At 44.4% G+C, this 72,089-nt stretch overlaps 1 protein-coding gene across 5 annotated transcripts; it reads right to left on the minus strand.

Annotated features, from left to right (window-relative positions):
• Positions 1-28,175: 28,175 nt before the first annotated feature.
• On the minus strand, positions 28,176-48,833 carry LOC125523716 (uncharacterized). 5 transcript variants are annotated; one of them, XM_087534737.1, is made up of 6 exons: positions 48,032-48,833; positions 47,731-47,947; positions 47,370-47,650; positions 47,228-47,288; positions 46,773-46,834; positions 28,176-30,196 (listed from the first exon to the last, which is right to left on the minus strand). In XM_087534737.1, exon 6 carries the CDS (start codon positions 29,664-29,666, stop codon positions 28,176-28,178), a length of 1,491 nt encoding a protein of 496 aa, XP_087390863.1. In that variant the 5' UTR covers positions 29,667-30,196; positions 46,773-46,834; positions 47,228-47,288; positions 47,370-47,650; positions 47,731-47,947; positions 48,032-48,833. The 5 variants fall into 5 exon arrangements, 2 of the variants coding, with proteins under 2 accessions (XP_087390863.1, XP_087390862.1); XR_015610378.1 differs by lacking the exon at positions 28,176-30,196 and adding an exon at positions 46,057-46,371; XM_087534736.1 differs by having other exon boundaries at positions 46,773-47,288.
• Between the last annotated feature and the right edge of the window lie 23,256 nt (positions 48,834-72,089).

Below are 72,089 nucleotides of genomic sequence, written 5' to 3' on the forward strand. Positions count from 1 at the left end.
CCCGAAGGTAGATGTAGAGGTAGCGTGCCGACTGCGATCACATCGACTTTGGAACCGTTTCCCACGCGCATCGTTACCTCGTCCTTAGCCAATCTTCGCTTAATCCGTAGTCCCTGTTTCGAGTTGCAAATATTAGCAACAGAACCAGTATCAAATACCCAGGTGCTACTGCGAGCATTAGTAAGGTACACATCAATAACATGTATATCACATATACCTTTGTTCACCTTGCCATTCTTCTTATCCGCCAAATACTTGCGGCAGTTCCGCTTCCAGTGACCAGTCTGCTTGCAGTAGAAGCACTCGGTTTCAGGCTTAGGTTCAGGTTTGGGTTTCTTCTCTTGAGTAGCAACTTTCTTGCCGTTCTTTTTGAAGTTCCCCTTCTTCTTCCCTTTTCCCTTTTTCTTGAAACTAGTGGTCTTGTTGACCATCAACACTTGATACTCCTTCTTGATTTCTACCTCCGCAGCTTTCAGCATTGCGAAGAGCTCGGGAATAGTCTTATTCATCCCTTGCATATTATAGTTCATCACGAAGCTCTTGTAGCTTGGTGGCAGTGATTGGAGAATTCTGTCAATGACGCAATCATCTGGAAGATTAACTCCCAATTGAATCAAGTGATTATTATACCCAGATATTTTGAGTATATGCTCACTGACAGAACTGTTCTCCTCCATCTTGCAGCTATAGAACTTATTGGAGACTTCATATCTCTCAATCCGGGCATTTGCTTGAAATATTAACTTCAACTCCTGGAACATCTCATATGCTCCATGGCGTTCAAAACGCCGTTGAAGTCCCGATTCTAAGCCGTAAAGCATGACACACTGAACTATCGAGTAGTCATCAGCTTTGCTCTGCCAGACGTTTATAACATCTGGCGTTGCTCCAGCAGCAGGCCTGGCACCCAGCGGTGCTTCCAGGACGTAATTCTTCTGTGCAGCAATAAGGATAATCCTCAAGTTACGGACCCAGTCCGTGTAATTGCTACCATCATCTTTCAACTTTGCTTTCTCAAGGAACGCATTAAAATTCAATGGAACAATAGCACGATCCATCTATCTACAATCAAGCATAAACAAGCAAGATACTTATCAGGTACTAAGTTTCATGATAAATTTAAGTTCAATTAATTTACTTAAAGAACTCCCACTTAGATAGACATACCTCTAATCCTCTAAGTGATTACGTGATCCAAATCAACTAAACCATGTCCGATCATCACGTGAGATGGAGTAGTTTCATTGGTGAACATCACTATGTTGATCATATCTACTATATGATTCACGCTCGACCTTTCGGTCTCCGTGTTCCGAGGCCATATCTGTATATGCTTGGCTCGTCAAGTATAACCTGAGTATTCCGCGTGTGCAACTGTTTTGCACCCATTGTATTTGAACGTAGAGCCTATCACACCCGATCATCACGTGGTGTCTCAGCACGAAGAACTTTCGCAACGGTGCATACTTAGGGAGAACACTTCTTGATAATTAGTGAGAGATCATCTTATAATGCTACCGTCAATCAAAGTAAGATAAGATGCATAAAAGATAAACATTACATGCAATAAATATAAGTGATATGATATGGCCATCATCATCTTGTGCTTGTGATCTCCATCTCCGAAGCACCGTCGTGATCACCATCGTCACCGGCGCGACATCTTGATCTCCATCGTAGCATCGTTGTCGTCTCGCCAAACTTGTGCTTCCACGACTATCGCTACCACTTAGTGATAAAGTAAAGCATTACAGCGCGATTGCATTGCATACAATAAAGCGACAACCATATGGCTCCTGCCAGTTGCCGATAACTCGGTTACAAAACATGATCATCTCATACAATAAAATTTAGCATCATGTCTTGACCATATCACATCACAACATGCCCTGCAAAAACAAGTTAGACGTCCTCTACTTTATTGTTGCAAGTTTTACGTGGCCGCTACGGGCTTAAGCAAGAACCAATCTCACCTACGCATCAAAACCACAACGATAGTTTGTCAAGTTGGTGCTGTTTTAACCTTCGCAAGGACCGGGCGTAGCCACACTTGGTTCAACTAAAATTGGAGAAACTGTCACCCGCAAGCCACCTATGTGCAAAGCACGTCGGGAGAACCGGTCTCGCGTAAGCGTACGCGTAATGTCGGTCCGGGCCGCTTCATCCAACAAGACCGCCGAACCAAAGTATGACATGCTGGTAAGCAGTATGACTTATATCGCCCACAACTCACTTGTGTTCTACTCGTGCATATAACATCAACATATAAAACCTAGGCTCGGATGCCACTATTGGGGAACGTAGTAATTTCAAAAAAATTCCTACGCACACGCAAGATCATGGTGATGCATAGCAACGAGAGGGGAGAGTGTGATCTACGTACCCTTGTAGATCGACAACGGAAGCGTTTGGTTGATGTAGTCGTACGTCTCCACGGCCCGACCGATCAAGCACCGAAACTACGGCACCTCCGAGTTCTAGCACACGTTCAGCTCGACGACGATCCCCGGACTCCGATCCAGCAAAGTGTCGGGGAAGAGTTCCGTCAGCACGACGGTGTGGTGACGATCTTGATGTACTACCGTCGCAGGGCTTCGCCTAAGCACCGCTACAATATTATCGAGGACTATGGTGGAAGGGGGCACCGCACACGGCTAAGAATATGATCACGTGGATCAACTTGTGTGTCTAGGGGTGCCCTCTACCCCCGTATATAAAGGATCCAGGGGAGGAGGCCGGCCGGCCCTCTATGGCGTGCCAAGGAGGAGTCCTCCTCCTAGTAGGAGTAGGACTCCTACTAGGAGGGGGAAAGAAGTGGGGAGGGAGAGGGAAAGGGGGGGCGCCGCCCCCCCTCCTAGTCCAATTCGGACCAGGGGGGAGGAGGCGCGCAGCCCACCTCTGGCAGCCCCTCTCTCTCTCTCCACTAAGGCCCATGTGGCCCATTACTTCTCCCGGGGGGTTCCGGTAACCCTCCGGCTCTCCGGTTTTCTCCGAAATCACCCGGAACACTTCCGGTGTCCGAATATAGCCGTCCAATATATCAATCTTTATGTCTCGACCATTTCGAGACTCCTCGTCACGTCCGTGATCACATCCGGGACTCCGAACTAACTTCGGTACATCAAAACTCATAAATTCATAATATAACTGTCATCGAAACCTTAAGCGTGCGGACCCTACGGGTTCGAGAACAATGTAGACATGACCGAGACACGTCTCCGGTCAATAACCAATGGCGGAACCTGGATGCTCATATTGGCTCCTACATATTCTACGAAGATCTTTATCGGTCAGACCGCATAACAACATACGTTGTTCCCTTTGTCATCGGTATGTTACTTGCCCGAGATTCGATCGTCGGTATCTCAATACCTAGTTCAATCTCGTTACCGGCAAGTCTCTTTACTCGTTCTGTAATACATCATCCCGCAACTAACTCATTAGTTGCAATGCTTGCAAGGCTTAAGTGATGTGCATTACTGAGAGGGCCCAGAGATACCTCTCCGACAATCGGAGTGACAAATCCTAATCTCAAAATACGCCAACCCAACATGTACCTTTGGAGACACCTGTAGAGCTCCTTTATAATCACCCAGTTACGTTGTGACGTTTGGTAGCACACAAAGTGTTCCTCTGGCAAACGGGAGTTGCATAATCTCATAGTCATAGGAACATGTATAAGTCATGAAGAAAGCAATAGCAACATACTAAACGATCGGGTGCTAAGCTAATGGAATGGGTCATGTCAATCAAATCATTCACCTAATGATGTGATCCCGTTAATCAAATAACAACTCCTTGTTCATGGTTAGGAAACATAACCATCTTTGATTAACGAGCTAGTCAAGTAGAGGCATACTAGTGACACTCTGTTTGTCTATGTATTCACACATGTATTATGTTTCCGGTTAATACAATTCTAGCATGAATAATAAACATTTATCATGATATAAGGAAATAAATAATAACTTTATTATTGCCTCTAGGGCATATTTCCTTCACTAATGCTACTAATTTGATGGCACAAGCATTGTTGTATTATTGTATAAATACGATAAACATAAATTTTTTTGACTTTCCAACAAAGTTGGAAGTACACACTTTCAAGAACGGAGAGAGTAATAATACAGTCGTTTTAGGTTGAGATTCTTTTCAGTTATGAAGTTGTTTTACTTCCACAAACCGTATTTTGGATGAGGTTACCCCTGCCCGATCGTTACTTATCCTATCAGCTGTCATCAAGTCACGATGTAACATTAATCGTGTCTCACGCCGTATTGATAGAGAGAGTCCCTCGTGTCGCGCATGGAGGCCAGGAAGCGAGGCATGGAGGCCATCACACCGTAGGACGTCATGGCGAAGTCCGTCGAGCCAGGCTCCACCGCGTTGTAGATCGTCGTCTCGCCAAACCCATCGCCGGAGTCCGTCGAGGCATACTCCATCACGCCATAGATCATTGCCTTGCCAAATCCATTGCCTTCCTCCTTGGCGGTGTCCGTCCTCTCGGGTGTGCTACATCAATAGCACAGGCGCAGGGTTGCCGACGCAGATACACGCATCGCATAATCTAGAAAGCTAAGTCGTTGGATAGCTGAGTAGATCTAGTAAGTAAAACAGGCCCCTGGTTCTTACAGAGCACAGTGCGCGATGTCGCTGGCGCTGGAGATCAAGGAAAATCCTATTCGCCGCTCTCTGCGGCGAATTGTCGAGGGATTGCACAGAGGAGTGCCGCGAGCGACCGACATGGGTCGGCCCACTTATACATAGTGCGTCCAACCGGTTTTGGGAACCTTCTAGAAGGTTCCCTGAACCGGGTTTTTTTCTGTATCGTTTTTTTCTGGTTCTTTTCGGCTTTCTATTGCTTTTTATTTTCTATTTCTTTTCTTTTTTTAGTTTCGGTTTCTCTTCTTTATGTTTTTTTTCAAAATTTCACAACTTTGCAAAATTTGTTCGCAAACTTAAGAAAAATATTCGGTTTTCATTTTTTGTTCGTGAAATATTCCTATTTTCAAAATTTTCCATGTTTTAAAATTTTGTTTGCATTCGAAAAATGTTTAGGAATTTCAAACGGTGTTCCAGCTTTCCAAATTTTTTCCCAAATTTATAAAATGTTCATGTTTTCAAATTTTTGTTCACAAATTGAAAAATGTTCGTAGAGTCCATAAATTTGTTTGGGAGTTTGAAAAAATGTTCCTGTTACAAACTTTGTTCACAAATTCCAATTTTTTTTACTTATTTACAAGTTTTGTTCGAATGAAGCAGCAGGTCTAGTGTTCGATTCATGGCAACGCATCTTTTTTTATTCCAGCGTGACCTACTGTTCGCGAGAGAGATGAGTTTTCTTAAGATTTTGCAATGTTCTGTGATCAACTGGTTCGAATCGGCGTTAGCTAGCTCAACTGGTTCGAATGAAGCAGCAGGTCTAGTGTTCGATTCATGGCAACGCATCTTTTTTTATTCCAGCGTGACCTACTGTTCGCGAGAGAGATGAGTTTTCTTAAGGTTTTGCAATGTTCTGTGATCAAGAAAGCTAGGTATCTGAACTGGTTCGAATTGTTGCTCGTAAGCAGTAGGTCTTGTGTTCGATTCCTGGCAACGCAGCTTTTTTTATTCCGGCGTGAGCTACTGTTCGCGAGAGAGATGGGCCGGCCCAGTTTCTCGATCCCCTATGCGATCGCTCGACTGCTTGACGCAGAGAGCGTCACATAGGAGCTCTCGGAGATCAAGGTTCGACTCCTCCGTGTGTCCGTTTTTACGAATATCCACGCGTGAATGGGCTGGCCCAATACAACGTGAAGGGCAAAAAAAAACTTTAGCGAGAGCTGTCACTTGGTTTTTTTATTTAGTTTTTTCTTTTGTTTTTACTTCCGTTTTTTATTTTCCTTCTTTAAATAATTCCAGATTTAGATTTTTTTAACCAAAATTTTTTTAATGCCGAAAAAGATAATGGAGCAAAAAATGTCCTTGAATTCAAAAAATGTTCATGAATTTGAAAATTATTCGTGATTTCAGAAAAATGTTCACAAAAATCAAAAAAATGTTCGTCGATTCAAAACCTATCCAAACTCAAAACATGTTCATAAAAAACTAAAAATTCTCGTAAATTTATAAAATTGTTCCCAAAAATTCAAAAAATATTCGTCACTTCAAGAAAATGTTCACCTGTTCCAGAAAATGTATATAATTTTAAAAAAAAGTCGTGAATTCGAAAAATATTCATAATATAAAAATGAACCATTTTACGAACTTTCATGAACAAAATTTTAAATTTATATATTTGGATGAACAAAAATTAAATATTCATGAACATTTTTTGTCGTATGGACAAATTTTGAATTTGATGAAAAAATCTAGAAATTGATAAACAAATGTTGAATTTGATAAACATTTTTTGAAAATGATGAACTAATTTCTAATTATATGAAAAAAATCATGAACAAGTTTTGAAATTGATTAAATGTTTTTAAATCCTTATGAACCAAAAATGAATTTGATGAAGATTTTTAGATTTGATGAATAAAAAATGTTCATAAATTTGGAAAGAAAATCAAAATATAAAGTTCAAAAATTCGAAAAATTTCATGTTTTCAGAAAATATTCACGAATTTATAAAGTAAGTTCATGAATTCGGAAATTGTTCGCATGCTTGAAAGATGTTAAAAAACTAAGAAAAAGAAAAAGAAAAAGGTGAAAATGAAAAGAAAGAAAGAAAGAAAAGGAAAAAATATAAAGAAACACAAAAAAATATAAAGGAAAAGTAAAAGAAAGAAAAACCGAGAGGAAAACAAGAAACCGGCTAAGGAAGGTAAGGTTCTAGAACCTTCCGAAAACTGCTGGGGATAAAACACTCTATTAGGCTAGCCCGAATACTTGATATGGCGCCGTGGACGGGGGGCGGGGGGGGGGGGGGGGGGGGGGTTACACGCCTTGTCGTTCGTGGGCGACCTATGCGCCAAATAGGATCGCCCATCGCCCATATCGCTCGGCGAACCCTAGTTTACGCGTCCGTGCGTCCAGCTGCTGCGCTTTTGATGAAGCGCATGCCAGAAAGAGAAGAACGTGCCGGCCCACGTCAAACTTTTTTTTTTGCTGGTTTTCTAGTTTTCCCTTCTTTTTTTCTCTTTCTGTTTCTATTTCTCTTCTTTTTACTTTTTATATTCTTTTTGTTTTTAGTTTTATCCTCTGTTTTCAAAAAATGTTCGAGAATCCATTTTTTCATTATTTTAATTTTGTTCATGGTTTCAAAATTTGTTCACTTTTTAAACATTTGTTCACTATTCGAAAATTGTTCAGTGTATACCACAAAAATGTTTAATGCGTATTGAAATATTGTTCAGTGTATATCAAAAAAATGTTCAATATGTATTTAAATATTGATCAACGTATACCATAAAAATGTTCAATGTTTATTTCTATATTGTTTAGCATATATCACAAAATTTTCAATGTATATTTAAAAATTGGTCACTGTATATAAAAAATTCAATAAACATTCGGAATTTCATATTTGTGTTCATCTTTCTCAATTTTTTGTTCAATTCTTTCTGAAATATTTTTCATATTGAGAAATTTGTTCATGATTTTTAAAAGTTATTCGCATTTTTAAGAAAATTACATTTTCCAAGAAATGTTTAAAATAGAAAAACCCTGGTCTGGCACTGTAGTCAGTACTTAAAGAAAAACAACATGATTATGAGACAAGACTCGCTCCAAAAAAGAAAACATCACATGACCCTAACACTCCATGCCCCTGCCCCTAGGCGCACACACATAGGCACACATCCTCAATTTCAACACGTCACCCCATCTGTGTTGCCGCTTGTTCTTCTCCTCGTGAAAGAAATAGGTTAACGCTGGTGTTATGATTTACCCAAATGATAAAAACAAAATCATTAACATACACAAAAAAATGAAAAAGAAGAAGATTAAAGCACACATGGTCGCTACATTGATTTGCTGAAAATTATGTATTTTGTGGCAACCAAAGCAAAAACTCAAACCTAAAAACCTATGGAGAGGCAAATCAATTACATGACTACAGATGTCAAGACTAAAGTTAAATCCGATAGCTGATTCATTTTCATTGCAATAAATAATGCAACCATATCGATATTGGCAGTAATTAAAATCATTTATATCTTTGAGATAAAGATTATAATCCTATTTGCAATCCACATACCCATACTAAAATATATTATGTTTTCTCATATGTTTTTGTTATTATGAATCAGATTGAAACAATATAATTTATCTTTATTACATTCTATCTAAAGAAAAACATTCATAGTCGATCACTACCTGTTAGCATTTCTAGATAAATGTTTTGTTGTTAATCCATATGTGAATTCATACGGCTGAAGGTGCTATCATGTGGAGCCACATGCTCACATATTGTTGGTGTAATGCAGATGGAATTGACTTCAGGTAGAAATATCATTTAGTTTTAATAGGTTTCATACCTTGTACACTTTTGCACCAACATCATCTAAATATGTTTGATCATCATACTTCAAGTCAGAACCAACCAATACCCACCTGGAAATTGCAATTGCAAATCAGCTAAAGGTAAGTAGTGAAGAAGACATGATGGCATAAATTCTTCAAAGTTCAGCAGAGCAGAGACTGGATGGGAATTCTTGCTAAAAGATTTCCATGTTGCCAAAATTTCTAGATTAATCAACAATTGTTCGGCCCTTCACTGGTAGAAAAAGGGCCTGTTGTCCCGGTTCGTAAGGGCCTTTTGTCCCGGTTCCTGAACCGGGACTAAAGGGTCGGTACTAATGCCCTGTCCCTTTAGTCCCGGTTCAATCCAGAACCGGGACTGATGGGCCTCCGCGTGGCCTGTGCGCGGAGCCCAGGCAGGAGACCCTTTGGTCCCGGTTGGTGGCACCAACCGGGACCAATAGGCATCCACACCTCAGCATTTCTGTGGCTGGGGTTTTTGTTTTTTTTAAAAGGGGGGGTTGGGGGTTTTGGGGGGTTAATTTAGGTGTTTCATATATTGTGTTAGCTAGCTATAATTAATAGAGATAAGTGTCCTCTCTTATGTCCGTGCTTGGTCGACGCTATGTGCTATACATACGTATAGAGAGGACTAGACATGCTAGCTAGCTAGTAAGCAAACGAAGGAAACAGAAGATCGTCATGAACATATATGCATACAGAGAGAAAGTGATATCGACCACCTCTCCTTCTCCGAGAGATTGGTCGAACAACAAGTTCTCGTATATCTATCCGACACTACCAGCTACATATATACAATAATTATCTCTTACAAATATAATCATACGGACTCATGGTCCACATAGTATTCTCCGTCTTCAGCGATCACGTGGTCAAGAAAGAATGCCGCCAATTCCTCTTGAATTGCTCACATGCGAGCTGGTGCTAGGAGTTCATCCCGCTTCCGAACCATCTAATTTGAAGAAGGGGGTCAATACATATATATATGAATGAATGAAACTCAACACAAATGATGGTAATAAAATAAAATTGTGAATGTTGTTATTTGCGTACTTCATATTGTTCGTCAGTGTAGCCCTGCTCACAGGTCGTGTGGCGGATGGACTCGCATACATAGTATCCATAAAAATCATTCCCTTGTTCCTGCCATAACCACTTTACAAGAAATAGAGGTCAATTAAACTGATAAGCAAGAATGGCAAATGGTATTGATGAAACTAGTGCTTGAATCACTAGTAGATGCGCGGAACATGCTACTATAGTACTTACTTTCGGGTGTCTAAATTGCAGCTCCTTCGGCAGTCCCGGAGCTTTTTTGGTGAATTTTCTCCAAACCCTGCCGGACAAAGAAAACAATTACTTGATATATCAGGAAATGAACAAAGTTGCTAATATGGTGGATAATGATCGATTTGACTTACTTCTCGAGCATTTGAGTCATGTCTGCATAGTCCTGGGGATCTTTTCGTCTTGAGTCTAAGACGGTTACTAGTCCCTGCTCAAGCTTAATCTCTAGGAGAATATAGTGGTAACTGCACACGCATGCATAACTCATCAATTACATTACTATAACCTTGACTAATATATAAGGGAAACCGAATACGCACAAGCCAGTAACACTCACTTGAAGTTGTAAGGAAAGAGTATTATATCTTTGTTTTCATTTATTACCAACGATCGTAGCAAGTTGGCCTCAGTATCTGCGGCATGAAATTTAACCTGAGTTGCATCTATGAGATATGTGTTAATGAACCCAATATCACCGACTTGTCTTTTCTTCAATTCGGCGATCTTCAATCTGCATAATATAGTGAGGATGATAATAAATACATGCAATTAAAGAGCTGAGCTATATAGAGAGACTTAATGACAGAAGTAGTACTACTTACAGACAGTAGCAGGCGACCGTTGTTTTATCGAGGGCCAATTGATTGAAAAACTGAAAGAACTCCTCGAATGGAACAGGCAACAGTTCAATTCCAACGAGGTCATGCTCCTTTTTAACTTTCACATACAAAGTACTCCTCCCCCCAGAGTCTCTGCAGATTTTCAAGTACCAATCATGCAATCTTCGCATCATCGTTGATAGAGATCTTTCATCTTTCACGAGAGGCTTCCCGTACTCGTATCTTTGTATCTGCACCTCCATGAAATCATAATGTACATCGTCGGGCAGGTAATCGCCAAGATTGCTATAACCGGACACCATCCTCGGATCATTAGCGACGTTGTCGCTAGGCACCTTGGGCGGGGGGCACGATTGCTTCGCTTGTTCACCGAGCTAGGCAATTTGTTTCCCAGCTCGTCGTTCTTTCAGCCTTTGATCACTGACAGTACTTCCCGACCGCTCTACTTCGGCAAATTCCTTTCCAATAATGCGCTCATAGTTTCCTTTTGGCGGAGACTTGGGTGGTTTTGTGAGGGCAGCCAGAGTGCGCTTCGCTTTCACCGGATCTAACTTCTCCCCCGTAGGTGGTTGTTTCTCTGCTTTCACCCATTCAAAGTAGTTCCTCACTTTTTCTCGTGCGATCTCGGCGTTCTCCTCCGGGGTCCTCTCATATGGTAACTTCTATGGAGTCTTCAGAGAAGGACCAAATCTATATTTCCTCCCGCCTCTGGCTGTACTGCTAGACGCCGGCAGAGCAGACGGAGCGGTTGTCTTCTTTACTTGCTTACGAGGCGGAGGAGGACTACGACGCGCCGGAGCAGCCAGAGCGGCGGCAGGTCTCTTCTGCCCTTGCTGACGAGGCGGAGAAGGAGGAGGCTGGCTGCTCGGGCACGTCGGCGCAGGCGGAGAAGGAGGCGGAGTGCCGCCACGCGCTGGAGAAGGAGCCGGTCGAGTGCCCTGATCGTCACTCGCCGGAGGAGGAGGCGGTGGAGGAGGCGGAGTGCCCTGACTCGCCGGAGGAGGAGGCGGTGGAGGAGGCGGAGTGACCTGACTTGCCAGAGGAGGAGGAGGAGGCGGAGGCGTCCTGTTCGGAAGGTTGATGAGCTCCTTCCGCCATAGGCATGGAGTCTTCAGAGCAGACCCCAGCCTAGTCTCCCCTTCACCGGTAGGGTGGTCAAGCTGGAGGTCCTCAAATCCCTCCGTTATTTCATCCACCATCACCCTAGCATATCCTTCTGGAATCGGCCGGCAGTGAAAAGTTGCGCCGGGTTCAGTAGGATAAATAGAGCCAACAGCCGCCTTGATCTTCAAATTCATCCATTGCGTCATAAGGTGGCAATTTTGAGACTCCGTGATAGCATCCACGGGATAGCTGGCAGGAGCCGTCAAGGCATGCTCCGGCTGAAGCAGCTCGGTGGAAGCCACGCTGCTTCTCCGCTGAGATGGCGGGGTAGCTTCGGGGGAAGCTTCGGCAGTACGTTTGCTGCGATTTGCTTCTCGTTCCTCCATCGCTTGTACCCTTGCTTGCAGCGCCTGCATTTGGGTCTGCTGCACTTTTTTCCTCCTCTCATGGGATTTGTAACCGCCTGCGTCCGGAAACCCAACCTTCCACGGAATGGAGCCTGGCGTGCCTCGTGTCTGTCCAGGGTGCTCAGGATTCCCGAGGGCCATTGTGAGCTCGTCGTTCTCTCTGTCTGGAAAGAACGTCCCTTGCTGCGCTGCTTCAATATACTGCTGAAGCTTCCTGACTGGTATGTCCATTTGATCGTTCGTCCAAATGCACTTCCCTGTTACAGGGTCCAAGGTTCCGCCAGCCCCGAAGAACCAAGTCCGGCAACGGTCTGGCCAGTTAATTGTCTCTGGTTCGATCCCTTTATCAACCAGATCATTCTCAGTCTTGGCCCACTTAGGCCGGGCTACGAGGTAGCCACCTGACCCCGTGCGATGGTGATGCTTCTTCTTCGCAGCATTTTGCTTGTTTATCGCCGACATCTTCTTACTATTTTCCGATGTCTTGTGGGTCACAAATGCGGGCCAGTGATCTCTGATCTTCTCATATCTGCCCTTGAATTCTGGTGTCTCATTATTTTCGACAAACTTATTCAGATCTTTCTTCCACCTCCTGAATAGTTCTGCCATCCTCTTAAGAGCAAAAGACTTGATTAATTGCTCTTTAACTGGCTTCTCTGGATTATCCTCTGGTGGTTGGGTGAAATTTTACTTCAGCTCAGTCCAAAGATCATTTTTCTGCATATCATTGACATAAGACACCTCAGGGTCTTCTGTAGCCGGCTTAAACCATTGCTGGATGCTGATCGGGATCTTGTCCCTAACCAAAACCCCGCACTGAGCAACAAATGCGCTCTTTGTCCGGAGGGGTTCAATCGGTTGGCTGTCGGGCGCGATTGCTATGATCTCAAACTTTTCATCCGAGCTCAACTTTTTCTTCGGGCCTCGTCTCTTTACCGAAGTTGTGCTCGATCCGGAGGGCTAGAAAAAAGAACAAAGACTTAATTAATATGTGTACATACCAAAACAATGAATGCATCAATTAGCTAGTCAGCAGAAGCTTAACTAATATATATACCTGGCCGAACTCGGTTCGGTCACCGGAGACGTCATCACGGTCTCCTTGCACCGACATTGGGTCACCGGAGCCGTCCTCACGGTCTCCTTCTTGCACCGGCATTAGGTCACCGAAGCCATCATAATCATAGCCAGCTGCTTCCAGACCATCGGTGTCGTTGAGAAACAACGAGCAGACGGCATCACTTCCTCGTGCGATTATGTCCCCCAACAACTCTTCTTGTACTTCGTCTCGGGCGGTGTCCATAGTTTCTACAAATATTGACAACGTGGCAATTATTATTCAAACATGATAGATGGATATATTAGTGGCAAACGTAGAACTAATATTAATTAGTGGCCTCGACGCTGCTTCTCTAGGGTTTGGGGTGGCCTCGACGCTGCTTCTCTAGGGTTTGGGGTGGCCTCGACAACGCTTCAAGGATAAAAAAAGAAGAGGAAGAAGAAAAAAAGAGGAGAAGAAAGAATAGAGGAGTAAGAACTCCTCTATTCTTTCTTCTCCTCTTTTTTTTCTTCTTCTTCCTCTTTTTTTATCGGGAACGAGGGTCGTCGAGGGTCACCGAGCGGTAGAGGAAACCCTAAATAGCAAGTATCGTGGGTGTGAGATACATGTGGCCGTCGGTGTCGGACATTATATCCACGTCCCACAAGTGACGTGGGCGTTGAAGCCCGCGCCACTTGTGGGACGTGGATGTAGTGTCCGACACCGACGATACATGTTTGTCTGTCCTGAAAGGTTACTGAGAGCGGGCCAATCGTTGATGGTCACGAACAGCAACGCCTTATGGTTAAATTCCTCCTGTCTGTTCTTATCCCACGTACGTACACCGTTTCCATTCCATAGCTGTAAAAGTTCTTCAACTAATGGCCTTAGGTACACATCAATTTCGTTTCCGGGTTGCTTAGGGCCTTGGATGAGAACTGGCATCATAATGAACTTCCGCTTCATGCACATCCAAGGAGGAAGGTTATACATACATAGTCACGGGCCAGGTGCTGTGATTGCTGCTCTGCTCCCCGAAAGGATTAATGCCATCCACGCTTAAAGCAAACCATACATTCCTTGGGTCCTTTGCAAACTCATCCCAGTACTTTCTCTCGATTTTTCTCCACTGCGACCCGTCAACGGGTTCTCTCAACTTCCCATCTTTCTTTCGGTTCTCACTGTGCCATCGCATCAACTTGGCATGCTCTTCGTTTCTGAACAGATGTTTCAACCGTGGTATTATAGGAGCATACCACATCACCTTCGCAGGAACCCTCTTCCTAGGGGGCTCGCCGTCAACATCACCAGGGTCATCTCGTCTGATCTTATACCGCAATGCACCACATACCGGGCATGCGTTCAGATCCTTGTATGCACCACGGTAGAGGATGCAGTCATTAGGGCATGCATGTATCTTCTCCACCTCCAATCCTAGAGGGCATACGACCTTCTTTGTTGCATATGTACTGTCGGGCAATTCGTTATCCTTTGGAAGCTTCTTCTTCAATATTTTCAGTAGCTTCTCAAATCCTTTGTCAGCCACAGCATTCTCTGCTTTCCACTGCAGCAATTCCAGTACGGTACCGAGCTTTGTGTTGCCATCTTCGCAATTGGAGTATAACCCTTTTTTGTGATCCTCTAACATGCGATCGAACTTCAGCTTCTCCTTTTGACTTTCGCATTGCGTCCTTGCATCGACAATGACCCGGCGGAGATCATCATCATCGGGCACATCGTCTGATTCCTCTTGATCTTCAGCAGCTTCACCCGTTGTAGCATCATTGGGCACATCGTCTGGTTCCTCTTAATCTTCACCAGCTCCCCCTGTTGCAGCATCACCGTATTCAGGGGGCACATAGTTGTCATCGTACTCTTCTTCTTCGCCGTCTTCCATCATAACCCCTATTTCTCCATGCCTCGTCCAAACATTATAGTATGGCATGAAACCCTTGTAAAGCAGGTGGGAGTGAAGGATTTTATGGTTAGAGTAAGACCTCGTATTCCCACATTCAGTGCATGGACAACACATAAAACCATTCTGCTTGTTTGCCTCAGCCGCATCGAGAAACTCGTGCATGCCCTTAATGTACTCGCAGGTGTGTCTGTCACCGTACATCCATTGCCGGTTCATCTGCGTGCATTATATATAATTAAGTGTCCAAATTAATAGAAGTTCATCATCACATTAAAACCAAAGTGCATACATAGTTCTCATCTAACAACATATAGCTCTCCAGAGCATCTAATTAATTAAACCATACATTGAAACTATGTAAAATATTTCAATGCGAAAACAAATACGATCATAATCGTAACCAAGGTAACAATTGATCCAACGGCATAATGATACCAAGCCTCGGTATGAATGGCATATTTTCTAATCTTTCTAATCTTCAAGCGCATTGCATCCATCTTGATCTTGTGATCATCGACGACATCCGCAACATGCAACTCCAATATCATCTTCTCCTCCTCAATTTTTTTATTTTTTCCTTCAACAAATTGTTTTCTTCTTTAACTAAATTTAACCTCTCGACAATAGGGTCGGTTGGCATTTCCGATTCACATACATCCTACATAAATGAAATCTATGTCACGTTGGTCGGCATAATTTTCATAAACAATAAATGAACCAATAGTTATAAAGATAATATATATACCACATCCGAATCATAGACAGGACGAGGGCCGACGGGGGCGGATACCAAAACCATCGCACTATATAAGATGCAATAATAAAAGTAAGAAAATAATACAAATATCTATGTAAACATACAAGTAAGAATATTTTTCCTTTCAGAAAGAAGATAAGAACAAGAGGCTCACCACGGTGGTGCCGGCGATGAGCTCGGCGCGGGTGATCGACGGTGGTGAAGACGGGGACGGGGCGTGACAGACCGCTAAACCTAGACAAATATTATGGAAAATGGAGCTTGGAGGTAGAGCTTGGAGAGGAGAAAGCTTAAGTAGTGTGGCTCGGGCATTCCATCGAACACCTTGTGTGCATAGGAGGTGAGCTAGAGAACCACCAAGCCCTCTCCCCCTCGGCCAGAGAAAAACAGAGCACTGGGGTGCTCTGCTCGCGAGCGAGGGGTATATATAGGCACCTCATTGGTCCCGGTTGGTGACATGAGCCGGGACTAAAGGGGAGCCTTTGGTCCCGGTTCAAGCCACCAACCGGGACCAATGGTGGTGGGCCAGGAGCGAGGCCCATTGGTCCCGGATCATCCCACCAACCGAAACCAAAAGGTCCAGATGAACCGGGACCAATGGCCCACGTGGCCCGGCCGGCCCCCTGGGCTCACGAACCGGGACCAATGCCCACATTGGTCTCGATTCTGGACTGAACCGGGACTAATGGGCTGACCCGGCCTGGACCAAAGCCCTGTTTTCTACTAGTGTTTGCCAACACCAGCAACATCACCAATAGAAAACAAAAACATTACCTAGCCGACGTTCCCTAGGAGGCCAACTCCCAGCGAACTCCACCATTGTTGTTGCACGGATCTCAATGCGGAAGCAACGCCACTCGGATGGCTGGAGGCGTTCACTATCCGTCATTTCTCGGCAAATGCTTGTTTTTTATTTTTCGACAAAAATAGGGAGGCCCGCACGCGGTGGCCGGTTTCCAACTCGCGGCCTTCTTGCGGAGCGCTGGGCTTTTTGCCAATGGGCTGCATGTGGGATTTGTGAACATTTATGGTACAACTAATTTTCATATATAACTTTGGCATTTTTAAATTTTAAAAATAATTTGTCTGAAAATCCAAATTTAATTTATTGTGAGCATAGCGGTTTTATTTGTAACATGATGGCATTTTCTATTAGAGGATGACATTTTATTTATTTATCGAGAAGATGGCAGTTTTATTATTAGAGCATGGTCGTTTTATTTGTAAGAGGATGGCATTTTTATTATTATAGGGTGTCAATTTTATTTATAAAAGCATGGCATTTTCATTTTATAATAGGTTGACATTTTTATTATTGTGAGGATGTCATTTTTTTGTTATAAAATAAGAGATGACATTTTTATTATAAGAGGATGGCATTCTTAATGTTAGATGATGACAATTTTATTAGTAAGAGCACGATATTTTTTTATAACCGTTGACTCGGTGAAGACTTGGTGGTTCTCCAACGGTTCTAGGACATCGCAGTCAAGACAAGCACTTTCCTTTCTTATGTTACTAATCTGGTGGGAAATCTAAAAAGAGCAAAATGCTAGAATTTTTTTGTAACACCGCGGTGCCTCCTTGTGTTATAGTTATTACTAGAATCAAAGAGGAGGTGGCGTTGTGGTGCCATGCTGGTGCCAAGCATTTGTGTAACGCTATGCCGCGAGAGTGATGCCTTGTATTTGGTCTCCGACTGGAGCTCTAAAACTCCTTATTCAATAAAAATGGGAAATCTATTGCCTACACTACTAGGGATAACTAAGGCGTTACAGCTATCACTAAGGCGCTACAGCTAACTGGTAGCAATAGCGCTGGTTTTCCAACACTACTGCTATACCTAATTAGCAATAGCGCTCAAATAGAACCAGCGGTATTGATAATAGTAAGTGGCAGTAGCATTTCTTATGAAAAGTGCTACTGCTAAATTTTTCTGTATTTTTGAAAATGCAGCTTATTGTCGTTGTAATTGTATAGGTTTTTACAGTACTTTCATCATATGATTTTATGCCTATAATTAGTTATTATATATAGTGTTACTATTTATCACACAGGATGCAGAATAAGTTATTCTTCACCCGAGATAATCTTATGATCATTTCATAATTAAATTACGTTTGGAATTCAAATAGTTACATTTCTATTGATTCACTACGTAAAATTTGACATAAGAAAGTAAAAAATATAGGTCATAAGACAAGAAAATTTGTAGTTTATGTGTACTTTAGACTATGTTTTTACATTTGTAATTTTACATAACATAAAATATTTTTTACGGTAATTATATATTTTCTTACGGTTCCTTTTTTCGTCAGAAATAAGACAAAACTTACGGAATGTAAAATTACGGTGCATTGATGGTAAAATCGAGGAGGGTGAAGAATAATTATTTCTCACCCAGGGTGACGAATAGCGCGACCATATATATATATATATATATATATATATATATATCCCAGTTAATTTATATATATATATATATAAACACTATTCTGATCACGTGATCAGAATATTATTCTGATCACAACATGAACTTTCTGAGTTACACGCCTGAACTTTCCTCTGTAGGAACTCGACCTTCGGCCTATCTTCGCAACCGTGTCCCCTCACAAGAATTATTCTGGTTAGTCGTGTTCTATATGATGTAATTGTAATCTAGAAATGGTTTTTAGCAACTAAATGCCCTTTTTAAATAGGAATCTCGCTCGTTGGCGGATTTTGCTCTCGGGTCATGATGAAATTGCATTTTTTGCAATTTTACTGCCTGAGTTGTTCGACCTAAACTTACCCCTGTATTAGGTTGAACTTCCGCTAACATTGCCCAAATAGGGCTTGCGATATACCGTTGGAAAGCTATGGACACCAATATCATGACCCAAGTTAAATTTTTGGCAAAATGTAAGCGATTTAAGAGCAGTTTTTAAGACCGTATTTTCTTCACATAAAAAACATGAATCGTATTTTCGATTGCATTTCCAAACCGTTTATCGGAATGAGGCAAATAATATGGCATTGGAAAGCTGCTGCAAAACCGCTCCTTCCACATGTTGACAGTTTTCTCTAATTCCATATGGTTAAAGAGTAATTTGAAAAATAGTAAAATTTCACAAACCGATCAGCTGAGTTCGTATTTTCGATTCCATTTCTAAACGGCTAATCCAATTGAGGCAAATGATATGGCGTTGGAAAGCTTATGAAAATGCACTACTTTTCCATGTTGAAAGTTTTTTCTAATTTTGAACGGTTTAAAAGTAATTTAGAAAATGGTACAAGTTCTACCGAGTTCGTATTTTTGAGCTAATTGTTTAATCGTATGTCCGAATGCAGCAAATAATATCGCCTTGGAAAGCTTGAACAAATGCGAAACTTTTTGATATATATTATTCCTCCCAATTCTTTACGGTTTTAAGTAAATTTTGGAAATGGCTAAAAACGTATTTTTGCCGTAATTTCTATAAACTTTATCAGAATGGGGCAAATAATATACCGTTGAAAAACTACGGAAAATGCGAAACTTTTTCATGTTGATGGTTTTCTATGATCTCTTTCCATTTTCAAGTAATTTCAAAAATGGCGAGATCATTCGTTCTGCCTTTATCGTGAAACAGATTATTCAAAAATGCATCGCGTGAAGACGTTGAACTTCTCGGCATGTCTAGTGGAACTTCACTCTGTTTTTCACGTGTTTTTTTTGCTCGTAGCTCTCCATCCACTCACCGGAATTGAGCAAGTGATATCCCGATGGAAAGCTGTTGTAAACACGCAACTTTCCTGTTTTGATCATTTTTTCATACTCGCGACGATTTTAAAAGTTTTTCATGTGAAATTCATTCAATGTAGTAGTTGGACTTCCTGCTATATTCACGTTAAACTTCTATGATGTGTTTTAATTTCTAATTTTCTCATCCATTCGTTAGTGTTACACAAATGATATTCTTTTTGTACAAACCTCTCTCACAATAATTTTTTTAACTTTCTCCGCCCGAGGACTTGAACTTATAACAACAAAAAATTTGGACCCTACCTTTTAATTCATTTTCCTTATATTAAACACATACCATGTAGTACAGGAACTTTTTCCATTTTTATAATTTGATATTTTTCTTTTTGAAATCAAATTGCTCCCAAATAATAACTGAACTTCTTTGTGCATTAGGATAATTATTTTAAACCGCAAAAAACAATTTCTTTTTTGTGTTTTTGAACATGGAAATACAAGGTGAACCTGTTTCGCAAGAATTTTTGGACTTCCCCGGGCAGAGCACTTGAATTTCTTTCAACAAACATTTTAAGCTTTTATTTTTCTATACTTTTATTCTCACCTGAAATGCATTCCTTGCAGTAGTTGAACTTCTCGTTGTTTTTCACCTTGAACTTCTGTCACGTATTTTTGTTCAACCTCTCTCACAAGAATTTTTGTACTTTCTCGGCCGAGCACTTGAACTTCTAGCAAAAAAACTCTAGGCTCACAAGAATTTTTGTTCTTTTTTAATACAAAATGCACACCGTGTAGTACGTGAACTTCTAGCTGTTATCAATCTGAACTTCTAAGATCATGCGTTCTGCCTTCATCGGAAAAACAGAGTCTCCAAAAATGCACTTTGTGAAGAGGTTGAACTTCTGGAGCAGTTCTTTTGGAACTTCACTCTGTTTTTCATGTGTTGTTTTTTACCCGCAACTCCCCAACTACTTACTGGAATTGAGCAAATGATATAACGATGGAAAGCTGTTGAAAACATGCAACTTCTTGCAACAAACAATTTAGGATTTTAATTTTGTATTATTTTATTCTCATCCAAAACGCATTCCCTATAGTAGTTGAATTGCTCGATGTTTTTGCGTTGAACTTCGGCCATGTACTTTTTTTGTAATTCCACACCCGTTCCTCGGAGTTCCACAAATGATAAACCATTAGAAACTTGTTGAAAAGATGCAACTTTTTTTAATACGGTTGAACTTTTTTTTCGAACAACATACACCAATTTGTGTTTAACCATTTATTTTTTTGGAATAAGAATATGATATGCCCTTGGAAATTTGTTGAATAGAAAGAACATGTTTCATGCAAAGCATTCTTGTTTCAAATTTGTAATGGATTGACAGGATTATTTTGAAGACACCGAAACAACATTTTTCTGTGTGTTTCTCAACATGTAAATACACGGCGAACCTCTCTCACAAGAATTTTTGAACTTCTTCGGGCAGGTCAGTTAAACTTCGAGCAACAAAATAGTTAGACTTTGCTTTTTTATTCTTATTTTCTCATACGAAAATGCAGACCATGCAGTATGTGAACTTCTGCCTGTTATCACTTTGAACTTCTCTCTGTTTCACTTTAATAACGGAAAAAATTTATGTTTTTTATATAGACATTGAACCACTCTTACTCTTTTATTTGAACTTCTTGGTGTGTTTTTTGGAAATGTGAAAATTAGAGTTTTGTTAGAAACATCGAACTTCTTCATTATTCCGAATAGAACTTATTGGTCTTATTCTTTAGTAACCGGAAAAAAATCAAGTTTTCAAATAAATATCAGATTGCTCTGCTTTTAAAAATTGAACCTTTTGATTTTATTATTTAGTAGCGAGAAAAAACTGAGTTTTTAATGTGAATTGAACTACTCAGTTTTTTAAAACTGAACTTCGTGGTTTTAATCTTTAGTATTGAGGAAAATCTAAGATTTTTATAAACATCAAATAGCTTCATTTTTTAATTAGGACTTTTTGGTGTTATTCATTAGTATAGGGAAAAGTCCTAGTTATGTAATAAACACATGAACTTCTAGCAAGAGTCTTTTCACATGTTGTCTTTTTATTCCTTTTTCTTATATAAAACACGCTCCATGTAGTAGTTGAACCGCTGGTTATTTTCACTTTGAACTTCTCTTTGTTTTTTGTATAGATCAAACTACTCCGTGTTTTATTTTGGACTTCTCAGTTTTATTTGTTTAGTAGCAAGAAAAATCTGAGTTTTGAAATTCAAACTGCTAAGTTTTTAAGTTTAAGAGTGTTTAGATCACTAAAGTAGTTATCTAAACGCTCTTATGTTTCTTTACAGAGGGAGTAATTGTTTCTGCATAGATCAAGACATGGATTACACAATTTTACAAAAAAAAAAACAAGCCATGGGTTCTTGTTTGCTAATAGCATGAGAATGTAACATGAAAAAAAAATGAAGCAAACATTGGTCCAACAGTAGCCCGCAAGCACACACGTCCAGTAGACAGCAGCAGAAAGTCACGCAAACCAACCTGGTAATCGGCGTATTTGCCGTAGTAGGACCATGAGGACCTTGCGTATAGCTATACTAGAACTTCACGGCTGTTGGCGTATAGCCGTACTAGAACTTGGCGTATAGTCGTACCAGAACTTCATGGAACATCTATAAGCGTCTCAGAAATTAGCTTATGGACGCAAAAATGATTTTTACAGTAAATCCCTCAAATCTAAGGACACACGTCTTCGACTGTAAAACAAAACAGATCAAAGGATGAAACAAGATCAAATTTTGTTTAGAGACTATAGAACATATAAAAAGGGAATAGTTTGAAATAGAAATCAAAGTATCTGTAGGGAGTGTTCAACTCGAACTGCTCATCCAGCCCGACTGTTCTTTTCTTTCTTCAGACAATTCCACATGGATGTATATACCGGCCCTACCAATGAAAATGCACTGCATCGTCTTTTACCGAAGAAGAATATAAGTGGACTAACGGGATGCAGTTCTTTTCAAAGAAAATGTCTTCCGGTAGAAAAGGGAACATCACGTTTAGACTAAGAGAATGTTTTTCCTGAAGAAAAGTGAAAATGTCTTACACTAGAAGTACCCAGCAACACTCAGACTTCAGTTTTCACCATGCATTCTAGCCATCGGCCGCCATGATATCGCTGCCATTTTTTAATTGAATGGCAATAAGAAGTCAACTTGACCTGCCATGCACCATCTACAACCACACGATGCTGAACAACAACAACATCAGCGACAGCAAATGGGGGACGGAACGAGAGGGAGGAGGCCGTCGTTGACGCGCCGTGCTCGAGGACGAAGGAGCTGTGTGAGCATCCGTTGGATCCAGTGGCCGGCGCGTAGATCCGTGGCCACCGACGGTGACTCAATGCAGTAGGTGGCCATGGGAGACGGCGTGGGATCTGGTGTCCATCTACAGGCGGTTGTGGATGATGGAGCGCGGGGGCTGGGGATGCGGGCATCACGGCGGTCGCCTCGGCCGTTGGAAGCTGCCAATGGTCCTCGGCGGCGCCCTGATGGTTGTGCCGTCGCTGGTCGCGGGTGGCCGCGGCTGCTGGAGAGAAGGCGATGGTGGGAGGCGCACCGGGGCCGGGGGTGCGGGGGTGGAGGCGTGTCGGAGACAGGGCGATGGGAGCCACGCCGGAGCAAGGGCCGGCGGCGGAAGGCAGCCTGGTGGCGCACCAGAGGAGGTTGGGGCAGTGGCGCCTGGAGGGAGGGGGGGGGGGGGGGGGGGGGGGGCGGCGGCACCAGGAGATAGGGAAAGTGGGCATGGCGGCGCTGGGAGGTAGGGGAAGCGGGGAGCGGCGGCGCTAGGAGATCGTGGACCGGGGTGAGAGGTTGGGGATCGGGGGAGTGGGCTTTTTTTCTACGCGGGTTGCGTGAGTTCCGAACAAGTCCATCGGGTCATATATAGGACTAGTAAGCGTGAAGGTGCAACACACGTATAATCGTATATTTTCTCAAAAAAAAACGTATAATCATATAAAGATTTCCTGAGTGATCATACTTATTTTGAATCTTAATTGAAAAACGATTCCTGCTGATTTTATGGCTTCTGTTCGCCGCCTTGCTCGCAAAACACATGTCCCACGTGACACACCCTTACTCCTGATCTTTTTCTTTGGCAACTTCTGCAACATCACCAACGTTGCAGAAGTTTCTTCCGTAAAATCAGCTATGTTGCAAAGTGCTGAAGATGAATTATTTTTTTGCAACAAAACCTGCTAAAAAAATCTGCAACAAAACCTGAGTTGCAAAAAAAATGCAACAAGACCTTAACTGCAGAACTTTTTTGCAACAAGACCTATGTTGCAATGAAGGAGGGCACTGATACGTCAGATCCGCAACCTAGACGATCTTTTAGAAAAGATCAGCCGACGAACACATAGCATGCCCCATCTTAATTTGAACTAAACATAGGTTTTGCAGATTTTTTTTTCATATGAGCACCATATCTCAATGGACTTCTCAACCATAAATACTTAGCAAAAACACATCACATACAACAGTACCTTGCCAATTTTGTCCCACAACATGACACATTTTTTTGAACAACAAAAGGCGCACTAGGCGCCAAACTTTCTTATTTCAGCTCAGAAACACCGTACAGCATGAATTACAAAGCCCTGAAATTGAAAAGTAGAGAGAAGAGAAACTACAGGGCAAGTCATATTCCGATGAGCTGAAGCGAAACAACATATATCAGGTTCTACCACTGATGTTAGAACCTGGTGAGCTACATTGTGTGCAATACCATTGATCTCCCTAGAGATGTGAAACACCTGGGACTGAAGATCTGAGGAGTAGCAGAAGAAGTCAGCCAGAATTTTCCTTATAGTCCAAGGAGTAGTAGATTCCTTAATCTTTCTGCTAGCCGCCCATGACGCCAAAGAAAGATTGTCAGTGAGGAAAGTGGGCTGAGAAATGCATAGCTGTTTGGCCACTCTAGCTGCCAAAAGAAGCGCCAAAGCTTCAGCTTGTAAAGGTGTATCTGTGATAACAGTAGAAGCTTGGATCTGCACATTGACCTTCAATTGGTCTTGTGGTAAAGAGAGGTAAATTCCAATTCCAGTAGCAACAGATCCTTGAGTCAAGCCTGGAATTTTTTTGCATCTAAATGCTGCATCAGAGTATACTTTTGGTCCTGTAACTTGAAGATCAGACTTAATCGTTTTCCCCTGCATAGGAATCTGATTAGTAAGAGGTAAAACACCGACCATCTCATTGGATTTGAGCCGAGAAGAAATATGTATAGAATCATCGAGTTCATTACACAGGGCTATAGCAGCAGTGTTAATATGATAAGGAAGAGATTTTTCCTACTAAATAAATAATCATTCCTAGCTTTCCAAAGACACCACATAAAGTTGAGAATGTTGGGTAGAGAAGCATGAGGATGATTCATATTAATCAGAGCAAGGAAAATACTGTGAATATTAGGATTACTTTGAACTAAAATATCCATTCTAATGCACCAAGGATTCAGAAACCAAGCAGCTCTAGCAAAATCACAAAGAAAAAATAAATGCATCTCATCCTCAGGCTTACCGCATCTGCTACAAAGTTGAGATATGTGCACGGAGAAGCGGCCAGCTCTCAAACCTGTGGGAAGAGCTTTTCTAAGAAGCCTCCAAGCAAAAGTTTTTACCCTGGGAATCATCATCTTTTGTTTCCAGACCTCATTTAGAAGATTCTTGACCTGCAAAGAAACCTGAGAAGGTGCAAATCTAGGATTGGCATGAATATCCTGCAAACACAGCTTATAAGTAGATTTAGAAGTACAAATACCATTAGGGGTAAGGTCCCAACACAGAATATCTGGACCATCCTCTTGAATAATATCAGTCTGCATAATAGTAGAAGCAAGAGGTTGTTGGAAAAGAGAGTAAATAAGGGTAGAATTCCATTCTTTCCTATCAGGAACCCAAAGATCTTTAACAAGAGAAGGGTAACTATATCCTGAAGGTTGAATAATAAGATGATCATAAATAGCATTCCAACGCGAGCACCAAGGGGTGCTCCATATAGAAATATTACCTTGAGTAATCTGATAAAAAGAATGAGCTTTGAGTTTGGGTAGTATTTTGAGAATGGAGGACCAAAAAGCTGATTTTGGATTAGAAGGGCTAGCAGTCCAGATGGAAGAATCATGGAAGTATTTGGACTTAAGAACAAGATGGAGATGGGAAGAAGAATCTTTCGCTATACGCCAAGCAGCTGCAAGCATCATGCCTTCATTAATGGCTTGTAAGTTCCTAATACCAAGGCCACCCTCTTTTTTAGAATAACAAATATCCTTCCAAGCCCTAAGGCACAAGCTTTTGCTCGAATTATGCTCTCTAATACTTGTCCACCAAAAGTTCCTAATAATAGCAGTGAGTTTGGCTATGAACTTCTTAGGAAATAAAATATTAGCCATATAGTAAACAGGAATACCAGAAAAAACTGATCTAATCAATTCAAGCCTAGCTGCATGAGAAAGCAAGTTGGCCTTATAAGCAGGAAGCTTATTCATGAATTTATCCAAAACAAAATTGTAGGCCGCAGATCTATTATTAGCAGGAAGAATAAGAGGATGACCAAGATGAGAAAAATTAGCATCCATGTTAGAAACAGGAAAAATCTGCTTAATATCTTGAATAACAGCCTGACTAACATGAGCACTAAACATAATAGCAGACTTGGCCCAATTTGGAGTTTGACCTGACATGGAACAAAAATGATTGATAATGTTGGCCATAGCATTAGCTTCCTGAACAGTAGCTTGACCACATACCAACAAATCATCTGCAAACAAAAGAGAGTGAATCGGGGGGCAATTTGGTCCAAGCAAAATACCCTGAAGACTATGAGCAGCTAAAGCTTCGTTAAGAGCAAGAGATAATTCATTAATGGCAATAACAAACAAATAAGGGGACATAGGACAACCTTGACGAATACCCCTAGAACTTTTGAATTTATGAGAAGGCCTACCATTAATGACCACAGAAAAAGTAGGAGAAGAAATGCACTCATAAATCAAATTTATGAAATGAGCATGCAATCCTTTACGTGCAAGAGCTGAAACAATGAAGCTCCATTCTAAACGATCGAAAGCCTTAGCAAGATCAATTTTAAGCATGAAAGCAAGGTGATTCCAAGAACGAAGAGCAAAAGAGTGAGAAATCTCTTGAGCAATAATGATATTGTCACTAATTCTTCTACCTTCAATGAAAGCTTGTTGAGCAGGGTCAATATAATCTGGAAGATGAGGCTTAAGACGATTAGCTAAAGATTTGGCAATGATTTTATAAATAACATTGCAAAGACTAATGGGACGATAATCCATAGGAACCTGAGGAATAAGTTTTTTTGGAATGAGAGCAATGTTTGTATCACTCACGTGAGAGGGCAATATACCTGTTCTATAAAAATTGACTACCAATTGAGTGACATTGTCTCCTATCCAATTCCAAGTAGCCAAATAAAACTCGACATTAAAACCATCTGGCCCTGGAGAAGCATTCAACTTCATGTCCTTCAAAATCTGCAAGGCCTCATTTTTATCCGGAATTAAATAAGTAGGGTCCAAAGAGCCCTCCGGTAATTGAGAAGCAAGAAAAGGTCTACCACAGTTGATATGAGTGGAAGAGAAGATATATCTGAAATAATTAACAAAGGTATTAGCAATGAGACTAGGCTTAAAATGCACAATATTATTTTCATCCTTAACCGAGCAGATAGTATTCCTTTTCCTTCTCTTAAGAACAGCTTGATGAAAAAATTTCGTATTACGATCACCATCAGTAGCCCATCCCTTCTTACTTCTTTGCTTATAAAAACTATTCAGTTTAAAGAGAGTTTTCTCATACCTGAGAATAAGCGAATTTTCTAAAGCATGATCTTGCTGATTGATTGGAAGCTCCTGAATCTGCTTGATACTAGATTCTAGTTCCTGAAGCTCTTGCTGAAAAGGTTTCTTCTTCCTACACCAAGTTTTCAAAGCCCCTGCCAAAGAAGAGGTTTTTGCAACAAAAGAGCCTGCTCTAGCATTGTTCCAAGCAGACTTAGCAAAACTACTGAAATCCTTCTCCATTAACCACCAATTTTCAAATTTGAAAGTCTGCTTAGGTTTAACAAAACTACCATCAGTAGAAATAAGTATGGGAGCATGGTCACTAACGATGATAGGTAAATTAAGCACCTTAGTATTGGGGTAATGAGCACACCAATCAGCATTAATAAGACAACGATCCAAACGTCTGTAAATATGATTAACAGTGTGCTGCCTATTGCGCCAAGTGTAAGCAGGACCACTAAAACCGATGTCAAAGAAACCACAGTTTTTGACAATACAACGAAAAGCAGACATACGAAAATAATTTACACTACCATTACAGCCATCTGTATCATACAAAATATCATTAAGGTCTCCCATACAGATCATGGGTTTTCCGAGGTTATCATACACAAAAGTGGAAACTTGATTCCAAATGGCACTAGTCTGCCTATGATAAGGATCACCATATATACATACCAAACAAAAGTGAACCCCCGAGGCTAGATGAACTACATTGGCTAGGATAAAGTGAAAGGAGGAACTATGAATAGAGATTTTAAGATCATCATTCTACATAAGCCAGAGCCCTCCTGAAGCACCTCTAGAAGGAACAACAAAACTGTTAGCCACATCAAACCTATTAACAAGATCAACCGAATGGACCTTCGAAGATTTGATTTCTGAAACAAATATTACCTGAGCTTTCGTAGAACTGATCAGATTTGCTAGGAACAACATTCGATCGCTACCGAGGCCCCGGCCCATACCTCGGCAATTCCAAGCTATGGCTTTCATGGCGCCCGAGGCGCGTTAGGGCCATGCGCCGCTGCCCGAGAAAAGGATTGCGCTAAGTTCCTATCTGCATCATCATCCAACTCCATGTTATGTCCATACTGATTCTTGTTGATATCCAGTGTACTAGAGTCATCTTGATTTTCCATTGTGACTTGAGCTGTAGGGCTACAAATGCTACCATGAACATGCAGACCCTTGTGATGGAGGCGATCAATGGCAGGAGGAGAGAAAGCCCCCTGACGGGATCCAACTGTACCCTCACTGACAGACGGCGAAGGTGTGCTCAGGGTCGAGGGATCATAGCTTCCTCCTTCGTGCTGACGAAATGCCATAACTGATAAATGTTGAGTGCTAGCTTCAAAAGACATGCTCCCCAAATTTTTGCATCGGCTTGTGCACACATTATTGCTACTGTCCAGTTGAGTTGATCCGCTGTCGCGCTTCCAAGTGGAAGAACGAGCACGATTGCGAAGAAACCCATGGAAATTAGGACGCACACTTCCAGATTCGCCGTTCGGAGGAATGTCCCATCTGCTATTCCTAGATTGATGGTAGCTCCGTTGAGATGTTGTGGATCCAGGAAACTCAGCGCCCCCCAAAAAAACTCCTCTGACTGAACTCTTTACCACAGTGCTGGCAACACCGTCACTAAGAACAGGGGCGGCTCCCACACCACCGGCTGGATAAGATTGTCCAATGAAAACTTGCGTGTCTGGCGGAGCACCGAGTAAGCTTGATTGACTGGCAGCCTTCTTCGCCGGAGGAGAGGGGATACCAAAAAGTGAGGCGGATGTACGTTTGGGACTGGATCGAGTAGGCGAGGGAATGGGATGGCGGGTAGGAGAAGGGAAAAGCGCTGCGCCCGGGGAAGGGGAAGGACAAATAGCGACATTTACATCGGAAACTTTGTCCTCCAAATGCATTTGAATAGCAGAGGTAGGGGAAGTCTGCACAAAGTGAGATGAAGGGACAACGCACCGACTAGGAATATCTGCGAGGCGAAGAGGATTATTTTGGGCAGTCTGCTGGTCCAAATCTGGCTCATATCTCTGTCCCTGAATATGCATCTCTTCAGCAGACGTGCACCGAGAGCCTGTCAACTGCTGAGATAATGGGCCCGACTGTTTTGCACCCCCTATCTGCTCCGGGTCAGCAAGAGCACCACTTTGCTGTACTGAATGCTGAAGAGCTTCAACTTGCCCTCCTTCTACGTAATTGCTTTGCCCAACATCTGTCTCCTTATTACCTGCATCTGGTAACAACGTTGTATCCATTAAATCACCACTTTGACTCTGCTGCTGACTGTGAATGAACTCTCCTTCCATTCTTTTATTTTGTTCATTAATTTTCCTTAAAGATAATACCTTCTGATTTCCTTTTTCAGCAGAATCCTCTTCTGACATCTTTCCTTTTCCTTTGGGATCCTCTATGAACTGCTTCTGCAACCTTGCTAGCTGAGGATTGATGAAAGATGAGAATGACAACATGACACTTAAGTAACACACACATAGACAACTTATGAGTCATTGGCTCTGGATCCCTATACCAACAAAATGTGAAGACATTGAGCATATTTGATCTATTATCATAACACCATCCTTTACGGAAGCAACAAATCATGCGTATTTAGCTTTCATATATAACCATTATTTCTCCTTATATCTTAAGCTTAATCATATTTTCGTTGATGCTATGCACCTTCAATGTAAACCACTAAATTAGGAACCATCAAAGTATCAATAATTAGGGTAAACAATTAACCTTGCAAAATGCATCTCCATGTATCACAATCTATAGATACAGTGTTACCATGACTTTGTGTAATCAAACAATAAAAGTAACAACAACAATGATATATTAAATATAGATAAAATACATAATGGTGAAGCTCCCCATGACCTACAACCCAATCACCTCAAATCCATGTAAGGCAGAAAAATACAGTAAAAAATGAATATGAAAATGAAAATAAAATAACTGAAAGTAGCCTTCAACATGTGGTGAGACCTTGTACCTCCTGCACAAAGAGGAGATGTAAATCTAAAAGAAGAAATGCCAAACACATTAGATGGTAAGAAAACAAGTAATGAATAATTGTATATTCACATATACTATAGTAGCCTCAAACATTTTTATCCCTCGGAAATGGAGTAGAATATTAAGCCCATAGCGAAAAAAGTAATGTATCAAAGCACATACATCCCAAGCTCATGCAGCTGTGCACTATACTACTCATCCACATGCAAGCAGCGGCAACAAGCACACACACACACATGATCATCAGCGTTCCAACCAGTAGCAGTAGCATCTCCTGCGATTCATTCACTCGACTTTGCAGGATAAGTAGATTAGGCCTCCTAAATCCTGACTCACCCATGGTAAGTACAAGTTGGAGGCATAATAATCCCCTCATTTAAATGCGTTACCACATTCCTTTTATATAAATGCTTTAAATAAGTATGTAAGAACATGAACTAATTTCATTCTTGTAGGGGTGCAGAGTATAATAGAGGCTACAAAAATAAAATATAAAGGGAACACTTAATATATTTTTTGCTGAGACAATTAGCAGACAAAGTCTGAAGTAATAAGCAATATGTTATGACCGGCTTGGTCTATACTAGGAAGAGGCCCACCGGGCATTAGTATTAGGGACTTGGCCCACAAGTTATCTTAGGTAAGTTATCTTAGACAAGTTATCTTAGGCTAAAGTTATAAATACTAGTTGTAAGACACCGTTGAGATGAAGCAATAAAGATATTATAATCTTCTGTTGCTCGGCTCCTTGAGGAGCCGGTACCCTAGCCGCCGTCGCCTCTAACCCTAGCCGCGACGGCGCCTGTCCGCCGGCGCGCCTGCTCCAGCCCTCGTCCCCCTTCTCCTTGCCCATACAATCTGCGCCGGAGGCCTGGTAGGAACCCTAGTCCTACTAATTTGGTATCAAGAGACACCAGCTCGATCATGTCGCTTCCTCCATCACCGTCGCCGCTGCCAAACACCACCGCCTCACCTACGCTGCCGCCAGCCCCGTCCGCGTCCATGCCGGCGCTCACATCCGGGACGGCCACCCCGACAACGCCGACCGCCACCGCGGCAGAGCCGCCTCCCATCCTCTCGCCCGAGGAGGTCTCGAGCACCCTTCGGGAGCTCGTCCAGGCGGTCAAAGGCATCAGCCTCTACCTCGCCGGGAACCAGCCCCCGCCGCCGAGCGCCGCCACCACCGCCTACGGGCCGCCGCCGCTTCCGTGGGCCGCCCCGGCCTTCCAGTCGCCCTACGGAGGGCCGCCCCCACTGCCGCTGCTACTGCAGCACTACCCGACCACGGGGAACCCTTGGCCCGCGTGGCCGGCCGCCACCACACCGCTGGGGGACCCCTCCCAGCAGCTTCTCCAGGCGCCCCCGCCGGCTACTTCGACGCTGGCTGCGGCGCCGCAGCTCCTCCAGGCGCCGTCATCGTCGACTACATCACCACCCGCGCCCAGGCCCACGGGTCGGCCCCTGCACCAGGTGCAGTTTCCGCCATCGCCATCGCCAATTCCCGCGTGGGCAGCCGGCTCGTCGCCGGCCCCGGTGTATACCACGGCGCCGGAGCACCCGACGCCCTCCCTCCGGTTTGACCGTCCCTCCGGCTCAGCGACCTACGCCCCGGAGATCCCCGACCCGGCACACTCGCTGTCGCCGACTGCAGCCATCCCCGGGCACGGCGGTCCGACACCCCCTCGCTTCGCCAAACTGGACTTCGCCACCTACGAGGGCACAAAGGACCCTCTCAACTGGCTCAACCAGTGCGAACAGTTCTTTCGCGGGCAGCGGACGCTCGCTTCGGATCATACCTGGCTCGCATCCTATCATCTCCGCGGCGCCGCGCAGACCTGGTACTACGCGCTCGAGCAGGACGAGGGCGGCATGCCACCATGGGAGAGCTTCCGGGAGCTCTGTCTTGTTGAAAGTGCAACTATCCCTAGGTGGTTTTGGTAATTCATAACAACATATAGCTCATTGAGCTAATACTATTCCAAGATAATTATTTCAGGAAAGCTCAATGATTGGCATGGCATGGCACGGATGTGAAAGTGGAACCCTCAAAATGCTAAGGACAATGGATTGGCTCAAGATCAAAAGCTCAAGACTCTTCATTTTATATTTTAGTGATCCAAGATCACATTGAGTCCATAGGAAAAGCCAATACTATTAAGGAGGGATGAGGTGTTGCTTAATGAGCCTCTTGCTTCATGTGCTTAGTGATATGCTCCAAAACCCTCAACTACTTTCCCATATCCACATATGACCTAAACTCTAAGCCAAACTCGGTCCTACCGATTCTTCCTATCCGGCGCCACCGAGTTTCACTTGTCATTAGCCACTGCCAAACCCTAGCAATTCGGTTCTACCGATAAGGATCTCGGTCCCACCGAGATGGGGTTGCAAACTCTCTGTTTCCCTTTCGTAACTTTTCGGTCTTACCGAAAGAGTGAATCGGTCCCACCGAGTTTGCAATGTAAACTCAGTGTTTCCCCTTTGTAACTTTTCGGTCTCACCGAAAGAGCAAATCGGTCCCACCGAGTTTTCTTGACCAACTCTCTGGTTAGCTAATTACCAAATTCGGTCTCACCGAGATTACGTTATGCCCAAACCTAACCGAATCGGTCCTACCGAGTTGCATGTCAGTCCCACCGAAATTCCTAACGGTCACTAGGTTTACTATTTCGGTCAGACCGAGTTTTCTGATTCGGTCCCACCGAGATTGGTATGTAACGGTTGGATTTTGTGTGAAGGCTATATATACCCCTCCACCTCTTTCTCATTCAGTGAGAGAGCCATCAGAACACACACACCATTCCAACTCATATGTTCTGAGAGAGAACCACCTACTCATGTGTTGAGACCAAGACATTCCATTCCTACCATATGAATCTTGATCTCTAGCCTTCCCAAGTTGCTTTCCACTCAAATCTTCTTTCCACCAAATCCAAATCCTATGAGAGAGAGTTGAGTGTTGGGGAGACTATCATTTGAAGCACAAGAGCAAGGAGTTCATTACCTACACACCATTTGTTACTTCTTGGAGAGTGGTGTCTCCTAGATTGGCTAGGTGTCACTTGGGAGCCTCCGACAAGATTGTGGAGTTGAACCAAGGAGTTTGTAAGGGCAAGGAGATCGCCTACTTCGTGAAGATCTACCGCTAGCGAGGCAAGTCCTTCGTGGGCGATGGCCATGGTGGGATAGACAAGGTTGCTTCTTCGTGGACCCTTTGTGGGTGGAGCCCTTCGTGGACTCGCGCAACCGTTGCCCTTGGGTGGAGCCCTATGTGGACTCGCGCAACCGTTACCCTTCGTGGGTTGAAGTCTCCATCAACGTGGATGTAGGATAGCACCACCTATCCGAACCACGGGAAAAACATCCGTGTCTCCAATAGCGTTTGAATTCTCCAAACCCTTCCCTTTATATTCTTGCAAGTTGCATGCTTTACTTTCCGCCGCCAATATACTCTTTGCATGCTTGCTTGAATTGTGTGATGATTGCTTGACTTGTCCTAAAATAGCTAAAATCTGCCAAGAACTAAAATTGGGAAAAGGTTAAGCTTTTATTTGGTCAAGTAGTCTAATCACCCCCCCTCTAGACATACTTTCGATCCCACAAGTGGTATCAGAGCTTTGGTCTCCATTTGCTTGATCTCCATAGCTTTTGGTGGTCATAGCCTTGGTTTCACAACCTAGGAGAGTATGGCGTCTAGCGAGGGAAATTATCACCGTAGAGGTCCTTACTTTGATGGTACTAATTTTGCTAGTTGGAAGCATAAAATGAAAATGCATATTCTTGGACATAACCCCGCTGTTTGGGCTATTGTGTGTGTTGGTTTGCAAGGTGACTTCTTTGATGGGAGAGAACCAAACCGTGAAGCTACCGCGGATGAGTTGAAGATGTTGCAATACAATGCTCAAGCTTGTGATATTCTCTTCAACGGATTGTGCCCCGAAGAATTCAACAAAATCAGCCGCCTTGAGAATGCAAAGGAAATTTGGGACACTTTGATTGATATGCACGAAGGTACCGACTCCGTCAAGGAATCCAAGTTGGATGTGCTTCAAAGCCAACTTGACAAGTTCAAGATGAAGGATGGTGAAGGTGTCGCTGAAATGTACTCTAGGCTTGCTCTCATCACAAATGAGATTGCCGGCTTAGGAAGTGAAGAGATGACCGATAAATTCATCATCAAGAAGATCCTAAGAGCCTTGGATGGAAAATATGATACTGTGTGCACATTGATCCAAATGATGCCCAATTACAAAGATCTCAAGCCAACGGAGGTGATTGGAAGAATTGTTGCTCATGAGATGTCACTTAAGGATAAAGAGGAACTTCACAACAAATCAAGTGGTGCCTATAAAGCCTCATGTGAAGCCCCTACATCATCAAGTGAGAAACAAGACTTCAATGAAGAATTGAGCTTAATGGTGAAGAACTTCAACAAGTTCTACAAGAGTAGAAGCAAAGATAGAAGCTCCAAGTCAAGGTCCTACAATGACAAAAGATCTTCTAGTCGAGAGCGAAACTGTTACAGTTGTGGAAGACCCGGACACTACTCCAATGAGTGTACGGCTCCCTACAAGAGAAGAGAAGATTCTTCAAAAAGAAGAAGCAAAGGATCACCACCAAGAGAGAGAAGGAGTAGAGATGATCGTTATGAACGAAGATACTCACGGAGAAGAAAGGATTCGGAAAGGGAGGAAAAATCATCAAGGAGCTACACAAGACGAAGACATCAAGCTCATGTTGGTGAATGGGTATCCGGCTCCGACTCCGACAGCCACTCCGAGAGAAGTTATCACTCCGACTCCGAAGATACTCAAGATGAAGGTGTTGCCGGTCTAGCACTTGTGTCAACCAACTCCTACGACATATTTGACTCACCAAATGAAGGAGTTGGGAGATGCTTCATGGCCAAAGGTCCTAAGGTAACACACCCCGAATATGTTGATTTCAATAGTGATGAAGATGACTTGTTAGGTGATGATTTGCTTGGTGACAACTCTAGTGATGAATACTATGATGAAAGACCAATTAATCATGCTAATCAAGATAAAACGAGTGACAATGATAAGGAGAAGATTGAGGCTCTAACTAAAGAGCTAAAAACTCTTAAGTTGGCTCATGACACTATCTTCGAAGATCATCGAGAACTTTTAAGAGCTCATGAGAAACTACGCTTTGAAAAGCTCAATCTTGAGCAAGAGCATGAGTTCTTAAAGGCAATCAATGATGATCTCCGCAAGAAAGTTCTTCTTACATTGCCAAGCGTTTACTCTTATCCACTTACATGCCTCAAGTCAAGTCTAACAAGAAAGATTCTTCCTCTAGTTGTAACAATGATCATGCTAAATTCAATATTGTTGCTTCTAGTAGTTCTCTTGATTCCACTAATGATTCTCTTAGCCAAGTTACACTTGAGCAAGAAAATAGCTTATTGAAGGGAATTATAGAGAAAGGAGTGTACAAAAGCCTTGCCGGGAGTAAGCAATTCGAGGAAATTGTGCGCAAGCAAGGAATGCACCGGAAGAATCAAGGTGTTGGTTTTGAACGAAAGTTCAATGCCAATGGAGTTGAATGGGAAGAAGATCAATACCCCAAGACAAAGTTTGTCCCTCAACAAGAGAAGTATACTTCTTTCAAGGGGACACAAGCTCAAGATGATCTTCCACCACAAGACTACGAGCAAAAAGGCAAGGACAAGCTTCAAGAGGAAATTGATGCATTTGAAGAAGCTCCTAAGACCTTAGTCAAGTGGATTCCCAAGACTTCTTCAAGTTCCACTTCATCAAGTACGACTACAACTCCAAGGATTCCCATCAAGATGATGTGGATCCAAAAGAAGAAGAACTAGAGAGTTCTTGAGGGTGACTCCGCCAACATACTACTTCACTCTTATCATTTTGGCAAGAACAAGTGCAATCAACTTCCACATCTTGCACTAGTTCAAGGAGTCACAAACCCTCTTGTTGGTAAGACAAGGGACAAGGTAACCTAAAAGTTTTCATGGACTCATCATCTTTTGTGTGCATCACTCTATGTCTATGGATATCCTTGTTTGTTCCTTGTGGGACTAACCCATGTAGGTATTGAAAGTGCAATTCACTCAAATGGATAGCTCCAAGAGATCTACATCAACATTGAGCATCCACATCTTCAATGTCTACATGAAGTCATCATCGACAAAACCCAAGGTTAGTTCATCCCTCTTAGGGGGGATATCACATCTAGGGGGAGCTTTACTCTAAGACTGAGCTAAAGCAACTCTAAAGATGTGAACAAAACAATGCTTTATGTAAAAGTAGTAACCCCACTTGAGCTTAAACAATGAGTATGACCTACGATCAAGTGTTCTCACTTGACTCCTAAGTCAATATACTCCTATATAGATGACCTAGTCATCGCAAATTGCTTGATAGATGCTAGAATTGGTTGTGCATGCTTTGCCACATATTTCATTTGCTATCTTATTGTGTGAGCATGCTGATTGCATATTTTACTCATTCGAGGACATCCACTTGTTGCTTTGATTGTTCGGCTTTATTTTTTTTTGCCAAGTGGACGGACAAGAATGCCTAAGAACCTTCTCTAGCTATCTATGTTTTTCTCGTCTCAATCTCTATTCATGCTGCATCACAAAATTTGATCAAGTCAGATTCGAACCACTCTGTGTGAGGAGCGCTCGGAGTCCCCGATTCGTCATAGACTTAAACTTCCAAAACCTCTTTATGATTCTCGGTCTGACCGATACTCCACTTTCGGTCCTACCGAGATCATTAAGTTGATCTAAGTTTTCAATCTCGGTGCAACCGATTTGAACCTTTCGGTCTCACCGAGTTTCAGTAACTGCACGCAGTTATGAATCTCGGTGCCACCGAGTTGTTCAACTCGGTCACACCGACAGGGTCGGGCTATATATAGTCACGGGCAAAATTTAGAAATTTCTCCGAACCCCTTCGCCCGCGCGATAGCCTGCTCTGCCCCCGAGGTCTCCGGATCGTCTTCTCGCCGCCAGCAGCCTCCAGTCGCTGGTCTCCGTCGCCGTCAACGGGATTTCTGCCCCGCCGTTGCCGCCGTAGCAAGTCCCCGCCGAACTAGGGTATGGAATTGATCTTTGTGCTATTCCTCAATCTGATTCCTAGCACATTGTGATCACATTGTTTCTGGCCACGTTTGATAAACTTCTATCCAGTCAAAACGCTCATAGATTAGGTTTGATTCGAAAATTCTAGGTTTAGGTTTCCGCCGAAACCATCTCGGACCCACCGAGTTGAAAAACTCGGTCCCACCGATTTGGCTTATGCCATTGCACAAGTGAGACTCGGTCTGACCGAGAATTACTTATCGGTGTGACCGATTTTTGAACTCAGTAAAACCCTAGCAGTCTCGGTGCCACCGAACTGTGACTCGGTCCTACCGAGTTCACTAGTTTAGATTCCAAAACTGCTTCGGTATCACCGAGTTTGAAAATCGGTAGATCCGAAATGATTTCAGTGGGAAACTAAAACTAAGTTTTTGAATCATTCTTTTTGCAAAAATCTCTGCATTTTGTGATGCTCATCCACTCTATCTCCTCTATAATCTATTCACAGGGTCAGCAGTCAGTTTGCAACATGTCAGACCAGAGTGACAGCCAAAACTTGTCAGAGCAGCAAGTGCAGTTGAGTGAGGGCACTAGCCCCTCAAGTTCCTCAGATGATGGCAGCAGGAGCACGCCCAGCAACCTGCCTAAAGCTGCCACGAGACAAAGGAAGAAGAAAACCTCAGATTTTGAAGATGAGGACTATGTGGCAGAGGAAGAGGCCACTTCCAAGAGAGTTGAGCCAGCTCAAGGCTCAAAGCCAGGCCTGAAAATCAAAAGGCCAGCAGGCAGGCAGCCCATGTCAAAGGCTAGAGCCTCAACTGAGAAGCATGCTCCCATTGAGCCCGTTGCAGCTGAGGGCAAGAAAAGGAAAGAGAGAGTGAAGAAGACTGTGGCTAGAGTGCTTGGGAAGGCCTCCATCATGGTAGAAGAGGAGAAGGAAGAAAAGGCAGCTGCACCAGCGCCCAAGGCAGCCAAACTTATGGGAGATGCCATAAGGTCAGGGGGAGCTGCATCCAAGCCCAAGGAAGCACCTAAGGCTGCATCTAAGCCTAAGAGTGCATCAAAGAAAAACACAAGAAGCATCCCAGCCACTGAGAAGAACAAGGCCCCAGTACCTGAGACTGTTGCAGAGGAAGAGGAAGAGAGTGTCCTTCGGAAGCTCAAGCCCAAGATCCCAGACCATAACGATGCTCATCCTGTGGCTGAGGATATGAAGCTCAGGAGAGACTCAGGGCTCAGGAAGTGGAGAGAAGCAGATCCATATGCTTCTAGGAGAAGGACTGCAGTGGACTACAGGTTTCATACAAAGGAGCAACAGGATTTCTATGAGACAGTGCTACTTGACAAGAAGCCAATTGCATGTGACATGAGATGGGTCGACTGGACCTATATCAAGGATAATGAAGAGTACTACCCAGGAGTTCAGGACAGCTTTAAGGCGTGTGGAGTAGAGGACTTTGTTGGGCAAAAGCTCACAAAGTGGAACGAGGAACTCATCATGCAGTTCTACTCCACAGCTCACTTTTATCCAGATGGGAGGATTACATGGATGTCTGAGGGTACGAGGTACCACTCTACTGTTGAGGAATGGGCGAAGCTGATCAATGCCGCAGAGGAGCAAGCAGATGACCTGGACATTTATGGCAAGAAAAAGATGGACCACAACTCCATGTCCAACATGTACAAGGAGATTCCGAATGAAGCACTTGACACGTTCAAGTTTGGCTCAGTGCATTATCTGCTCTCAGGATTGCCTACGATCAACTGGATCCTTAGGCACACCCTTCTTCCCAAGTCTGGAGATCACAAGATGATCAGAGGTCACGCGATCAATTTGCTTCATGTTTTTGACGTGCCTCAAAAATTCAAAATTATGAGCCTTATAGTGGAAACAATCAAAAGGACTGCGGCAGATCAAAAGAGGAGCTGTGGATATGCCCCTCAGATTCAGGAGCTCATCAACTCCAAGATGGGCACGGGCGTATATTTGTTGGATAAGGAACACCTGCCCATCCGTCCAGATTTCAAGAACAATGAAGTTGTGATGACAGATAATGAACCATCATCTGCCCATGCACAAGCTCAGAAGGAGAAGGCGAAGAAGGAGAAAGCTGCCAGGATGCCTACTCAAGCGGAGGCATCTGATTACTTCCTGAAAACCAAACAAGAGCAGCTCAGTTACTTGATTGCGTCCACCCTGCGGATTGAGCAGAGTATAGCCACCCTGACTCAGAACCAGGCGAGTTTAGAGAGGATCATGGAACAGAGGTTCTATGACTTGGACATCAAGGTAACAGAAGTTCAGTCTGAAGTGGAGCAGCTCCAGGAGGACATGAATGAGAGGAGAGGCAGGACCATGACTCATGCGTTTGCGAGGGTGTCACGAGGTCCGAGGTCGTCTGCACTGCCAGTTGCTGACACCAGAGCTACAACGTCTGCACCAGCCACAGCCTCCATTCCACCAGCTCCAGCATCCACTTCAGCCTCGACTCCAACCACGTCTACCGAAGGCTTTGTCCTTGGAGTGCTCTGGACTCCACCACCACCTGAAGATCAAGCCTGAGCGTCGATCTAGTGCTATGCATTTTCTAGGAACTTTTTGGTAACTTGTTGCCAAAGGGGGAGAAGATGTATAGATCATAGGCTTTGAGAGAGAGAGTGTTGCTTTTCTCTCTTGCTTTATTTGGTGGTTTTTTGAACCTTGTTTGCTTGTGTGTGAGATACTACGTCCTTATGCTTGTGAGACATCGATGATCATGTGTTTGATCATAAGCTACACTTAATGTTTGCTTAATGCTTGCTTAAATATTAATTCTATCTATCGTTTGTGATCATTCACTATTCTTGGTGATGAGTGCATGCATTTCAATCTTATCATTTTGAGCGCTCCACCAAGATGTATGTGACATGGAAGAATAACCCATGATTCTAACTCTTTGTGCATTTGCAGTCCAAAGCAAATTTTAAATATGCACAAATTTAGGGGGAGCTCTTACTTATCACATACCTCTCAAAGCGACGATATATTTCATGCTTATTATCATTTGTCGAAGCTTTGATCTATATGTTGTCATCAATTACCAAAAAGGGGAGATTGAAAGTGCAACTATCCCAAGGTGGTTTTGGTAATTCATAACAACACATAGCTCATTGAGCTAATACTATTCCAAGATAATTATTTCAGAAAAGCTCAATGATTGGCATGGCATGGCATGGATGTGAAAGTGGAACCCTCAAAATGCTAAGAACAATGGATTGGCTCAAGCTCAAAAGCTCGAGACTCTTCATTTTATATTTTAGTGATCCAAGATCACATTGAGTCCATAGGAAAAGCCAATACTATTAAGGAGGGATGAGGTGTTGCTTAATGAGCCTCTTGCTTCATGTGCTTAGTGATATGCTCCAAAACCCTCAACTACTTCCCCATATCCACATATGACCTAAACTCTAAGCCAAACTCGGTCCTACCGATTCTTCCTATCCGGCGCCATCGAGTTTCACTTGTCATTAGCCACTGCCAAACCTTAGCAATTCGGTTCTACCGATAAGGATCTCGGTCCCACCGAGATGGGGTTGCAAACTCTCTGTTTCCCTTTCATAACTTTTCGGTCTTACCGAAAGAGTGAATCGGTCCCACCGAGTTTGCAATGTAAACTCAGTGTTTCCCCTTTGTAACTTTTCGGTCTCACCGAGTTCCACTCGGTCTCACCGAAAGAGCAAATCGGTCCCACCGAGTTTGCCTGACGAACTCTCTGGTTAGCTAATTACCAAATTCGGTCTCACCGAGTTTGTGTAATCGGTCTCACCGAGATTACGTTATGCCCAAACCCTAACCGAATCGGTCCTACCGAGTTGCATGTCAGTCCCACCGAAATTCCTAACGGTCACTAGGTTTACTATTTCGGTCAGACCGAGTTTTCTGATTCGGTCCCACCGAGATTGGTATGTAACGGTTGGATTTTGTGTGAAGGCTATATATACCCCTCCACCTCTTTCTCATTCAGTGAGAGAGCCATCAGAACACACACACCATTCCAACTCATATGTTCTGAGAGAGAACCACCTACTCATGTGTTGAGACCAAGACATTCCATTCCTACCATATGAATCTTGATCTCTAGCCTTCCCAAGTTGCTTTCCACTCAAATCTTCTTTCCACCAAATCCAAATCCTATGAGAGAGAGTTGAGTGTTGGGGAGACTATCATTTGAAGCACAAGAGCAAGGAGTTCATTACCTACACACCATTTGTTACTTCTTGGAGAGTGGTGTCTCCTAGATTGGCTAGGTGTCACTTGGGAGCCTCCGACAAGATTGTGGAGTTGAACCAAGGAGTTTGTAAGGGCAAGGAGATCGCCTACTTCGTGAAGATCTACCGCTAGCGAGGCAAGTCCTTCGTGGGCGATGGCCATGGTGGGATAGACAAGGTTGCTTCTTCGTGGACCCTTTGTGGGTGGTTGCTTCTTCGTGAACCCTTTGTGGGTGGAGCCCTTCGTGGACTCGCGCAACCGTTGCCCTTGGGTGGAGCCCTGTGTGGACTCGCGCAACCGTTACCCTTCGTGGGTTGAAGTCTCCATTAACGTGGATGTAGGATAGCACCACCTATCCGAACCACGGGAAAAACATCCGTGTCTCCAATAGCGTTTGAATTCTCCAAACCCTTCCCTTTATATTCTTGCAAGTTGCATGCTTTACTTTCCGCTGCCAATATACTCTTTGCATGCTTGCTTGAATTGTGTGATGATTGCTTGACTTGTCCTAAAATAGCTAAAATCTGCCAAGAACTAAAATTGGGAAAAGGTTAAGCTTTTATTTGGTCAAGTAGTCTAATCACCCCCCCCTCTAGACATACTTTCGATCCCACACTTGTCCGGTTCGGGCCTCCTATCCGCGGGAGCCGCCTGGCGGCCCTCGACCGTTTACAGTTCACCTCCACTGTTCAGGACTACGCCGACCGCTTCCAGGCCCTGGCGTGCCACGCGCTGAGCGTCTCCGGGATTCAGCGCGCCGAGTTATTTGTGGGCGGTCTGCCAGACCATATTCGCGTGGACGTCGAGCTCCGGGATCCCCCGACCTCCAGACGGCCATGTACTACGCCCGAGCTTTCGAGCAGCGGGCCCAGGCACTGCAGCAACAGCCCGGACGAGGCGGCCGCCAGCCCAGCCGACCCGCGCCGACTCCTCCAGCACCGGGCCGGCCTCCTCCAGCCGCGACGACCACGCCCCCGGCCACCACACGGACTTTTCACCGGTTGTCACCGGCCGAGCAGCAGGAGCGTCGCCGTCAGGGACTCTGCTTCAACTGCGATGAGCCCTACACGCCGACCCATGTCTGCCCCCGCCTCTTTTACTTGGAGACGGTCGACTACACCGAGGCGGACGACTCGACCGACGCGACACCATCATCGAAGGCGGCCGCGGACGCGCCCGCGGATCCCACGGCGACGGCGTGCGTCGTCTCCCTCCATACCCTCGCCGGCATCCGTGGCGAGCGGACCATGCTGCTGCCGGTGACGATCCATGGCGAGCGGCTGGTGGCCCTGCTGGATACTGGCTCCACCCATAACTTCTTGCCCGAGGCGACCATGCGTCGGCTAGCCCTTCCGACGACGGACGGGGAGCACCTGCGGATCACGGTGGCGAACGGCGATCGCCTCCGGTGTCATGGGCTCGTCCGTGATGTTCCCATCTCCATTGGTGGCGAACACTTCTCCATTACATGTGCAGGGATCGACCTCGGCTGCTTCGACTTCATCCTCGGGGTGGACTTTCTACGGACCCTCGGTTCCATCTTATGGGACTTCGACGCGCTCATGATGACGTTCTGGCGGCTGGGCCGCCGCGTCTGGTGGGACGGCCTTGGGGGCGCTGCGCCGGCCATGCCCCATCTCCAGCTGGTCGCTGCGTCCTCGGAGGCCGAGCAACCCCTGCTGGATTCCCTTCTGCAGCAACACAACGACCTCTTCGACGAGCCACGGGGTCTTCCGCCCGCCCGGGTGTACGACCATCATATCCACCTCATGCCGGGTACCCCTCCTATGGCGGTTCGGCCCTACCGCTACCCTCAGCTGCAGAAGGATGAGTTGGAGCGCCAGTGTGCCCTGATGCTCGCCGCGGGCATCATCCGGATCTCCACGTCACCCTTCACCGCCCCGGTGCTGCTCGTCCGCAAGTCAGACGGTACTTGGCGTTTCTGCATCGACTACCGCGCCCTGAACGCGCTCACGCTCAAGGACAAGTTCCCTATACCGGTGGTCGACGAGCTCTTGGATGAGCTCCATGGGGCGCGCTTCTTCACCAAGCTCGATCTCCGGTTAGGCTATCATCAGGTGCGTATGCATCCAGACGACATCGCCAAGACGGCGTTTCGCACCCACCATGGCCACTTCGAGTTCTTGGTGATGCCCTTCGGCCTCGCCAACGCCCCAACGACTTTCCAGGCCCTGATGAACGACGTCCTCCGGCCCTACTTACGGCGGTTTGTGCTTGTTTTCTTTGATGACATTCTTATCTACAGCGCCACCTGGGCTGAGCACCTCCAGCACGTCGCCATCGTCTTCAACGAGCTTCGGGCGCACCACCTCCACCTTAAGCGCTCGAAGTGCTCGTTCGGGACACCTACCGTCGCCTACCTCGGCCATGTCATCTCTGCCGACGAGGTGGCTATGGACGCCGACAAGGTGGCGGCCGTCTCCGCATGGCCGACACCTCGCTCGCCGCGGGCTCTCTGCGGGTTCCTCGGCCTCGCCGGCTACTACCGGAAATGTATCCGAGAGTTCGGGCTCATCGCGGCGCCCCTCACGCGGTTGCTTCGCCCCGACGCTTTCACTTGGGACGACGCGGCGACGACGGCGTTCGAGGCCCTCAAGGGGGCCCTCACGACGGGCCCCGTCCTCCAGATGCCCGACTTCGACCGCCCATTCATGGTGGAATGTGACGCCTCGGGCGCTGGTTTCGGCGCCGTGCTTCATCAGGGCGATGGACCCCTCGCCTTCTTCAGCCGGCCTTTCGCTCCTCGCCATCTCAAGCTGGCGGCATACGAGCGGGAGCTCATTGGCCTTGTGCAGGCCGTTCGTCATTGGCGGTCGTACTTGTGGGGACGGTCCTTCCACATTCGCACGGACCACTACAACCTGAAGTTCTTGCTGGACCAACGGCTGTCGACCGTGCCACAACACTAGTGGATCAGCAAGCTCTTCGACTTCGACTTCTCCGTCGAGTATCGGCCGGGCCGCCTTAACACCGTGGCCGACGCGCTGTCCCGTCGCGACTCCGACATCGCCTCCGTCGACGAGTCCGCCGGGGCGGTCCTGTGCATCCGCTCCGGGCCGACGTTCGGTCTCTTCGCCGACATCCGCCGCGCAACTGCGACGGCCGACGACGCCGTCCTTCTTCGGCAACAGCTCATGACCGGCGACCTGGAGGAGCCGTGGCGCTTCTCTGACGGACTGCTTCTCCATGGGCGCCGGATCTTTGTTCCGGCGCATGATGATCTCCGTCACCAGGTGTTACAGCTCGCCCACTCGGCAAGTCATGAGGGTGTGCAGAAAACCCTCCATCGTCTTCGCGCCAACTTCTACATCCCTGGCGATCGTGCCCTGGTTCGCGACTGGGTTCGGTCTTGTCAGACATGCCAGCGCAACAAGACGGAGACCCTACGGCCGGCTGGGTTACTTAAGCCCTTGAAGGTGCCGTCTCAGGTCTGGGCGGATATCTCCATGGACTTCATCGAGGGCCTCCCCAAGGTGGGCGGCAAGTCGGTCATCCTCACGGTGGTCGACCGCTTCTCCAAGTACGCCCACTTCATCGCGCTCGGCCATCCGTACACGGCGGCGTCCGTGGCCCGGGCCTTCTTCGACGGCATTGTCCGTCTACACGGGTTCCCTGCTTCGATCGTCAGTGATCGGGACCCAGTGTTCACGGGCCATGTCTGGCGCGACCTCTTCAGGATGGCGGGTGTCCAGCTCCGCCTGAGTACGGCGTTCCATCCTCAGACAGACGATCAGTCCGAGGTGGTTAACAAGGTCATTGCCATGTATTTGCGTTGTGTGACAGGTGATCGGCCTCGCGCTTGGGTGGACTGGCTCTCTTAGGTGGAGTACTGCTACAACACCTCCTATCACTCCGCCCTGCGCGCTACGCCGTTTGAGGTGGTCTATGGTCAACCACCCCCGCCTATACTACCGGTGGACCCGGAGACGACTCGGACAGCGGTTGCGGGTGACCTTATCCGCACCCACGACGAGATGCTTGCTGAGGTCCGTCAGCGTCTCCTTCAGGCCCAGCAGCTGGCCAAGCATTACTACGATGATCATCACCGCGAGGCGGAGTTCGCGGTGGGTGACTGGGTCTGGCTGCGTCTTCTCCACCGCTCTACGCAGTCGCTTGACCCTCGCGCCAAGCGCAAGCTCGGGCCTCGCTACGCCGGGCCCTTCCCTATCTTGGAGCGCATTGGGAAGGTGGCCTATCGTCTTCAGCTTCCAGCACGCGCTCGCATCCACGACGTCTTCCATGTGGGGCTGCTCAAGCCTTTTCGTGGCGAGCCACCGGCGGCTTCTCCAGCGCTTCCGCCAACCGCCGATGGTCGCATTCTTCCAGAGCCGGCCAAGGTGTTGCAGGCACAGCTCCGTCGTGGCGTCTGGTTCGTCCTCGTTCAGTGGGCGGGCTTTCCGGAGGAGGAGGCTACTTGGGAGCAGCGTGAGGATTTTCGCCAACACTATCCAGACTTTCAGCTCGAGGACGAGCTGTTTGCGTAGGCGGGGAGAGATGTTATGACCAGCTTGGTCTATACTAGGAAGAGGCCCACTGAGCATTAGTATTAGGGGCTTGGCCCACAAGTTATCTTAGGCAAGTTATCTTAGGCTAAAGTTATAAATACTAGTTGTAAGACACCGTTGAGATGAAGCAATAAAGATATTATAATCTTCTGTTGCCCGGCTCCCTGAGGAGCTGGAACCCTAGCCGCCGCCGCCTCTAACCCTAGCCGCGACGGCGCCTGTCCGCCGGCGCGCCGGCTCCAGCCCTCGCCCCCCTCCTCCTTGCCCATACAATCTATGCCGGAGGCCTGGTAGGAACCCTAGTCCTATCACAATAAGAATAATCAGGCATGCAGTACTTATATATAAAAAAACATTTAGCAACTCGGAGGACTCATTCTACTACCCCAATAACAGCGAGTTGAGGTACCCACATTGTGCATCTCTACTGACATAATTCAATGAAAGCACATTACAAAGCCCATTAAAAGTAAATATCATTATCAAGCTCAAGCCTGGTATGAAATTCGACAACCTAACTCATCCTAAGAAGACAATTTATATCCACGACACCAGTCATATGGATACCACCACATTCGACAACTCTACTTAAAAATACACAAATAATTTTAACGATGAGCGTTTTTGTCTATTCTCATAATTTCATATTTTTTAAACCCACATCGATAGGTGCTAACTTCGATCTGTAAGAATTATTCTGACTCACCAACAGATCATCATGCTCAGGATCATCACCATATAGTTTTTTAATGCACCTCCTGTGTAGAGCTTTGCGCAAGAAAAAATAAACAAACAATAGTTTATTAACTGAATAAAGAGTAAATGCTTGTTTATCTTCAAGCGGCGGCATAATGATGTTACCTATCAGAGATGAGTACATATATGAAGTTACTTGATCAGAAAATAGTACATATATGAACTTACTGATCCGGCTGCTGAATGATAGCATGACGATATTCATGTACTGATCAATAGCTAGGAAGCAAGCAGTAAAAAAATAAACAAATAATAGCTCAAGTTGTGGACTGCAAATTTCATTTTTGGGAGTAATTCATAGAAAAAGGATGGATACTTGCATCTGGTTACCATAGGTGAATGCTGAAACAAAGAACCTGGGAACTGTTTGTATTCAAGGCAGGAGGGTAGAAAACTTATGCGCACCTTCTTTCATATGGATACCATCCAAGTTGTGATTATCATATGCTTTAACCCTTAGAAAGGCCTACAAATGGGAACCAAGGAGACCATCACGTCACACATGAGTTAATAAACTGAATGTTGTTTTCTTGTTGAGAAAATGTACCTTTAGGTCTGTAGGGAGATAATTATCCACAAACTATTCCAACAACTTGACTGTTACTTATACATCTCTTCACTTACGAAGAAGGAATTATGAATCAAACACCCCATTATTTCAAATCTTCTTCAGAGAAATCACTGCAAAATTACTTAGCACACAGTTTCAGAAGAACTAATAGGCACGTTTTTGTAAATTTCTTGAGGGGTCATGGTCCTGTCGCTGCAAAAATCTTGCGTGGTTTGCAAAAAAGCAGAATAATCATTGTCGCTCATGTAAGGGTATGCCTGCAGTCATGAGGTAATTGAATATCAAGTTAGCAACCACAGGCAAACACAAGGAGCAACCATGAGAAGTTTGTCGGTACCTTCAGTCTGGAAAGAAAATCCGTTAGCTTTTGTAGCAAGGGGTTGACAACAAGGGCTTTGACATCAGCATCTACATTGACATTGCCTTCGACGGGGCTACGACCTTCAGTAAAGTTCAAGAAGCTCTGTTTAACTGTAGCCCAGCCCTGGGATAGTTTCAGTGCCGCCTCTATGCAGTTTTCAGGGCAGATGTTCCTTTTTTCATCAAGGTCAGCACTACATTCGGGAATTGTATTAATGTGATCAACAAGGCAACCATACCAACATCTGACAGAGACAACTTATTCAGAACATACATACCTGTTTCTTCAAATCTCGGTCGTGGTCTTGATGAAGTCTTGGTACACGGCTGGGGAGGTTGGTTGTATAGCACATATGTTGTATAGTCTCCAGCAACATTCTTTACCTTTCACAAAAGGGGGCAAAAGAATACAGGTCTTGATGAACTCCATCTGCTTGATGCCCTTGAACGCCCGCGGGAGCAGTGGGAAGAGGTTCCGCCCACGCGTCACCAGGCTTTGCCGTCCAGTTGCTGGTTGGCGAGCCGGGACCTCCCGGCGGCCTTGTTGGTGTCGGAAATGCCGGAGAAGAACTGCCACCGAAGTCTTCTGCAACCGCAACCGCAACCGCCGCTGCCGCCCCAGATCCGGTCGCCTCCGCATCTTCCCAGCACCGACAGAAGCGCCGCGTCCTCCCCGGGCTACTCTGTGTCGCCTCGCTTCGCCGCAAGCCATCACCGCCGTCGCCTTCAACGGATCCGGCGAGATCCGCCGCCGACACCTGGATCCCCGCATCCCCGACCGCCTCAAGCCACGTGATCCGCACTCTCCCGCACGACCCGGTAGTTGCGGACTCAACGCGTAAAGAGAAGCCGGTGTGCGTAAGGCAGTGGTCGAGTGGAGGACCGCCGGGCGGCGAGCCGTTCCCAAGGACGGCAGCGGGGGCGTCTGATTGTAGCGCCTGTAATTTTTTAGATGATCCGCGATGAGGCTTCGTGTGCGTGTGTTTGAGTTTAGAAGCGGCAGGAGGCAGGACATCTCTACTATTAAAGGGGATCGAACGTCGTGATGGTTCGACCTCCTTCGATTCCTCCTCCTTCGCTCCTCCCTCGAGAGATCCCGCATCTAAAAGATCGTTAGGAAAGAATCCACGTTCACAACCAACCAGCCTCCCACCCCCTATGATTCCCACTTTTCAGGTAAGATAAAAAGAAAAAGAAAAAGAAAACGCTCCCACGATCCCTAAGGCGCCCGCTCAACACCCCCACGACCCTCCTCTTTCACTTCCTCTCACGAACAGCCTCCGTCTGCTCCGCCGCTGGTTCCCCTTCTCCATCTGCAGTCACACGCCCACACCACACCCCTGTTTCCTCCTTCCTTCGGGCGGTCACCTTTGCTCTTCCGCCTTGCAAACGGGGTCAGTCGATGTGGCCAATGGAGTTTGCGAGCCCCGACAGGGCAGAGTCAACCGCCAATACACGATCCACCGGCACCCTCCGTCGCCCTCACACAGCGCCAGCCGCTTCCCATGTCTCTAGAGAGCATGAGTGGCCAGGGAACAACGGAGTAGCCGTGGCCTGAGAAAGAGAGCAAAACGATGGTCTAATTCTTCTATGTCTATCCATGTTGCATTGTGGTAATCTCTCTCTCTCTGGAACACACATCACACAGATTAATGAGGAGATGAATCAGAGCATCTCGATCATGATCCGTCTCTGCCTGGTGATCAACCCTCATCTGGTATGACGTCCCAATCGTCGTCGTTTGGATCGATCTTCTTCAATTTGGCCGATAGGGATCGGAATGAACAGGAGGGATGATGTTCTTAGCATCCTGCTACAACGATGCGGATATACTCATTGATCTAGCCCCACTTGCCCCGACTGCCAGGACGCCCCCAAGTCGCTCTTCAAGCTGCAGGCACGCAATCCTCTGTTCCTCAACCTATTTTTCTTTTGCATTATTATTCACGTTTGGACACCTACATGGTCAAATTAGAACACAAGTTGGTGTCCATAAGATTGAAAGCACATGTGGCTATGTGTGTGTAAGAGTAATAATGATAGGCAAAAGCACAACAGAAGTATCAACCCATATATCTGGAACATCCTCTGTGCCTGTGCGTACAAAAAATCAGAGTCCCAAAAGATGATGGCCAGGGCAAGACCGCTCGTCTCGGCTTCGCAGAATCGCAGCCGAGGGCGACGGTGACGGCTGCCAGCTGCTCGTGGGGCTAGCGGAGGGCGCGGCTGGGGCACGTGGTCGATGCTTGGGACATCTGCGGAGCGGCGTGCGCACGAGTGTAGGGCAGCAGTAGCCAGGGTGGCAGGAGAGGACCCAGGACACGTTGTGTTCATGTAGTTTTCCTCTTTGTATCCTCTAGCTCTGACTACGGTTTCCTCATGCATCCCGTAGCTCTAAGAATGACTTGTGCAGATAAAGATGAAAAATCTAGGGGAAGATTTTGGTGAGCAAGAAGAACAAGGTAATTTATTTCTGGTCAACAAAACAAGTTTGTTCCTACACTTTCATGTTATGATTAGTGCTTATTCACTAACAATGGAAGTACTGATGGGTATAGCATGGTCTGACCAAGAGAAAGAATACTTTTCTACAGGCTATTTTATTAATGATAATGATAAAATATCATCATGGAATATTAATATAAGATCATAGTACGTACTTTCTTTGCTTGATATATGCATATTACATTCTGTATGTATATGCTCATGCCATCAAAAGTCTTTATTTCCTAGAGATAAAACAGCTAGCTACATTATCACACATTTTATATGTTCGTTTACACTAATGATTCTAATATTTGTTTAGCAATCTTTTGCAGATTTTGAGGTTGCCCCGTTCCATATTGTTGAGCTTCGTAAAAATGGAGAGGGGACTTGTTGCGGATTCATCATCTATGATCTCACGTTTCAAATTTCTCATTCCATTTTTTTCAAACATATTGAATGAGTTTGACTCTTAGTACTCTTACATAAGTGCCAACATTCATAATGTAGTTATACATGAGTTTATCATTATAATTTAAATACGGTTTTCTAATCTTTCACAAGTGCAACAAAACAGATAAGATATGCTACTGAGCTTTCATATTGGACCATCAATGCTACTTATTGTAGATATGTTGCTACGCTCTTAAGCTTTCATATTAGGATTTTAACATTCCTTAAGTACTTCCCTTTAATTACTCCTAGCCTTCAAGGTATGATGATCAGGGTCAGGTTTCACTAATTAACTGATGGATTTGTGCAAATATTTTGGGATCAACTGAAAAGAAAATTCAACTTCTTGATTTCCCAATTTAGTGAACCAGATCAAAGAGTTGTGTAGCCATTAGATGGACAGCTTCACACTGGCGTAAGTATTCATGACGCTGTAATATAAGGCTTCTTTACCTTCTACTTATATTTGCTATTGTAAAGGAGAAACCATCTATCTTGGTGTGCCATTGTTTTTTTAAAGGAAGGTGTGTTATTGTTATATTTTGTAAATTGTAACCAAGCATATGAAAGATTTGGTATATGGTTCTGTTGGTCAAAAGTCATTATTCATGTTTCAAGGGGATGACATATACCTTTAAGCAAAACATGAAGCAGACTTTTGCTTTAGGTACTCCCTCCATGAAATATAATGTCCCTGACTTTGCTTGTGCGACTTTGGTCATTTCTATATACAAAAGTACATGCATTGGACATTTATAAATTGTATTGTCTTATTTTTCATGCAAAACAATTTTATTTCATATATGTTTATACTAATTTTGTAGACATACAATAAGTGATAATAATTATTAAAGTTGTGAGATGAAAATCAGATAAGTAGTATTAGAAAGGAGGGAGTACTATTTATTGGCGCCATTTAATATCTAAATATTTTGTTTCAAATAAAGTGCCAAATTTAGTCATTAACTTTTCTTTCCTGTGGCATGCACGTGCCTCTAATCTTTATGGTGTTGGCCGATGTACCTAGACTGTACATGGAATCCTAATGATCTTCACTGCCAATTACACCAGGTAACAGATTGCTTCAATAAATCTTTTGTCTGCGACGCAATTAAAATGGTGTGACGCGGACAAGGAAATGAATTGTAAAAGTAATAGAGTTGACACTTAAGTTTCTGATTCAATTTTAGTCTTTGAAAGTCATCATAAAAAACTTATTCATAAAACTTAGCGATCATAGAACTTCTATGATACGCCTAAATAAATAATGTATTTGCTATAACCAAACCGATCAGATTATCTTATACCCAAAGTAAGCACATCAAACATTGAATAGTGCAATGATTTGATTGGTTACATCATTATTTTTTGATATCTCCCGTGGCAACGCACGGGCATTCGACTAGTGATGCATAGAAGGAAATCACTTGCGTAATTTTAGCATCAGGATCATTGCCTTTTGTGATTGTAGGAGACGCGGGATCGCAACGGGCGCAACCTCTCTGGTGGAGTACGGTCAGTCATCCGAAATTGCTACGTGCACATCATAATTTTTTTATCAATGATGACCGATAGATTTAGACTTATGAACCTAATCATGTGGTATAGATTGGTTCGTGCGGTGTTGTGAGACTAATTCCGCGGTACACGTAAGAAAATTCTTGTTCGATTGTTTAATAGTAGTGGAGACTGATCGTGATTAGAATAGCTATTCTAGTACCATGATCATAACAGTGTTGTCATATATATGAACGTGGATTAGTAGTACTTTCGATGTGCACCACATGTTGCCTCCACTTGAATCTAATCCACGTTCATTTCACCCACTGATATATATAATAACTCATCATGCTCATATAACGACTTAGCATCATGCATCATCATAATAACTTGGTCATCATTTTCGTCCACGATACTTCATATAACAAGTTGGTCACTAGTCATAATCACAACCCCTCCTCCTCCTCCTTATCAACTCTAACATATTGTAGCACATGATAACACATTGTACCTACGACATACTCCTCTCTCATAGGACCTACTACCATCTCTAAGGTAAAATAGCATAAAACAAGATAGGCCCTGACTCTCCATTATGGAGAATGGAGACTATCCTGTCTCCAATTATTGCGCTTCGCACAATGTTGCTTCCAAGTAGCTCCCTATGATTGTTCATACATTTTTTTCATTCTTTGATTGTCATGTTTTGATCGGTTTTAGAAATCTGGTATGAACAGTTGTTAAGCCTAGGAAGATATGGACATAAGCTAATAACATCAAGCTGACCTTTCAGAAACATCAGATCAGGCACACAATCCTTTGATTGTCATGTTTTGATCGGTTTTAGAAATCTGGTATGAACAGTTGTTAAGCCTAGGAAGATATGGACATAAGCTAATAACATCAAGCCGACCTTTCAGAAACATCAGATCAGGCACACAATCCTTCGGGATTTTCTGTTGAAAAACATAATAATAACATCATAGTTAGCATTGTAGTTTAGGTTTATAAGAATATATGCAAAAGATGCACAGATATCGTAATAGCAAAAAAAATCTTACCATGCCATCTCAATGGATGTTACCGTAGGTCAGCACGTGCACTAGTGACACGTATTGACCATAATGTGCTGGAATTTGATAATTGATATTATAATTCTCAACATCAATAATAAATGAGATAAGATGATCTTTCTCCTGATAAGTTAATTCCGCGCCATCGGTGTAGTAGGTTCTGTCTACCATCTTCCTTACATTTTTTGAAAAGTGAAAATATGCTATCATTGGAAATATATTGTCAACTATTTTGAAATAAACAATATAAATTACTTAGTAAATATGTTTGAGAAACTCACATAGCGGTAGAATTAGAAGCGTATCAACAAGGACCCAAATGTCCATATTCTCTTCGTCGATGTCAGAATCACCAAGATCCAAGGTGACAAGCATACCCTCATGAAAATCATACGCCTTGCAAAGTGCTTCCTAATTCGGGCAACCAAAATGGGATACGCTCTCAGAATTGTATAGATTTACAGCAAAATCATATCCATGATGGGTTCTTAGGTGAACTATCTTTCTTTCCATACTATCATGATATTAAAAATCCAGCCTCCCCAAGACATAGCGTCTTGCATGGCATGGGATAAGTTAGTCGAATTGTAAAATATGAAAGTTACACGTTGAAGAAGCAGAAGTCGTGCTTAATTATGAAAAAACACTTGTCGTCGTTGCGTATCATTTCAACATCGAAGGTCTCCTGGAGCTTAATACTGAAGCGTCGACCTTCTACCAGTTGAGGCATGTCGCACAGACCCCGGTCATCGCCGCACCAGTCGCACTCCAGGAGCCTATCGTCGTCGTCAGACATTTCCTATGTTCACAATTCAAGAGTAAACTTCTAAAATTCAATATATGTACTATAAAAACTAAATTAGATCATTATTATTCATCACGGGTTGACTATCGGTCTGTCGAGTCTTTTCTTGAAAACTCTCAGCTCACGTGGTGTATATGGTGAGCACCCCTCTCTGATATATTCGCCCGTCGGTGATGGAAGCTCCTACTTTCGTTTGAAAGTGCATTATACCAAAATGTCTAGCACCTTCAAATGAAAAATAAGCTCCCCTCACGACAACAGTCGGGATTCTTCTTCCTCTCTCATATATGGTGGACACTCCCTCACTGATTTTTCGCCCGTCAATGATGGTCGCTACTCCTCCTTCCCCTAGTGCATAACAAAGGTCTAGCACAAGGAGAAGAAGGAGAAGCGACCCCCACGACAACTGTCGGCATTCTTCTTCTCTCATATATGGTGGAGACTCTCCCTCACTGCTTTTTTGACTGTCATGTATGGAGCCCCGACAGACTTAAAGTCAACTCGAAATGTCGTTTAATTCTCTTTCTAGCAAATTCGGGGCACTCGATATTTCCTACATACATTAGCACAAGTCATGCTAAAATTCACGAAAAATCCGGCATGACCTTTTCTAAAATAGGACATATCGAGCGCCTGAAATTTGCCAGAACGGAAATAAATCAATACTCCGGCAAAACATAGGCCACTCGGATTTTCCCTGCGATACAAAGATGTCCATACACAGACAACGATGCTTAAACTTGAAATTCTATCCAAATCAGTTATCATAAGCATTCGCACATGAGCATTCAAACAGGTGCGCATTGCATTTCAATGGTTCAATATTGACAAAAACATTTCAATATATCTTATAACCCGAACATTTCATTTGGTTAAGAAGCATAAGTAAATACCCTAGTTCTACTCTATTCAACACCCAGGAGTAGAGAAGGAGGAGGTGGACTTTTAGCTCACCGACTCGGGTGTAGAAGTAGAGGTAGCTCGGATGACGATCACTCTAAGGAGACATGACTCTACAAAGGCTGCATATTCCACCAAGTGAAAATTTTAGATCATCAAATCTCATATAGCATTCTTTGATGACAAAGGGATAATGACATAAAAATAATTAAATTTTCCAATACATTTCTATATTGAAAAACAAAATTACAAAAAAAATTCTATACCTAAATTTTCTCACTAAAAATTTTTATTACTAAATTTGATACCTAAAAATTTCTCATATAGCATTCCAATACATTTCTATAATTGAAAATTTTCTATACCTAAATTTATATTACTAAACTTTTCTGTTACTAAAACTTTTTTATATTCAAAAAAACCTATTCACTAGTTTTCTATCCTATTCAAAAGACCATTCTACGTACCTACCTACATTCTACAACAAAATTCTACCTATCTATTCTATTCATAAAACCTCCATTCTAGCTATATTTTCTATTTTATTCTATTCAAAATACCTACATTCTGTTCATATAACTTATATGTTCTATTTTATTCAAAATAACATAGATGGGGGAGGGAGGAAGGGAGGAGGGAGGGAGGGAGGAGAGAGGGAGGAGGCCGAGATAGCGGCAGAGGGGGAGGAAGGAGGGAGGATGAGGATGGAGGAGGGGCGGCAGATGGAGGTGGGGTGACGGCTAGAGGAGGAGGGAGCAGGGTGGTCAGAGGAGGTAGGAGGAGAGCATCGGGCGCCGACGGGAGGAGGGAGGAGAGAGGAGGGCGACGAGAGGAGGAGGGAGGGAGGCAGATACCTTGGGGGCGACGGTAGGTGATGGCGGGTGACGGTGGGCGACGACGCGTGGCGAAGAGAGAGCGAGTGATAGTGTGAGGGGAGAGTGAGGACGCGGGGTGTGGATATGGTTCCCTTAGTAGTAGCACTGGTTGGTAACCACCACTACTGCTAAGTGACATCTCCAACGTATCTATACTTTTTGATTGCTCCATGCTATATTATCTACTGCTTTGGACATTATTGGGCTTTATTATCCACTTTTATATTATTTTTGGGACTAACCTATTAACCGGAGGCCCAGCCCAGAATTGCTGTTTTTGCCTATTTTAGGGTTTCGAAGAAAAGGAATATCAAACGGAGTCCAAACGGAATGAAAACTTCGGGAACGTGATTTTCTCACCGAATATGATCCAGGAGACTTGGACCCCACATCAAGAAACAAAGGAGGAGGCTATGAGGTAGGGGCGCGCCTACCCCCCCCCCCCCAGGCGCGCCCTCCACCCTCGTGGCCCCCCTATTTCTCCACCGACGTACTCCTTCCTCCTATATATACCTACGTACCCCAAACGACCAGATACGGAGCCAAAAACCCAATTCCACCGCCGCAACTTTCTGTATCCACGAGATCCCATCTTGGGGCCTGTTCCGGAGCTCCGCCGGAGGGGGTATCCATCACGGAGGGCTTCTACATCAACACCATAGCCTCTCCGATGAAGTGTGAGTAGTTACCTCAGACCTTCGGGTCCATAGTTATTAGCTAGATGGCTTCTTCTCTCTTTTTGGATCTCAATACAAAGTTCTCCCCCTCTCTTGTGGAGATCTATTCGATGTAATCTTCTTTTTGCGGTGTGTTTGTTGAGACCGATGAATTGTGGGTTTATGATCAAGTCTATCTAAGAACAATATTTGAATCTTCTCTGAATTCTTTTATGTATGATTGGTTATCTTTGCAAGTCTCTTCGAATTATCAGTTTGGTTTGGCCTACTAGATTGATCTTTTTTGCAATGGGAGAAGTGCTTAGCTTTGGGTTCAATCTTGCGGTGTCCTTTCCCAGTGACAGTAGGGGCAGCAAGGCACGTATTGTATTGTTGCCATCGAGGATAACAAGATGGTTTTTTTATCATATTGCATGAATTTATCCCTCTACATCATGTCATCTTGCTTAAGGCGTTACTCTATTTTCATAAACTTAATACTCTAGATGCATGCTGGATAGCGGTTGATGAGTGGAGTAATAGTAGTAGATGCAGGCAGGAGTCGGTCTACTTGTCTCGGACGTGATGCCTATATACATGATCATACCTTGATATTCTCATAACTATGCTCAATTCTGTCAATTGCTCAACAGTAATTCGTTCACCCACCGTAAAATACTTATGCTCTTGAGAGAAGCCACTAGTGAAATCTATGGCCCCCGGGTCTATCTTCATCATATTAATCTTCCAATACTTAGTTATTTCCTTTGCTTTTATTTTACTTTGCATCTTTATCATAAAAATACCAAAAATATTATCTTATCATATCTATCAGATCTCACTCTCATAAGTGACCGTGAAGGGATTGACAACCCCTTATCACGTTGGTTGCGAGGAGTTATTTGCTTTGTGCAGGTACTAGGGGATGCGCGCGCAACCTCCTACTGGATTGATACCTTGGTTCTCAAAAACTGAGGGAAATACTTACGCTACTTTGCTGCATCATCCTTTCCTCTTCGGGGAAATCCAACGCAGTGCTCAAGAGGTAGCAAGAAGAATTTCTGGCGCCATTGCCGGGGAGGTTCGCGCAAGTCAAGATTTGACTCCAGACAACAAGCAATTTCTGGCACCGTTGAGTCAACATACCAAGTACCCATCACAATCCTTATCTCCCGCATTACATTATTTGCCATTTGCCTCTCGTTTTCCTCTCCCCCACTTCACCCTTGCCGTTTTATTCGCCCTCTCTCTCTCTATCCTCCCTCTCTTTCTCTATTTGCCTCTTTTCCGTTTACTTGTCGTTATGGCGAGTCCTCTATCTTCTCCGTTGTCTCCCAAGAATGAAGTTCTAAATTTTAAGCAAAGGGAGGGAGAAAATCTAAAAGACGCTTGGTATAGAATTTGCAATGCTCAAAATAGATCTACCAGGAAGCAATCTACTTCCGTTCTTCTTTGCAATTTTTATGTAGGTGTTGCTCCTTGGTACAGATTTGTCCTTGATACCATTACCGGAGGGAATTTCTTGGGTAGCCACACTTTTGATTCTTATAATGCTATGATAGATTTATTTGGCTCACCACCTCTTTTGGTTAATGGAACTGTATTAACTTTGGAACATGTAATGCAAAGGCTCGAAATTATTGAAAATAAGGTTGCTACCATAGAGTTAATTGAAAATTTGGATAAAAAGATCCACAACCAAATCTCTCAATATGGATCTAAAGTAGGAGTCACTTTGAAAAATATTAAAGAGAACGAACCCATGGTTAATGAGAAAATAAATCATGATTCCACTAGGATCAATAAACTTGAAGGTATCATTACCAACTTGGGAACCGTTTTTTCTTCCGTAAAGAATACTCCAAGTCCTCCTACTAAAATTGCCAAGCTTATGTATATTCCAAAAAATAAGGGTGAATCCTCTAGTAAGGAAACTGCAGATCTCAAATCTATAAGTATTCATCCCAATCTTGTTGCTATCATTAAGGAACCATTTGTTACAAATGAATTTTTCAATCTTATGCCTAAAAGTTTGATAATAACTAAAAAGAAAGAAATTTCTAAGGATGGTAGATGCCTCATTGAATAATTACCAACAAAAGATGGCAATACCTAGATCTATTCTTGCTTTTTATGCCTAGCTAGGGGCGTTAAACGATAGCGCTTGTTGGGAGGCAACCCAATTTTATTTTTATTCCTTGATTTTTGCTCCTGTTTAGTAATAAATAATTGACCTAGCCTCTGTTTTGTTTGTGTTTTTGTGTTTAATAAGTGTTTGTGCCAAGTAGAACCGTTGGGAAGACTTGGGGAAAGTCTTGATATCTTGCTGTAAAAAACAGAAACTTTAGCGCTCACGAGAACTGCTACCATTTTTATTTGGAAAGTGCTATTTAGTTAATTCTTTTTGCATATTAGTAATAGATAAATTCCTCACGTCCAGAAATTTATTTTAGAATTTTTGGGGTTAGATATCTTGTGCTAGCTACACATTAGTACAGACTGTTCTGTTTTTGACAGATTCTGTTTTTCGTGTGCTGTTTGCTTATTTTGATGAATCTATGGCTAGTAAAATAGTTTATAAACCATAGAGAAGTTGGAATACAGTAGGTTTAACACCAATATAAATAAATAATTAGTTCATTACAGTACCTTGAAGTGGTCTTTTGTTTTCTTTCGCTAACGGAGCTCACGATATTTTCTACTTTGAGTTTTGTGTTGTGAAGTTTTCAAGGTTTGGGTAAAGATTTGATGGATTATGGAACAAGGATTTGCAAGAGCCTAAGCTTGGGGATGCCCATGGAACCCCCAAGACAATCTAAGGACACCTAAAAGCCAAAGCTTAGGGATGCCCCGGAAGGCATCCCCTCTTTCGTCTACTTCTATCAGTAACTTTACTTGGAGCTATATTTTTATTCACCCCATGATATCTGTTTTGCTTGGAGCGTCTTGTATTATTTGAGTCTTTATTTGTTAGTTTACCACAATCATCCTTGCTGTATACACCTTTTGAGAGAGCCATACATGATTTGGAATTTGTTAGAATACTCTATCTGCTTCGCTTATATCTTTTGAGTTATATAGTTTTGCTCCAGTACTTCACTTATATCTTTTAGAGCACAGTGGTGGATTTGTTTTATAGAAACTATTGATCTCTCATGCTTCACTTAGATTATTTTTAGAGTCTTAAATAGAATGGTAATTCGCTTAAATAATCCTAATATGCTTGGTATTCAAGAATAGTAAAAACTTTCTTATGAGTGTGTTGAATACTATGAGAAGTTTGATGCTTGATAATTGTTTTGAGATATGAAGATGGTGATATTAAAGTTGTGCTAGTTGAGTAGTTGTGAATTTGAGAAATACTTGTGTTAAAGTTTGTGATTCCCTTAGCATGCACGTATGGTGAACCGTTATGTGATGAAGTCGGAGCATGATTTATTTATTGATTATCTTCCTTACGCGTGGCGGTCGGGGACGAGCGGTGGTCTTTTCCTACCAATCTATCCCCCTAGGAGCATGTGCGTAATACTTTTCTTTGATAACTTGTAGATTTTTGCAATAAGTATATGAGTTCTTTATGACTAATGTTGAGTCCATGGATTATACGCACTTTTCTCACCCTTCCACCATTGCTAGCCTCTCTAATACCGCGCACCTTTCGCCGGTATCATACACCCACCATATACCTTCCTCAAAACAGCCACCATACCTACTTATTATGGCATTTCCATAGCCATTCCGAGATATATTGCCATGTAACTTTCCACCGTTCCGTTTATTATGACACACTCCATCATTGTCATATTGCTTTGCATGATCATGTAGTTGACATCGTATTTGTGGCAAATCCACCGTTCATAATTCTTTCATACATATCACTAATGAGTCATTGCATATCCCGCTACACCGCCAGAGGCATTCATATAGAGTCATATTTTGTTCTAAGTATCGAGTTGTAATTGTTGAGTTGTAAGAAAATAAAAGTGTGATGATCATCATTATTAGAGCATTGTCCCAAGTGAGGAAAGGATGATTGAGACTATGATTCCCCCACAAGTCGGGATGAGACTCCGGACGAAAAATAAAAAAAAGGAAAGAAAAGAGGCCATAAAAAAGAGAAAAGGCCCAAATAAAAAAATGAGAGAAAAAGAGATAAGGGGCAATACTACTATCCTTTTACCACACTTGTGCTTCAAAGTAGCACCATGATATTCATAGTAGAGAGTCTCTCATTTCGTCACTTTCATATACTAGTGGGAATTTTTCATTATAGAACTTGGCTTGTATATTCCAATGATGGGCTTCCTCAAATTGCCCTAGGTCTTCATGAGCAAGCAAGTTGGATGCACACCCACTTAGTTTCTTTTTGAGCTTTCATATACTTATAGCTCTAGTGCATTGCTACATCTTGAGCACTGCGTTGGATTTCCCCGAAGAGGAGAGGATGATGCAACAAAGTAGCGTAAGTATTTCCCTCAGTTTTTGAGAACCAAGGTATTGTTGGGAAAGGTAGCAGAATTTTAAAATTTTCTACGCATCACCAAGATCAATCTATGGAGTCATCTAGCAACGAGGGAGAGGGGAGTGCATCTACATACCCTTGTAGATCGCGCGCGGAAGCGTTCAAGAGAACGGGGTTGATGGAGTCGTACTCGTCGTGATCCAAATCACCGATGACCTAGCGCCGAACGGACGGCACCTCCGCGTTCAACACACGTACGGTTGGGAAGACGTCTCCTCCAACTTGATCCAGCAAGGGGGAAGGAGAGGTTGATGAAGATCCAGCAGCACGGCGGCGTGGTGGTGGAAGCAACGGTGATCTCGGCAGGGCTTCACCAAGCTCAGAGAGAGGGAGAGGTGTCACGGGAGGGAGAGGGAGGCGCCAGGGGCTAGGGTGCGGCTGCCCTCCCTCCCCCCACTATTTTGTTGGGGAACGTAGCAGAATTTTAAAATTTTCTACGCTTCACCAAGATCAATCTATGGAGTCATCTAGCAACGAGGGAGAGAGGAGTGCATCTCCATACCCTTGTAGATCGCGCGCGGAAGCGTTCAAGAGAACGGAGTTGATGGAGTCGTACTCGTCGTGATCCAAATCACCGATGACCAAGTGCCGAACGGACAACACCTCCGCATTCAACACACGTACGGTTGGAAGACATCTCCTCCTTCTTGATCCAGCAAGGGGGAAGGAGAGGTTGATGAAGATCCAGCAGCACGACGGAGTGGTGGTGGATGCAGCAGGATCCCGGCAGGGCTTCGCCAAGCGCAAGCGGGGAGGAGTGGTGTTACGGAGGGAGAGGGAGGCGCCAAGAGCAAGGGGTGCGGCTGCCCTCCCTCCCCCCTCTTTATATAGGGGCCTTGGGGGGGGCCTAGGGAGATGGATCTCCAAGGGGGCGGCGACCAAGGGGTGGCTTCCCCCCCAAGCCAAGTGGGGGGCGCCCCCACCCCAGGCGTAGGGGAGGCCCAAGGGGGGGCGCACCAGCCCACTAGGGGCTGGTTCCCCTCCCAATTCAGCCCATGGGGCCCTCCGGAATAGGTGGCCCCCACCCGATGGACCCCCGGGACCCTTTTGGTGGTCCCGGTACAATACCGGTGACCCCCGAAACCTTCCCGATGGCCAAAACTGGACTTCCTATATATAAATCTTTACCTCCGGACCATTCCGGAACTCCTCGTGACGTCCGGGGTCTCATCCAGGACTCCGAACAACTTTCGGGTTACTGCATACTAATATCTCTACAACCCTAGCGTCACCGAACCTTAAGTGTGTAGACCCTACGGGTTCGGGAGACATGCAGACATGACCGAGACGACTCTCCGGTCAATAACCAACAGCGGGATCTGGATACCCATATTGGCTCCCACATGCTCCACGATGATCTCATCGGATGAACCACGATGTCGAGAATTCAATCAATCCGTATACAATTCCCTTTGTCAATCGATACGTTACTTGCCCGAGACTCGATCGTCGGTATCCCAATACCTCATTCAATCTCGTTACCGGCAAGTCACTTTACTTGTACCGTAATGCATGATCCCATGATCAACCACTTGGTCACATTGAGCTCATTATGATGATGCATTACCGACTGGGCCCAGAGATACCTCTCCGTCAAACGGAGTGACAAATCCCAGTCTCGATTCGTCCCAACCCAACAAATACTTTCGGAGATACCTGTAGTGTACCTTTATAGTCACCCAGTTACGTTGTGACGTTTGGCACACCCAAGGCACTCCTACGGTATCCGGGAGTTGCACAATCTCATGGTCTAAGGAAATGATACTTGACATTCGGAAAAGCTACAGCAAACGAACTACACGATCTTTGAGCTATGCTTAGGATTGGGTCTTGTCCATCACATCATTCTCCTAATGATGTGATCCCGTTATCAATGACATCCAATGTCCATAGTCAGGAAACCATGACTATCTTTTGATCAACGAGCTAGTCAACTAGAGGCTCACTAGGGATGTGTTGTGGTCTATGTATTCACACATGTATTACAATTTCCGGATAACACAATTATAGCATGAATAATAGACAATTATCATGAACAAAGAAATATAATAATAACCATTTTATTATTGCCTCTAGGGCATATTTCCAACAGTCTCCCACTTGCACTAGAGTCAATAGTCTAGTTACATTGTGATGAATCGAACACCCATGCAGTTCTGGTGTTGATCATGTTTTGCTCTAGGGAGAGGTTTAGTCAACGGATCTGCCACATTCAGGTCCGTATGTACTTTAGAAATCTCTATGTCTCCATTTTGAACACTTTCACGAATGGAGTTGAAGCGACGCTTGATATGCCTGGTCTTCCTGTGAAACCTGGGCTCCTTGGCAAGGGCAATAGCTCGAGTGTTGTCACAGAAGAGAGTCATCGGGCCCGACGCATTGGGTATGACTCCTAGGTCGCTAATGAACTCCTTAACCCAGACTGCTTCTTGTGCTGCCTCCGAGGCTGCCATGTACTCCGCTTCACATGTAGATCCCGCCACAACGCTCTGCTTGCAACTGCACCAGCTTACTGCCCCACCATTCAAAATATACACGTATCCGGTTTGTGACTTAGAGTCATCCAGATCTGTGTCGAAGCTAGCATCGACGTAACCCTTTACGACGAGCTCTTCGTCACCTCCATAAACGAGAAACATATCATTAGTCCTTTTCAGGTACTTCAGGATATTCTTGACCGCTGTCCAGTGTTCCATGCCGGGATTACTTTGGTACCTTCCTACCAAACTTACGACAAGGTTTACATCAGGTCTGGTACACAACATAGCATACATGATAGACCCTATGGCCGTGGCATAGGGGACGACACTCATCTTTTCTCTATCTTCTATCGTGGTCGGGCATTGAGCCGTGCTCAATCTCGTACCTTGCAATACAGGCAAGAACCCCTTCTTTGACTGATCCATTTTGAACTTCTTCAATATCTTTTCAAGGTACGTACTCTGTGAAAGACCAATGAGGCGTCTCGATCTATCTCTATAGATCTTGATGCCTAATATATAAGCAGCTTCTCCAAGATCCTTCATTGAAAAACACTTGTTCAAGTAGGCCTTTATGCTTCCCAAGAATTCTATATCATTTCCCATCAACAGTATGTCATCCACATACAATATGAGAAATGGTACAGAGCTCCCACTCACTTTCTTGTAAATGCAGGCTTCTCCATAAGTCTGCGTAAACCCAAACGCTTTGATCATCTCATCAAAACGGATGTTCCAACTCCGAGATGCTTGCACCAGCCCATAAATCGAGCGTTGGAGCTTGCACACCTTGTCAGCATTCTTAGGATCGACAAAACCTTCCGGCTGCATCATATACAATTCTTCCTTAAGGAAACCATTAAGGAATGCCGTTTTGACGTCCATTTGCCATATCTCATAATCATAGAATGCGGCAATTGCTAACATGATCCGGACGGACTTTAGCTTCGCTACGGGTGAGAAAGTCTCATCGTAGTCAACCCCTTGAACTTGTCGATAACCCTTAGCGACAAGCCGAGCTTTATAGATGGTTACATTACCATCCGCGTCTCTCTTCTTTTTAAAGATCCATTTATTTTCTATGGGTCGCCGATCATCGGGCAAGTTAGTCAAAGTCCATACTTCGTTTTCATACATGGATCCTATCTCGGATTTCATGGCTTCCAGCCATTTGTCAGAATCCGGGCCCGCCATCGCTTCTTCATAGTTCGAAGGTTCACCGTTGTCTAACAACATGATTTCCAAGACAGGGTTGCCGTACCACTCTGGTGCGGAACATGTCCTTGTGGACCAACGAAGTTCAGTAGCAACTTGATCTGAAGTTTCATGATCATCATCATTAACTTCCTCTCTAGTCGGTGCAGGCACCTCAGGAACATTTTCTTGAGCTGCGCCACTTAACGGTTCAAGAGGTAATACTTCATCAAGTTCTACTTTCCCCCCACTTATTTTTTCGAGAGAAACTCTTTCTCTAGAAAGGATCCATTCTTGGCAACAAAGATCTTGCCTTCGGATCTGAGGTAGAAGGTATACCCAATAGTTTCTTTAGGGTATCCTATGAAGACGCATTTTTCCGACTTGGGTTCGAGCTTTTCAGGTTGAAGTTTCTTGACATAAGCATCGCATCCCCAAACTTTTAGAAACGACAGCTTAGGTTTCTTCCCAAACCATAATTCATACGGTGTCGTCTCAACGGATTTCGACGGAGCCCTATTTAAAGTGAATGTGGCAGTCTCTAAAGCATAGCCCCAAAATGACAGCGGTAAATCGGTAAGAGACATCATAGATCGCACCATATCCAATAGAGTGCGATTACGACGTTCGGACACACCATTACGCTGAGGTGTTCCAGGCGGCGTGAGTTGTGAAACTATTCCACATTTCCTTAAGTGTGTGCCAAATTCGTGACTCAAGTATTCTCCCCCACGATCTGATCGCAAGAACTTGATTTTCCTGTCACATTGATTCTCAACCTCACTCTAAAATTCTTTGAACTTTTCAAAGGTCTCAGACTTGTGTTTCATTAAGTAGACATACCCATATCTACTCAAGTCATCAGTGAGGGTGAGAACATAACGATAGCCACCGCAAGCCTCAACACTCATTGGACCGCACACATCAGTATGTATGATTTCCAATAAGTTGGTTGCTCGCTTCATTGTTCCTGAGAACGGAGTCTTGGTCATTCTACCCATGAGGCATGGTTCGCACGTGTCAAATGATTCGTAATCAAGAGACTCCAAAAGTCCATCTGCATGGAGCTTCTTCATGCGTTTGACACCTATGTGACCAAGGCGGCAGTGCCACAAGTATGTGGGACTATCATTATCAACCTTACATCTTTTGGTATTCACACTATGAATATGTGTAACATTACGCTCGAGATTCATTAAGAATAAACCATTCACCAGCGGAGCATGACCATAAAACATATCTCTCATATAAATAGAACAACCATTATTCTCGGATTTAAATGAGTAGACATCTCGAATTAAATGAGATCCTAATACAATGTTCATGCTAAAAGCTGGCACTAAATAACAATTATTGAGGTTTAAAACTAATCCCGTAGGTAAATGTAGAGGCAGCGTGCCGACGGCGATCACATCGACCTTGGAACCATTCCCGACGCGCATCGTCACCTCGTCCTTCGCCAGTCTCCGCTTATTCCGCAGCTCCTGCTTTGAGTTACAAATGTGAGCAACCGCACCGGTATCAAATACCCAGGAGCTACTACGAGTACTGGTAAGGTACACATCAATTACATGTATATCACATATACCTTTAGTGTTGCCGGCCTTCTTGTCCGCTAAGTATTTGGGGCAGTTCTGCTTCCAGTGACCACTTCCCTTGCAATAAAAACACTCAGTCTCTGGCTTGGGTCCATTCTTTGACTTCTTCCCGGCAGCTTGCTTACCGGGCGCGGCAACTCCCTTGCCGTCCTTCTTGAAGTTTTTTTACCCTTTCCTTTCTTGAACTTTGTGGTTTTATTCACCATCAACACTTGATGTTCCTTTTTGATTTCCACCTCTGCTGATTTCAGCATTGAATATACCTCAGGAATGGTCTTTTCCATCCCCTGCATATTTAAGTTCATCACAAAGCTCTTGTAGCTCGGTGGAAGTGACTGAAGGATTCTGTAAATGACTGCGTCATCCAGGATATTAACTCCCAGCTGAGTCAAGCGGTTATGCAACCCAGACATTTTGAGTATGGGCTCACTGACAGAACTATTTTCCTCCATCTTACAACTGAAGAACTTGTCGGAGACTTCATATCTCTCGACCCAGGCATGAGCTTGGAAAACCATTTTTATCTCTTCGAACATCTCTTATGCTCCGTGTCTCTCAAAACGCCTTTGGAGCCCTGGTTCTAAGCTGTAAAGCATGCCGCATTGAACGAGGGAGTAATCATCAGCACGTGACTGCCAAGCATTCATAACGTCTTGGTTCTCTGGGATGGGTGCGTCACCTAGCGGTGCTTCTAGGACATAATCTTTCTTGGCAGCTATGAGGATGATCCTCAGGTTCCGACCTAGTCCGTATAGTTGCTGCCATCATCTTTCAGCTTGGTTTTCTCTAGGAACGCATTGAAGTTGAGGGCAACATTAGCGTGGGCCATTTGATCTACAAGACATAGTGTAAAGATTTTAGACTAAGTTCATGATAATTAAGTTCATCTAATCAAATTACTCAATGAACTCCCACTCAGATAGACATCCCTCTAGTCATCTAAGTGAACCATGATCCGAGTCAACTAGGCCGTGTCCGATCATCATGTGAGACGGACTAGTCAACATCGGTGAACATCTTCATGTTGAGCGTATCTTCTATACGACTCATGCTCGACCTTTCGGTCTTCCGTGTTCCGAGGCCGTGTCTGTACATGCTAGGCTCGTCAAGTCAACCTAAGTGTATTGCGTGTGTAAATCTGGCTTACAACCGTTGTATTCGAACGTTAGAATCTATCACACCCGATCATCACGTGGTGCTTCGAAACAACGAACCTTCGCAACGGTGCACAGTTAGGGGCGACACTTTCTTGAAATTATTACGAGGGATCATCTTATTTAAGCTACTGTCGTTCTAAGCAAATAAGATGCAAAACATGATAAACATCACATGCAATCAAATAGTGACATGATATGGCCAATATCATTTGCTCCTTTTGATCTCCATCTTCGGGGCTTCATGATCATCGTTGTCACCGGCATGACACCATGATCTCCATCATCGTGTCTTCTTGAAGTTGTCTCATCATCTATTACTTCTACTACTATGGCTAACGCTTTAGCAATAAAGTAAAGTAATTACATGACGTTTATGTTGACACGCATGTCATAAATAAATTAAGACAACTCCTATGGCTCCTGCCGGTTGTCATACTCATCGACATGCAAGTCGTGATTCCTATTACAAGAACATGATCCATCTCATACATCACATATATCATTCATCACATCCTTTTAGCCATATCACATCACACGGCATATGCTGCAAAAACAAGTTAGACGTCCTCTAATTGTTGTTTCAAGTTTTTACGTGGCTGCTATAGGTTTCTAGCAAGAACATTTCTTACCTACGCCAAAACCACAACGTGATATGCCAATTTCTATTTACCCTTCATAAGGACCCTTTTCATCGAATCCGATCCGACTAAAGTGGGAGAGACAGACACCCGCTAGCCACCTTATGCAACTAGTGCATGTCAATCGATGGAACCAGTCTCACATAAGCGTACATGTAAGGTCGGTCCGGGCCGCTTCATCCCACGATGCCGCCGAATCAAGATAAGACTAGTAACGGCAAGCAAATTGACAATATCCACGCCCACAACTGCTTTGTGTTCTACTCGTGCATAGAAACTACGCATAGACCTAGCTCTGATACCACTATTGGGGAACATAGCAGAATTTTAAAATTTTCTACGCATCACCAAGATCAATCTATAGAGTCATCTAGCAACGAGGGAGAGGGGAGTGCATCTACATACCCTTGTAGATCACGCGCGGAAGCGTTCAAGAGAACGGGGTTGATGGAGTCGTACTCGTCGTGATCCAAATCACCGATGACCTAGCGCCGAATGGACGGCACCTCCGTGTTCAACACACGTACGGTTGGGAAGACGTCTCCTCCAACTTGATCCAGCAAGGGTGTCGGGGATATACCCCGCAGCGTAAACCGGCCGGAAGTTAACCCGGCCAGGACTTGGCGGTTTATCTGAAGACCCCGCTGACACTTGGCGAGTTACTGGCAACCCGCCCTAACCTGACGGTTTACATGCAACCCACCTAGTCATTATGACTCATTGGTGATCCGGCGTGCGGGACAGACAGATGACAAGACCCAAGGCCCAGAAGGCCGGTTCACGTTTAATGGTGGGCCGGTTTAAGAGGAAAGGCATGAGGAACATTATCTTACAAGGAGCTAAGATCTGGACGTGTATCCGGTTTGTATTAGAGATAGACTAGTCCTAATCCTAATAGGACTCTACATGTAACCCGCTCCTCCAACATATATAAGGAGGGGCAGGGCTCCCCAAAAGGGGAGAGAGAGGAGAAGATTCACAAGTTCCACGAGTTGGACAAGTTAGGTTTAGACAATAGCTCTCGAGATAGAGCACTCTTGTAACCGTGATCATCATCATCAATATCAATGAAGCAGGATGTAGGATTTTACCTCCACCGTGAGGGGCCGAACCTGGATAAAAACATCGCGTCTCTCGTCCCGCTCAACCCCTCTCAAGCTACCACATAGATGCGTTGGCCTCGCGACTAAGTCCTGACACTAAGGACATCTGCCGTGACAATTCCACGACAGTTGGCGCTCACCGTGGGGCCTGCACACGATGGTGTTGAGTTCTTGGAGGGATTTTTCCCAAGGATCAAGAAATTCGCAACTTTCAGGATGAAGAAAAGCCGGTGAGGAAGGATCTACATTAGCAATGAACAGTCGGAACGACATATACAAGATTTGAGATCGAGGAAAGCTAGGGTTGCATAAACGCCGCACCCGCTATGGTGATCCGCCAGCCAGATCGTTTCGAAAGGCCGCCGCAAGTTGCCGATCAGAGAGGGTCAACAGATTCCGGTGCAGTAGTCCGAATGTTACTCTGTATGCCAGAACATACCGGATCAAGTCCCGTGGCAGCATTCGGTGGCAGCCTGTTTTTTACCGGCGCGTTGACACCCCGTGTGTTTTTGTTGCGGACGCCAGGTGACTCCGCGTGTTTTGGTTGCTTTTGCTCGTACAACCTCCATACCACATCTGTGGACTATTATTAGTGGAGACAAGAAAATACTACAACGTGGAGTTATGAGATCCAGGGATCCCAACTGGGACAGAACCCATGGAGGAAGAATCAGATCAATAGTGCACCGGTGTGCACCGCCCCGTGCAAACTCCAACAAACTGCCCGGCTATGCCAGGATTTGGAACCGGGTCGCGCCAGCAACCACGCTAATCAGAATATGAAGTTGGACATTGCCGGCGAGTCAGCGTATTGGAGGCGACGCAGCGCGTGTTAACAAATTTCTGTATACCGGAGATGACGCGTACGACCCGGGCGGTGGCTCCATGCAACGGCGAGGCCATGGTTTGTTTTACGCGGCAATCTGCAAGTACTACTCAGAGGCACCTTTCTGATGGATTTGATGTTGACCCGGAGTACTAGTACTGTTTGACTAATCAATTGGCTGGTATATGTAAAGACCAACTGTCTGAGTCGCCGCCCCGTTTTTCCTCCGCTTCCACGGCGCCTTGAGTCGACGCCTCCGCTGTGACCGGTCCTGAGTCACTGCGAGGACACCGCCTTCTGCCGCCTGTGACCCGGTCCGATTCGCTCCTGCATGAGGCCGCTTCTGAGTATGGAGCAGCAGAACGAAACGGAGTACTATGCCGAGCATGTCAGCCCGACCAATATGATTTTTCATTATACCGCAATCAGATCGTGTGTCATCGATCACACAACAATCAAGCTACCCCCGCGGGCCCGTTTACCTCTACCGCTGGAGAATCCCCCCGCATTAATCTGCCATTGGAGAGCCACAGTCACACGATGAGCCGCCGCCTGCCCCGGGTCGACTCACGTCCGTTTCAAGATGTTCCAGTCGCCGCTGCCGTCTCAACCGCGCTGCTGCTTCGCTGCTGTGTTGAGCCGCCGAAGCCGCGTTAAGCCGCCACTGCCGTGTTGAGTCGCCCAGATTATATTGAGTCGTCGGTCTGCCTGAGCCACTACGGCGATTTACGGTTTGCGGTGTTGAACGGGTCTATCGTCTGGATGAATCAGGTGATATCCTTCTAACTATATTTTATTAACACATATTGTTTTCATCAAAGAACAATTACTTTGGTCATTATATTTTATATGCAGAACAATTGGTCACTACAAAGACGATGGCCGGATCATGGATATGTAAGTCGCACAATTATTGTCATGCGCTAGCATATAACCGTGCCATAATGATCAAAGAATATGTGCGCAAGACGCTGCCCTTGCGGCCCGGACTATTTCAAACTCACTGGGACCGTCCCTGTGGCCGACTCTCCGTCCATGCCGATTTACAACGCCGTGGCCGACTCGGTCGTGATTAATTTCAGCTTCGCCATGGTGATCATCAACTCCACGGTGGATAACCCCTGGCATGATATATCAGGTGAAACCCATCCAATATATTTTATATTATATATTGCGTTCTTTAAAAGAGCAATTACTCCGGTTTGCCAAGTTGTTTAATGCAGGACCCTAAACCGCCATATTGGTGCAAATTTAAAGGCCGTCAGAAAATTTCTGGCTTAAAAAGAAGGATTCCAGTTTAATACCCGGCTCAAGGGGAAGATGTCTCCCATGAAGCTTTGAAGCTTCAATATCTGGTTTAACATCCGGTTCAAAAAGGATTTATCTCTTGCAAAAAGTTAAAGGGTGCCAAAGAGGACCTGCTGCCATGATGCGCGGTGCAAACATGGGTATCATGCCTTATTGGCTTATCATATTCTTGATCACTTGGGGGCTTTGGTCGTATCCGAACCATAGTCACACCTCTTGATCGGCGCAATGCCACAATATCACTTGGGGGCTTGGTCGCGTCCGAACCATAGCAACGCCATTTGGTAGGCAGAAAGCCACAACATCACTTGGGGACTTGTGGTCACGTTTGAACCATAGTCACGCCTCTTGATAGGCGAGAGCCACCAGATCACTTGGGAACTTGGTCACGTCTGAACCAGTCATGCCTCTTGATAGGCGTAAGGCCACAGAATCACTTGGGGGCTTGGTCGAACCCGAACCATTGCCATGCCACTTGATCGGCATAAATGCCACAGTTTCATTTGGGGACCTGGCTGACTTGAACCATAGCTACACCTATCGGGAGCTTGGTCGTGTCCGACCATGGTAACGCCATCTGATCAGCTCAAATAAGCCTCTTTTTGCAAACGGTTTTGTCATTGCCTTTGCTTCACATTTTTCTTTGAAAGATACTTCTTTCTTTTTATTGCATTTTTTAAACCGACAAAGTTTTAAGCCGGTTCAAACTGTCAATTGACAGAACACGGTCCATTTTAATCCAGAGGCTATCTGCCCGGTTTGAT

This window comes from Triticum urartu, chromosome 7A (genome assembly GCF_056163025.1).
Source record: "Triticum urartu cultivar PI428250 chromosome 7A, HENAU_Tu73, whole genome shotgun sequence".
NCBI lineage: Eukaryota > Viridiplantae > Streptophyta > Magnoliopsida > Poales > Poaceae > Triticum > Triticum urartu.

Coding starts and splice junctions, on each gene's coding strand:
- LOC125523716 (XM_087534737.1), bottom strand. CDS start 29,666: ATGTTGTCATTCTCATCTTTCATCAATCCTCAGCTAGCAAGGTTGCAG.